Source organism: Esox lucius, chromosome 9 (genome assembly GCF_011004845.1).
Source record: "Esox lucius isolate fEsoLuc1 chromosome 9, fEsoLuc1.pri, whole genome shotgun sequence".
Taxonomy (NCBI): domain Eukaryota; kingdom Metazoa; phylum Chordata; class Actinopteri; order Esociformes; family Esocidae; genus Esox; species Esox lucius.
In genome coordinates this window covers 4287568-4359328 of record NC_047577.1, presented here as the reverse complement: position 1 = coordinate 4359328, position 71761 = coordinate 4287568, and the positions used below count along the sequence as shown (strand labels likewise).

General features: G+C 44.1%; 4 protein-coding genes and 1 pseudogene across 8 annotated transcripts in view; 3 read left to right on the top strand and 2 right to left on the bottom strand.

Moving 5' to 3' along the window:
• LOC114839791 (GTPase IMAP family member 4-like) overlaps nt 1-2814 on the bottom strand; it is a 3705-nt gene extending 891 nt beyond the window's left edge. The window contains exons 1-2 of the mRNA XM_034294552.1: nt 2666-2814; nt 1-832 (exon numbers count right to left, since the gene is read on the bottom strand). The exon at nt 1-832 is cut by the window's left edge and continues 891 nt beyond it. Coding sequence (XP_034150443.1) covers nt 1-832; nt 2666 — 833 coding nt within the window. The 5' untranslated portion in view covers nt 2667-2814. The remainder of the gene's footprint in view (nt 833-2665) is intronic.
• A 2365-nt stretch (nt 2815-5179) lies between these two features.
• Nucleotides 5180-15292, bottom strand: mvb12a (multivesicular body subunit 12A). Of its 2 annotated transcripts, XM_034294550.1 has the most exons (10): nt 15141-15288; nt 14053-14151; nt 12796-12879; nt 10976-11075; nt 10496-10625; nt 9483-9623; nt 8352-8464; nt 6676-6734; nt 6032-6091; nt 5180-5497 (listed from the first exon to the last, which is right to left on the bottom strand). In XM_034294550.1, exons 2-10 carry the CDS (start codon nt 14149-14151, stop codon nt 5420-5422), a joined length of 864 nt encoding a protein of 287 aa, XP_034150441.1. In that variant the 5' UTR covers nt 15141-15288; the 3' UTR covers nt 5180-5419. The 2 variants fall into 2 exon arrangements, with proteins under 2 accessions (XP_034150441.1, XP_034150442.1); XM_034294551.1 differs by lacking the exon at nt 9483-9623 and having other exon boundaries at nt 15141-15292.
• Nucleotides 15293-24549: 9257 nt separating this feature from the next.
• On the top strand, nt 24550-42210 carry LOC117594934 (annotated as a pseudogene).
• Nucleotides 42211-48349: 6139 nt separating this feature from the next.
• Nucleotides 48350-52470, top strand: LOC117594932 (gastrula zinc finger protein XlCGF26.1-like). The gene is made up of 2 exons (XM_034294542.1): nt 48350-48514; nt 50556-52470. The coding sequence occupies exons 1-2, from the start codon at nt 48418-48420 to the stop codon at nt 51809-51811; spliced, it is 1353 nt and encodes a 450-aa protein (XP_034150433.1). The 5' UTR covers nt 48350-48417; the 3' UTR covers nt 51812-52470.
• LOC117594933 (gastrula zinc finger protein XlCGF49.1-like) lies at nt 48498-61912 on the top strand. Of its 4 annotated transcripts, none has more exons than XM_034294555.1 (3): nt 48498-48514; nt 57026-57112; nt 59488-61912. In XM_034294555.1, exon 3 carries the CDS (start codon nt 59493-59495, stop codon nt 60315-60317), a length of 825 nt encoding a protein of 274 aa, XP_034150446.1. In that variant the 5' UTR covers nt 48498-48514; nt 57026-57112; nt 59488-59492; the 3' UTR covers nt 60318-61912. The 4 variants fall into 4 exon arrangements, with proteins under 4 accessions (XP_034150446.1, XP_034150444.1, XP_034150445.1 ...); XM_034294553.1 differs by lacking the exon at nt 48498-48514 and adding an exon at nt 54843-56815; XM_034294554.1 differs by lacking the exon at nt 48498-48514 and adding an exon at nt 56869-56884.
• The last annotated feature ends 9849 nt before the right edge of the window (nt 61913-71761 follow it).

The following is a 71761-nucleotide window of genomic DNA, read 5'->3' as shown; positions in this document are numbered from 1 at the left end:
TTCAAGCTTTGTATTATTGCTGATCCAACAGCCAATCCAGTTGCAGCTACAGATTCAGGTGATGCTACTGCAGCTACTGCAGCTACTGCCAATGCTACATTTCCAGCAACAGCAGCCTTTTCTTTTCCCCATTTCTTCCATTTCTCCCATTCAATCTTTCTCTGAGCCTCCTCATACAGCTTATTGGTGTAGTGTTCTCCTCCATTAGCCTCCACCATCTCGTCTATCTTCCTCAGCAGCTCTGTGACCTGAGTCTGGTCATCCTTCTTGTTATTGTTGAAGATGTGAAATCTGTTTCTACAGTTGTTGGTGATCTTTTCTAGCTCTGTGCTTTCTTCCAAATACTTCTTGATTGTTTTCTTCTTTAGTAAATCTCCATAAGTGAAGAGCACGATGGTGTACTTTGAGGCATCTTCTCCAAAGTTCTCCTGGATCCACTTCACAGCATTCTGCTCCTCCTCTGTGAACCTCATTCCCAGTCTGACCACCAGGAGGAACACGTGGGGTCCTGGAGCAGACATCCAAATGCACCTCTCTATACTTGTATTCAATTTGCTTTCAATCTCTTTCTTTATTTTGTCTTCAGTGAATTTCTTTTTTTCTTCAGTCTCTTCCTCTATTTCTTCTTCCTTCAGTTTTGTGTCAAAGAGCCCTGGAGTGTCAATGACATCAATCCTCCTCTGATCCATAACTCCACTCTGTTTCTCACACCATCTGGTCACAGATTTAGCAGACATGTCTTCTTTAAAGGCCTCCCACCCCAGGATGGTGTTTCCTGTTGCACTCTTCCCTGATCCAGTCTTCCCCACCAGAACAATCCTCAGGTCAGACACTATGAAGAGGGTTACAGACAACAAGCTTCAGAATAGTTATGTATTGTCCTTGATTCATGTCTTTTATAAGATATTATCTGATATTAAATCGTTTTAATGTGTTTCCTGACAGTAGCCTAAGCATGGATAATTCTTGTAATCTCATCTCATCTTCATCCGCTTATCCGGTATCGGGTCGCGGGGACAGCAGCTCCAGCAGGGGACCCCAAACATCCCTTTCCCGAGCCACATTTGCCAGCTCTGACTGGGGATCCCGAGGCGTTCCCAGGCCAGTGTCGAAATATAATCTCTCCACCTAGTCCTGGGCCTACCCTGAGATCTCCTCCCAGCTGGACGTGCCTGGAACACCTCCCTAGGGAGACGTCCTGGGGGCATCCTTACCAGATGCCCGAACCACCTCAACTGGCTCCTTTCGATCCAAAGGAGCAGCGGCTCTACTCCAAGTTCCTCACGGGTGGCTGAGCTTCTCACCCTAAATTCTTGTAACCTTATCTACAAAAACGTTTTCCCCTCAAACATTTTTTTTGCCAGATACCAGAGTTAGGTTCAGAATAACTTTGTATTTTGTATAGCCCTAAAAACTGGGATCAGTGTATGAACCCATTCTCCAGTCTGGATTTGGGTGTTTGGGAGAAGCCTGAAACACGGGAAGTGTTGCCCGAATACAAACTAAACCTCTACACATATCTCCTCCTACATCGTTCAAGCGATCAACTCCAAACCAGCGATGATATGTTCACACTGACCCAACTTGACATGTTCCATTCTCAGTTTTGATGCTACATTAAGTGTGATATTATTAATGGAAGTTAAACTGGGTTTGAATGGGAGCCAGAAGGATACAGAGGACTCTATTCAAAGTCATCATGCTTCTTGGTGAATCAAGCTAAAGTAACAACTTAAAATCTTTAAAGCTATCCTAAATGGAATATATTTATCTATAGACTACTTCAATCAGCCTAATAAAATATTTTGAACAGCATTAATTAACCCTAAAACCGTTTCTGTCCAACAGTTCAAGCTTCAGTGATTTAACAAACATTTCTATTATAACATGTTAAGGCTATCTCAGATTAAACCAGTAAATATTTATGGACTATGACTACATGAATATGCCTCATTTGCATTATTTGTTATAACAAACTCTTAAGAGTATCTCTGAACTGTTTCAAATAGAGACACCAAGCTAACTTCAAATTCTTCATAGACTCCTCTATTAATTTGCTTAATTTGCTAATTAAACCTCTAACAGTATCTTTTGTACCATGAAAAGTAGGGAGAACAAAGTTATGTTTTTACAAATGTTTAAGCAATCCCAACTTGACATTGTTAACCTTTTATTACCTATGACTATATAAATTTACCTAATTTGCATTAATAACAGTACTTAACTCTATAACTTTTCTTGAATCATTCAATGTAGAGACACTAAAATATGTTTGTTACATAGGTTAAGGCTTTCCCAACATAACATTTTTACAATCGTATGACAATTTAAATTATCATAATTTGCATTATTTGCGTGAATTTACTCAAAAACAGTGTCTCTTGAACCATTAAAGTTTAAAAGACCAAACCAACTTTCTTTTATTTTAAAGTACTACGCTTTTTTAATGTAATCAAGCAAGCAAGCACACAACATTTATTTCTGTCTAGCTCAGCTTTGTTTTTAAATAATTTTCTTTTTTTCTTTTTGTTTCTGATATAATAATTTTTGTGTACAATTCTGTACATTTTGCTTTAGATTTTCTTTTGATCTCAACATCCAACATCATTTTCACGGTTGCTCTGAAGTATAGTTTCTATATTTTAAAATCTCAATCAATACTTACTTTTAGTCGATGGAATGCAGTCACCTAGGACGTCAATAGATGCGTTTGGAAAGTTCAAATATGACCTTTGGTAAGCAGTCAGTCAACAATAGGGTTTAATGTCTACCCAAATCTTATGCAAGTGTTTTTCTCTCAAGAAAGATAACTGTTGGGTGCTCAGGTCTTGAAACAGAAGACTTTTTGTAAGCATAGATAATATACCACTAGATAGGATGCTTTTTATAGAGACCCTATATATCAGAATGGAGCAATTTGGCAGCCATCTTACATGGGACGTGTTCAAATGTACATTTATTTATTTCTTATGATATCAATTAACTGTGATTTTATTTCATTATATATGTATATAATGTATATACACACATATATTACAATTTAATTTTAAAAATGACTCTTAGTCATGTCATGGTAAATGTAGCTAGTGTGAGGGAATTTCTGCAAATTGCTTATAATCCCACGTATTATGAATATATCATTATGCATGTTTAAGCTCATGAAATATTGCTGTTTAAGAAATGTTACTAATGTGAAGCCCAGACACACAGCAACTCCCTACATGATATATTTCACCCACACGCTCAGCTGAACAGTGAGCCGAGCCCTTACCATGATATGTGCACGTGTGCATATTGACCCAGGGGTCACCACAGGAAGACTCCCTAATATAGTATTTTCCTGTACATGTCCTGTACACGGACAGCTGCGAACCTGAAAATGTATGACTGTGATGAGTTCATTGGAGGGGCAACCCAAAAATGAACCATAAGGTTGTCAAGAGTAAGCACATCTTACTAACTTTCTTCATTGAACACGCTATATGAAATGAAGAATGTTACCATACCTTTTTACAACTGCTGTTGTAAAAAGCGCTTTATAAATAAATTTTGATTGATTGATTGATTTGATTTTTACACTAATACTGATGAACGATGAATGTTTCCCACCTCCTTCGTATCTTCCATGTTTAATGTGGAGCAATTTGCTGCTGCACAAAATACCACCATCACGTGTAAGATGGCGGACCTATTGGGACGAAAGTCCCATCTATGCTTTATATCTATGTTTGTAAGTTTCACATTCGTTTCAGTCTAAAAACTGCACGACTCGGACACGTAATCATTACCAGATAAAATCCATGCTGCCATTCGTTTCAGTCTAAAAACTGCACGACTCGGACACGTAATCATTACCAGATAAAATCCATGCTGCCATTTCAATTAATAACTGTACAGAGTTAAAACGTAAAAAAAGACACGCTCCTGTCCAGATCTCTTAAATGATAAACATTCATCTCACATTCACCTCTGTAACTCCAAACGATACTCCAACTTCAACCAGTAAACAATTGCGGTTAGCAGCGAGTCCATCATGTTACTTTGCTACCACACCATGCACACGAAAACGTATATTTTAAATGTATTTTGAAGTTGTATTCAGACATTTCAACTAACGTTCCCAGCTATAGAACTCATTATATTTTATGAACATGATTAAACAACGCTAATTTGGTGGTAATTTAAATAGACACAAATGCAGATTTGAGGCATATCCTAGGTGGATGGGCGTATCTACTGTAAAACATCCCATTATAATCAATATTTACATCTATTCATTTAGCAGATTGCGGATCCTTATTTACGTTCATTTATTAAGCAGTTCCTCCTAACCAGAGTAGATTTACCGAAGCAATTAGGATTAAGTGACGCACTATCGGCCGAAGGCACGAGGTGAGGTATACGGCCAATACCACCGCAATTAGCTGTTCTTATGTATGATGCATCGCGGAGTGCGTGTATTGCCTTGATAAATTTGTGACATATTAAACCCCTGAGATGCCTTATTGTGCTTATAAAGCTGTTACCAACACAATTAGAGCTGTATACATGCAGTATACAATCATATTCCATGGCTATCAGCCAATCAGCATCCAGAATTATTTAAACTGCCTGATTTATATTGATATTTGCGAGTGTAACTTTGATCAGTTTCATGAAGTGTCAGTTACAGACATTCACAGTACTGTCCCCCAACCCACACCACCCTGGTCTAGCTAATACTATTCCAATCGTGTTCGGAGAGGCAAATGGAGGAGACAGATTAGAAGTCTTGTGAAGGACAGATGCAGGATTCTACACAGTGCCCCTTTATTATAGTAGACAAACTTATTATTTCATGCAAGACAAAACATGACTACAGGTTACAGGTAAATAGCCTTCATAATGTTAACCATAAAATGACTCATGCTTCACTAGATACTAACATTATTTACATTGACACAGAGCAGAAACAAACCATACATCAGAATTGGCCCCTAAATATACCATTAAGAAGGAATAACCATAAATAAAATACCAATATCCATAGAATTTTTGAAGTATCTTTCATGAGATGATATCAGTATATTTTATAATCACCACAATTTCAACACAATAAAATTATTTTGTACATTATTCTTACAAGCGCATATACTTTTCAAACAATTTTAATAAACAACTGGTTCCACATAAAACACAATTTGGAGGTGAGAATGGAACGTGTAAAGTTTAGAACACAGTAAGAATGGGTTCAAGGAACGGAACGTGTGAGAACTCTGGAATGTCGAAGTAGAACATACAAAGGCACTACTCAGTCAGAGAGGATTTGTCGGTTAACTAGAAACTAATGATGATCACATGACATATAACATTGACCCTGTAGTGCTTAAGGAGTGTGCATGATGGCACAGTTGAGGTCGTAGTTGAAAGGTCATTGAGCCTAAGAGGTGATTCCTGTGGAGAGAAAAGGTCTGCTTCTGTCGGCTGCGTTTTCCTCCACCTTGAATGTGTAGTTGTACTGTGAAAACACGCCATGGTTAAACCACAGTAGAAAGAGCCCGGGTTTCTAGGACGCCTGACAACTTCATTGTAATTTTCAAGGATTTTTTTCATATTTATTGGCTGTATAGTAGAAAATAAATCCCCCTAAGAAATTATAACAGTATCAAAATGTCTGAGAGTCTGTTGTCTGACAGGACAGAAACAGGCTGACCAGAGCCCAATGTTTGAGATGACTGGGGACAGAAACAGGCTATCCAGTTCTATATAGCCCAATTGATGTTACACAGTTCATAGTTTATAATACTCCCAAAGCTTTCTTTCAACTATCGGTATTTTGCCTAAGATAACCAATTGCCAATTATTTGTCTTTTAGAAAAATTTAGTACAATAGCATATTCTGTGGCTTCGCAGTAGAAACTTCCTCCATCTAAAAAAAATTCATTTTTGTAAGTTGTGTGTTTGCTCATATAAATTAACCAAGTGAACATTAAAATCATGGCACACACCAAACACTGATAAAACAACAAAAAACAAACATAAGAACACCTACCTCATTTTCAATGTCCTGGAAAGATTTGATGCGGATATTGTCCAGAATGTTAACGGGGGTCTGGGTGAGTGAAAATTAAGGATTGAAAGAGAGAGAGAGGAGAGAGGAGAGAGAGAGATGGAGAGGAAGGAGAGAGGAGACAGTGAGATGGAGAGGAAGGAGAGAGGAGACAGAGAGGGAGAGTAGAGAGAGGGAGAGAGAGGGAGAGGATAGAGAGAGATTGAGAGGAAGGAGAGAGGAGACAGAGAGGGAGAGTAGAGAGAGAGGGAGAGGATAGAGAGAGATGGAGAGGAAGGAGAGAGGAGACAGAGAGGGAGAGGGAGAGTTGAGAGAGATGGAGAGGAAGGAGAGAGACAGAGAGGGAGAGGAGAGAGAGGGAGAGAGAGGGAGAGGATAGAGAGAGATGGAGAGGAAGGAGAGAGGAGACAGAGAGATGGAGAGGAAGGAGACAGAGAGATGGAGAGGAAGGAGAGAGGAGACAGAGAGATGGAGAGGAAGGAGAGAGGAGAGACAGAGATGGAGAGGAAGGAGAGAGGAGAGACAGAGATGGAGAGGAAGGAGAGAGGAGAGACAGTTTTCAGTTACGTGACGTCCCCACACACACTCAGCAACAACTACATCAGCTGATGTTGAGGGGACCCTACCGTGTCGTTGGTCTGGGTCTCAAACTTTGGGTGGAGAGCAAAGGGAACCCCGTCTATGGCTGGAGGGAGGGGGAGGGAGGGGGAGGGAGGGAGGGAGGGAGGGAGGGGGAGATGGAGGTACAGAGAATAAAGAGGTGTCAATTCATCATGCTGAACCAACACACAGTTTTTTCCAGGTCTAACCAAATGGTCCGTTGTTTTAACGAACCCGGCGTAAGATTGGAGAAATGAGTGTGATGTCATTTGTAGTAGTGTATCAGTAGAATGGTTGCTTTTCAGTGTGTCATATTTAACTATGACTGTATTAATATACTGAGCACATGGCCCCAACCAGAGCAATCAACAATGCAGAATCCTTGAGCTACGTGGAATCCCATAATGCACTGGGTACATTTGTTCATGTTTGATTTTGAGATTTAAAATGGCCGCGTTCAGACAGGCAGCCCAATCAGAGCAGTTCCAATAAAAATATCTGAAATATACCAGATCAGAATTGGGCTGCTTGTGTACACACCACCTAAACCAGTTCCTCTGTGTCTCGTATATGTTAACATGTTAAAGGGTGTCCTCGGTATCTCGTATATGTTAACATGTTAAAGGGTGTCCTCGGTATCTCGTATATGTTAACATGTTAAAGGTGTCCTCGGTATCTCGTATATGTTAACATGTTAAAGGGTGTCCTCGGTATCTCGTATATGTTAACATGTTAAAGGGTGTCCTCGGTATCTCGTATATGTTAACATGTTAAAGGGTGTCCTCGGTATCTCGTATATGTTAACATGTTAAAGGGTGTCCTCTGTGTCTCGTATATGTTAACATGTTAAAGGGTGTCCTCGGTATCTCGTATATGTTAACATGTTAAAGGGTGTCCTCTGTATCTCGTATATGTTAACATGTTAAAGGGTGTCCTCGGTGTCTCGTATATGTTAACATGTTAAAGGGTGTCCTCGGTGTCTCGTATATGTTAACATGTTAAAGGGTGTCCTCTGTGTCTCGTATATGTTAACATGTTAAAGGGTGTCCTCTGTGTCTCGTATATGTTAACATGTTAAAGGGTGTCCTCTGTGTCTCGTATATGTTAACATGTTAAAGGGTGTCCTCTGTGTCTCGTATATGTTAACATGTTAAAGGGTGTCCTCTGTGTCTCGTATATGTTAACATGTTAAAGGGTGTCCTCTGTGTCTCGTATATGTTAACATGTTAAAGGGTGTCCTCTGTGTCTCGTATATGTTAACATGTTAAAGGGTGTCCTCTGTGTCTCGTATATGTTAACATGTTAAAGGGTGTCCTCGGTGTCTCGTATATGTTAACATGTTAAAGGGTGTCCTCTGTGTCTCGTATATGTTAACATGTTAAAGGGTGTCCTCTGTGTCTCGTATATGTTAACATGTTAAAGGGTGTCCTCGGTGTCTCGTATATGTTAACATGTTAAAGGGTGTCCTCGGTGTCTCGTATATGTTAACATGTTAAAGGGTGTCCTCGGTGTCTCGTATATGTTAACATGATTAAAGGGTGTCCTCTGTGTCTCGTATATGTTAACATGATTAAAGGGTGTCCTCTGTGTCTCGTATATGTTAACATGTTAAAGGGTGTCCTCGGTGTCTCGTATATGTTAACATGTTAAAGGGTGTCCTCTGTTAATCAGAGGATGTTAATGTATCTGTATTTTGGTCTACCAGAGATGCCGTAGATGTTGCTGTTGTCTGCCGCTTTGTCCACAGCGTCGTTTGATCCAAGGTTCCCACGACGACTGCTGATCTTCCTGCCAGGAGGCAGGAGCGGAGCGTTACTACGGAGACAAGGAGAGGGTCAGAGGTCATAGCAGATGCTGGATGTTATGACAAGATTCCAGACAATCAATGGTGATCGGTGTCATCCACAAACTGGTGGGTCAATAAATGGTAACAGTTTACTCCATCACATGGTTGCTAAGCAAGTAGGCACAAAATCCCTTCTACAGAGGTCATGTTCCAAAAATAATGATATAACAACAGTACATACAGATTTTCAAAAAACAAAGTACACATCTCATCTTTACAAAGTGCACTGCATATCCCAGAATTCCCCAGCTTAGACTGCAGTCCAGAGGGATAACTTCCATAAAGGGATCTGGGGGATTTCGTGCCAACTGTGCCTACATGTTTTAGGGCTTTTTCTTGTTCAACATCTCAATGTTATGAATAGCAGATACCTGCTAATGTCTGCTAAATTCAGCAGTCATTGCCAGCTACCTGTTCAGATGAAGGCTGTACCTGAATCTAACTAACTGACGGCTATGGTCAGGTGTCATGTGTCATGTGTTACTGGGTCAGGTGTCCGTTGTTACCGGGTCAGGTGTCGTGTGTTACTGGGTCAGGTGTCGTGTGTTACTGGGTCAGGTGTCGTGTGTTACTGGGTCAGGTGTCGTGTGTTACTGGGTCAGGTGTCGTGTGTTACTGGGTCAGGTGTCCGTTGTTACTGGGTCAGGTGTCGTGTTACTGGGTCAGGTGTCATGTGTTACTGGGTCAGGTGTCGTGTGTTACTGGGTCAGGTGTCGTGTGTTACTGGGTCAGGTATCGGTGTGTGTGTTACTGGGTCAGGTGTCATGTGTTACTGGGTCAGGTGTCGTGTGTTACTGGGTCAGGTGTCCGTTGTTACTGGGTCAGGTGTCGTGTGTTACTGGGTCAGGTGTCGGTGTTACCGGGTCAGGTGTCGGTGTTACCGGGTCAGGTGTCAGGTGTGTGTGTTACTGGGTCAGGTGTGTGTGTTACTGGGTCAGGTGTGTGTTACCTGGTCAGGTGTGTGTTACCTGGTCAGGTGTGTGTTACCTGGGTCTGAGGGGCAGTGGAGGAGTGTTCTGGTCAAGGGAGAGCTCGCGGAGGGTTAGGCTGACCTTGCGGGGCTTGGCCCGGGGTAGGAGGCTGGAGAAGGGCCCCTTCCGGCACCACATCACGTAGCCATGGATGTCCCTGACACACACACACACACAATTCTAGTGGGGAACAGTGTGTGTGTAGACTGACCCTATACAGGTGTAATGTGTGTGTGTATGTGTGTAGACTGACCCTATACAGGTGTAATGTGTGTGTGTGTGTGTGTGTAGACTGACCCTATACAGGTGTAATGTGTGTGTGTGTGTGTAGACTGACCCTATACAGGTGTAATGTGTGTGTGTGTGTGTAGACTGACCCTATACAGGTGTAATGTGTGTGTGTGTGTAGACTGACCCTATACAGGTGTAATGTGTGTGTGTGTGTGTGTGTGTAGACTGACCCTATACAGGTGTAATGTGTGTGTGTGTGTGTGTGTGTAGACTGACCCTATACAGGTGTAATGTGTGTGTGTGTGTAGACTGACCCTATACAGGTGTAATCTGTGTGTGTGTGTGTAGACTGACCCTATACAGGTGTAATCTGTGTGTGTGTGTGTGTGTGTAGACTGACCCTATACAGGTGTAATGTGTATGTGTGTGTGTGTAGACTGACCCAATACTGGTGTAATGTGTGTGTGTGTGTGTGTGTGTGTGTGTAGACTGACCCTATACAGGTGTAATGTGTGTGTGTGTGTGTGTGTGTGTAGACTGACCCAATACAGGTGTAATGTGTGTGTGTGTGTGTAGACTGACCCAATACAGGTGTAATGTGTGTGTAGACTGACCCTATACAGGTGTAATGTGTGTGTGTGTAGACTGACACAATACAGGTGTAATGTGTGTGTGTGTGTAGACTGACCCTATACAGGTGTAATGTGTGTGTGTGTGTAGACTGACCCTATACAGGTGTAATGTGTGTGAGTGTAGACTGACCCAATACAGGTGTAATGTGTGTGTGTGTAGACTGACCCTATACAGGTGTAATGCTGTAGCATCATCCTACTCTTGGCCGTCACTTTGATGTCGAGCACTGCCGCCTCAACGCTGCACTCCTGCACCAGTCGCACACACACACGCTTCTTCTTCCACACAGACGCCTCTGGAGACACACACACACACAATCAATACTACACACACAATTTAAAAACTACACAAAAGCACAAATGAACATTCACAAGCGTGTATAAACACGGTGTCTTTTAAACAGGAATAATTGCATTAGTTTTGTGCTACTTCGATTAGGTCTCTATCTATGAGTGTGTCTCTATCCATGTGTGTGTGTGTGTGTGTGTCTCTATCCATGAGTGTGTGTCTTAATCCGTGTGTGTGTTTCTATCCATGTGTTTGTGTGTCTCTCCATGTGTTTGTGTGTCTATCCATGTGTTTGTGTGTCTATCCATGTGTTTGTGTGTCTATCCAGGTGTGTGTGTTGTGAAGCTAGGTACTCACTGGGCTCCAGGTGTTCAGGTATGAAGCAGTATCCACTAGGGATGGCCTCCTTGTCAGAGATCACCTGGATGTCAGAAACCACCATCCCACCTGACGGCTCCTAGAGGAGGAGGTACCACTGTGGTTAGAGAGTGTGTCTGTGTGTGTATCAGTGGGTATCCTGGTGGGGGAGTATGTTGGGGTGTGTATCAGTGGGTCTCCTGGTGGGGGAGTATGTTGGGGTGTGTATCAGTGGGTCTCCTGGTGGGGGAGTATCAGTGGGTGTGTATCAGTGGGTCTCCTGGTGGGGGAGTATCAGTGGGTGTGTGTGTATCAGTGGGTCTCCTGGTGGGGGAGTATCAGTGGGTGTCCTGGTGGGGGAGTATCAGTGGGTCTCCTGGTGTGGGAGTATCAGTGGGTGTACGCTGATGTGTAAATTATACACAAATTGATCTTCAAAATTAGGCTCAACAAAATTTCTTCAGCTTTCCTGATTCTGGGAAAAAATACTATAATTAGAAGACTTCTGGGTTGCACAAGAACAAAAATGAAAGGGATACTAACACCTGCTAAGCATGTGTATCTTCATCTGACCACTGGAGACGTGTCTGGATTCACTGCCTCTGATCAGATACAGAACCGTGTCTGGATTCACTGCCTCTGATCAGATACAGAACCGTGTCTGGATTCACTGCCTCTGATCAGATACAGAACCGTGTCTGGATTCCCTGCCTCTGATCAGATATAGAACCGTGTCTGGATTCCCTGCCTCTGATCAGATACAGAACCGTGTCTGGATTCCCTGCCTCTGATCAGATACAGAACCGTGTCTGGATTCCCTGCCTCTGATCAGATACAGAACCGTGTCTGGATTCACTGCCTCTGATCAGATACAGAACCGTGTCTGGATTCACTGCCTCTGATCAGATACAGAACCGTGTCCGGATTCACTGCCTCCGATCAGATACAGAACCGTGTCTGGATTCACTGCCTCTGATCAGATACAGAACCGTGTCTGGATTCCCTGCCTCTGATCAGATATAGAACCGTGTCTGGATTCCCTGCCTCTGATCAGATACAGAACCGTGTCTGGATTCACTGCCTCTGATCAGATACAGAACCGTGTCCGGATTCACTGCCTCCGATAAGATACAGAACCGTGTCTGGATTCCCTGCCTCTGATCAGATATAGAACCGTGTCTGGATTCCCTGCCTCTGATCAGATACAGAACCGTGTCTGGATTCCCTGCCTCTGATCAGATACAGAACCGTGTCTGGATTCCCTGCCTCTGATCAGATACAGAACCGTGTCTGGATTCACTGCCTCTGATCAGATACAGAACCGTGTCTGGATTCACTGCCTCTGATCAGATACAGAACCGTGTCCGGATTCACTGCCTCCGATCAGATACAGAACCGTGTCTGGATTCACTGCCTCTGATCAGATACAGAACCGTGTCTGGATTCCCTGCCTCTGATCAGATATAGAACCGTGTCTGGATTCCCTGCCTCTGATCAGATACAGAACCGTGTCTGGATTCACTGCCTCTGATCAGATACAGAACCGTGTCCGGATTCACTGCCTCCGATAAGATACAGAACCATGTCTGGATTCACTGCCTCCGATCAGATACAGAACCGTGTCCATATTCAATGCCTCCGATCAGATACAGAACCGTGTCGACATTAAACCTTCCCCTTACACAAGAATACTACTACATGTCAACAAATCAGGTCTTTGTAATAACATCAACCATTCACAACACGGGCGACAGACTTCATTACATTTCACTTGTGTGAGTGTATATAAGTGTGTATGTAAGTGTGTGTGTGTAACAAACTTTGCTGTAGCAGAGGTAATAGCCAGATTTCATGGCAAAACTCCGCGTGAAGTTAGCCGCAACTCCATCCTCAGTTGAGCTAATCTGAAGAGAGACAGAAAGGGAGAGAGGGAGCGACAGAGAGGGAGCGACAGAGAGGGAGCGACAGAGAGGGAGCGACAGAGAGGGAGCGACAGAGAGGGAGCGACAGAGAGGGAGTGACAGAGAGGGAGGGGGGGGGGCAATAGAGAAAAAGTGAGACCACAGTTTTATTTATTTAATTTCACCTTTACTTAAGCAGGTAAACCAACTGAGATCCAATTTGATTTGCAATGACAACTGGGCCAAATAAACTGTATACCACAGGGGGGCGCTAGAGTGTCTGGTTTTAAAGACTTCATTGCAAATCATTCCAGTCATCCAGTAATGACGTAACAACAGACCTGCGTATTCTGTACTCTTCTATAGGCTAATGTGGGTCTGGAAAGAATGGGATTGGTCTAATCAGATACCTCTTCTACCTGGATCGTCCCTACCTCCATCCACACCTCCCTCCTCATCCCTACCTCCCATACCCCCCCCACCTCCCTCCTCACCTCCCTACCTCCCATACCCCCCCACCTCCCTCCTCACCTCCCTACCTCCCATACCCCCCCACCTCCCTCCTCACCTCCCTACCTCCCATATCCCCCCCACCTCCCTCCTCATCCCTCCCTACCTCCCATATCCCCCCCACCTCCCCCCTCATCCCTCCCTACCTCCCATATCCCCCCCACCTCCCCCCTCATCTCTCCCTACCTACCTCCCTCCTCATCCCTCCCTATCCCCTCATCCCTACCTCCCATATCCCCCCACCTCCCTCCTCATCCCTCCCTACCTACCTACCCCCTCATCCCTTTCTACCGCCTCTATCCCTCCATACCTCCCCTGTCCCTCCATAACACCCATACCTCCCCTGTCCCTCCATAACACCCCTACCTCCCCTGTCCCTCCATAACACCCCTACCTCCCCTGTCCCTCCATACCTCCCCTGTCCCTCCATACCTCCCCTGTCCCTCCATAACACCCATACCTCCCCTGTCCCTCCATAACACCCCTACCTCCCCTGTCCCTCCATAACACCCCTACCTCCCCTGTCCCTCCATAACACCCCTACCTCCCCTGTCCCTCCATACCTCCCCTGTCCCTCCATAACACCCCTACCTCCCCTGTCCCTCCATACCTCCCCTGTCCCTCCATACCTCCCCTGTCCCTCCATAACAGGTCCCTCCTGCCTACCAGGTTGAAGTCTTTGGGGCAGCTGGCACTGTTGGAGGTCCAGGCCACTGCCGTCACCGGCCTGATGGGGGCACCACCACCCTGTTCCATCAGAGACATCTGGAGGAGGAATGGAAGGGGAGGTTGAGGGGCGGAGGAATGGAAGGAGACGTAGAGAAGCGGAGGAATGGAAGGAGTGGTGTGAATACAGACATTTTAATGATGGTTATTCCTTTACAATTGTCTTCAACAATGCAACATGGTTACTCATCTCAAACACATTCAATAACCCACCTGTATCAGACAGAACAATGAACAGCAATAACCAACCTCTATCAGACAGAACAATGAACAGCAATAACCAACCTCTATCAGACAGAACAATGAACAGCAATAACCAACCTGTATCAGACAGAACAATGAACAGCAATAACCAACCTCTTTCAGACAGAACAATGAACAACAATAACCAACCTCTATCAGACAGAACAATGAACAGCAATAACCAACCTCTATCAGACAGAACAATGAACAGCAATAACCAACCTGTATCAGACAGAACAATGAACAGCAATAACCAACCTCTATCAGACAGAACAATGAACAACAATAACCAACCTCTATCAGACAGAACAATGAACAGCAATAACCCACCTTTATTTCAAAAGAATAAATGAGCTGGTTTCTAACGTTTTGCCAAAGATGGTAACGCATTTTTTAAAAACTTTTGGTATTGTTAGCTAGCTGGCCTTACTGTACAGTAATTAATTGGGGTACTGCAATATTTTCAGGTGGCTATCTAGCTACAGTACCAGAAGAAATTACAAGGTAGTTGTTTGTTTTTAAAGTCTATGGTATTTACTATGTTAGAAAACAAACTAACTTTAAAACAAACTTACATAAGCAATAACTACAATAAAAACGTATATAAATACTAAACCCGTTATTGTTGTAGGTAAGGTAAAAAAAAAAAATGCCAGCAATTTAGCTGGCTTGCTAGTTAGCTAACCTTTGTTTTGACAGGTGAGTCAAACATGTTTTCCTAAAGGTTTCGGTGATTTCACGAACGTTTAAAATATATATACATATAACAAAAATGGTATACTTACATTCCCATTCGTTTGAACGTTATATCGTACTAATGGAGGCTGATTTAAAAAATAAAATAAAACGTAAAGTCAAACTCGTACTTGTACTTTTTCCTTGTCTACTTTTCAGGAAGTAGTGGACATTCCATGACTACAATTCCCTGCATTCACTAGGACCAAGGCTGAGTTTGCGTGAACATCACGTCATAGCAACGTTAGCTAGCTAAGACCATGCGCAGTTACACGTTATTCAGTGCGTGTCACCCCATACTGCGCATGTCCTCAAATTCAAGGACTTAGTTTGCTGTTGTTATTTTTTTACAAAAATATATACTTGTCAGTTAGTCAATAATCAATCTCATGTGGTTGTACTAGGGACAGTTTAAAGTTTCGATAACATTGTTTTGCATTTAGGTTTAGATAAAACCACAACTAAGGACGATTTTTCTCAAATGACAGAATGGTCTGTCGAGTCTGCCTCTTACACGATGTTTCGCCTTTTGATTTAAAACGTAAAATACCTGTGGGAAAGTAACAAAACGAGTTAACTGTCTTTGTGCAAGCGCTGCAGACCATGATGAGCTGGTATTTCACCTTTCCGCCAGATGGCGCTGCTATCCTGAAATATTATTTCTATATGGGGATTCGTTTATACTGTTACCTTAATTTAGGCATAGGTCCGGTATAAATATCACCGCATTTAATTGTGCAATTCATTGGTGACCCGTGACCCGTCGATGCCATAGATTTAAACAAACACACACAGGGAAATGAATTAGATTACACATTATTGCGAGAAGGACATGGTAAACAAAATACACATACAAAAGCACCATGGCAGGCCATAGTATGGTACACACACACACACTGAATTAGCAGAGAGAAAGAGAGACAAAACCGTATGTGAATGTGAGAGTTCTCTGGAGATGGGGCAGAAAGGAGGAAGAGGAGGAGACGGAGGTGGGAGTCAAGGCAGGGTGCTGAGAGAAAGATCGATTCCCATTTACATGAAAATGAGGCAGCGCAGGGGGAGAGAGGGAGGGGGAGAGCGAGATAATGGAAAGGGGGAAGGGTGAGAGAGAGGGAGAGAATGAAGGAGAAAGATAACAAAAAGCGGAGAAGGTGAGAGGGAGAAAAAAAACAAGGTGAGAGGGGAGGGGAGAGTGGCAGAGGAGGAGGCAGAACATAACATTCAACTACATCGCATTCTCTGTGGAACACTTGAGATCCTAGATAGACATCAGTGACTGAACACAGGCCTGAATGACTCTGGAGTCTGTGTGTGTGTGTGTGTGTGTGTGTTAGACTGAACACAGGCCTGAATGACTCTGGAGTCTGTGTGTGTGTGTTAGACTGAACACAGGCCTGAATGACTCTGGAGTCTGTGTGTGTGTGTGTGTTAGACTGAACACAGGCCTGAATGACTTGAGTCTGTGTGTGTGTGTGTGTGTGTGTGTTAGACTGAACACAGGCCTGAATGACTCTGGAGTCTGTGTGTGTGCGTGTGTGTGTGTGTGTTAGACTGAACACAGGCCTGAATGACTCTGGAGTCTGTCTGTGTGTGTGTGTGTGTGTGTGTGTGTTAGACTGAACACAGGTCTAAATGACTCTGGAGTCTGTGTGTGTGTGAATGTGTGTGTGTGTGTGTGCGTGTATTAGACTGAACACAGGTCTAAATTACAGGAGTGTGTGTGTGTGTGAGGCTTTGTTTACTAGTGTGAATACCTCACACTGTGACGTGACAGCACTCTGATGACATCATGAGGGGTGTTAGACAATAGATGGCAACTGCTCATCCAATCCCTTCTCATGGAGAAGGGACATCATACACACACACACGCACGTGCACGTACACAAACGTGTACACAGACACAGATTCCTGGGGAGAATGCAGAGGTGATCGGGTCCCCGTTGGCATGGCAACATGCAGAGCAGACCGCTGGAGGTGTCAGGCGTTAGGAGACAATGGAGATCCATCTGGGAGGGGGAGGGGCTTGTTTATTTAGAACGTTTAGTGTAATTGCCTGATTGGCTAATTAATGGGAATGAACCAGAGTACATCTGCAGGGAGAAGAGGCATTCTGGGTGACAGACCTCCCATCAGCCTCTGGTTTAAAGGGTCTGGTTTTTCAGAATATACTGTGTGTGTGTAAATGTGTGTGTATGGGTGTGTAAGTGTGTGTATGTGAGAGACAGTTGGACACTGAGTGAGAGAGAGATGAATATGATGTGTTTTATGCCGCGTGCGTGTGTGTGTGTGTGAGACAGGTAAGTGAATGATATAGTGAAACCGTTGTCTTCTCTCTTTTTCCCGCCTTCTCCCAGAATCCATTCATCTGTCCTGCTGGATGGCCTCCTGAGCATGACAGACAGGTTACACACACACACACACACTCACCAAAACAAACACACACCAACACGAATACACAACAAAACATTCACCCAGATGGCCTTCTCCCTGTGTATTCAGCTATCCTACCTCCACTCATTAACCAAAACTCTAGGTATGTGTGAATGTGTGTGCACGTGCACATGTGTCTTGTATGTTTGTGTCTTTCTTTGTGTGTGTGTGTGTGTGTGTGTGTGTGTGTGGGTGTGTATTTGTGACAGAGGTGTCTGTAATGGCGTGGTGGGGGTATAACTGAAACTCTACACCCCCTTTCCAGCCTAGCCGTCAATCATCCTGAATGGGGGCGGGCTAATGGTCCAACATTCTATTGCCCCTCCCCCCTCCTACCATGGCAACCCAGCTGTCAATCTCATAGAGGAGGGAGGGGGTCTGCCTAATGTTCTCTACAGTTCATTTATGGGCTCGAGCTCAGAAGGGAGAAAATTCTGCTAGATCCAGCAGTGGCTCACAACAAGCTCAAAGTACATTACACACACACACACACACACACACAGACTGTCTTTTCTGTGTACACTTTTAAACACAAAATGTAGAAAAGAGAGGGACAGCTCGAGAGAGAGAAGGGCAGAGTGAGAGAGGAGCGAGAGAAGGAGGGAGAGAGTACAGGGAGAGACGGGAGTGACAGAGAAGGAGAGAGTGATGTGTAATTGAGTCATTAACTGAAGGCGTGGGGAGTCTGTCAGTCAGCTGTCTGCATTGGCAACAGCAGGTAAACAAACTAACACACAATGACTCAATCTACAGACCTGGCCCAAATGCCACCCTATTCCCAACTTAGTGCCCTACCTTTGACTATTGCGCGTGCGCCAGTCCTTTGACCCTGGTCAAAAATAGTGCACACTTTACAGGGAGTTTAACCATCAATGCCGTTTAACCTGAGCAGGAGTCAGACTGTGTTCCAAATTGCACTTTCTAGACTTCCTGACAGGGCGCTACTTTAGTCTTTGGTCAAAAGTAGAGCACTACATAGAGAATAGGATGCCATTGCAGCCACAAGCCCAGTGTTAATGAGACTTTAATAAGATGTGCATACAACGCGTCTCATAGGGTGGAACACTCTCAGAACCACGGTTCTTCCTCTGTCCTGTAATGGTCCCATAGGGTGGAACACTCTCAGAACCACAGTTCTCCTTCTGTCCTGTAATGGTCCCATAGGGTGGAACACTCTCAGAACCACAGTTCTCCTTCTGTCCTGTAATGGTCCCATAGAGTGGAACCCTCACAGAACCACAGTTCTCCTTCTGTCCTGCATTGGTCCCATAGAGTGGAACCCTCACAGAACCATAGTTCTTCCTCTGTCCTGTAATGGTCCCATAGGGTGGAACCCTCACAGAACCACAGTTCTCCTTCTGTACTATAATGTCAGGTGTTTACAGTTAAAATTGGACAGTTGAAGACTGGAAGAATGTTGCCTGGTCTGATGAGTCTCGATTTCTGCTCAGAACCAAACTCAGCCAATTGCTTGAGGTTTGAGGGGTGTCTGACATGTACTGCCCACGTCAGGTCCTGCCACAGCATTTGATTGGATTAAGGTCAGGACTTTGACTTGGCCAATCAAAACACTTATTTCTGGTAGATTTCCTTGAATTCTTTGGGTTGTTGTCTTATTGGAAGACTCGTCGTTGGCCCAGCTTTAGTTCCTTGACTGACAGCCTGTTCAAGAATCTCCTGGTATGAGTCAGACGTCATGGTTCCCTTAATGATGTACAGTGAACCAGGTCCCAACCAGGAAAATCAGTCCCAGACATTCCCATCACCAGGATTGACTGTTGGGATAAGGGTCTTCTGGTGATGGGCAGTGTTGGGCTTTCGCCAAAACGTAGTGACAGTGGCGTAGTGTGATGACACTGGGCCATGTTGCAACCTGTGATAACCACATAGAGCCACTCAATATCAAATAAATATACACAACAATATTTAATATACAGGCACTCATCTGTCCAGAGAATGGACTTCTGCAAGGCTTCTTCCTGGCGACACGTCCATGAAGGCCATTTCAATTAAGTGTTCTTTTCATTGTTGAAGCACAGCAACCTGAGATGCAGCAAGGGAGTTCTGCTAATGTCTACATGTTATTGTTGGGTTGGCGTTTACCTGATTTATAGTTTTTCTTTTGGCTCTTGGGGAAACAGATCTTTCCTAATGATCCCTCCTTCAATTGTTTCATTTTGTACCCAGTTATTTACCCACCTGTTTCTACTTACTCAATTTAACCAATTCAACGTATTTATTTGTGCACCTGGACGAATTCCCTTCTCATTTAGTTTTTCTACTACACGCATGATTTCTTTTCAACCAATATATAGAATTGATAAATATAAACCTGTTATGTTAGATAGAAAGGTTCTGATTATCTAAGGATTTTGTGGTTAACACTTAACAAATAATTGTGTCAGGGTTTGTGTGGCTGTTGTATGTCCTAAGGGCCTGAGTTTAAGCAGACACAATTCCATCTTTTAAGGCGTTATAACAGTAAATCATATCTCTGGTGTCGCAGGGATAGACAGGCCGCATTTAAAGATGAGGAGAATCAATTCAGAAATTTTAAATAGGAAGCATTTAACTTCCGGAGTTAATTTTTTTTAAACCTAGAATTTCTTGCTGTGCAATATTTTTTCAGATAATGTAACAAGTGTATGACACCTGAATAAACTGCACCATTAATGCAGACAGACAGACTCACTGACTGATTGACAGACAGACTGTCAGACTGATTGCTCATAATGTTTGTCGATAACATGTTAGACTTATACACCTTATTAAGCCCCTATACATCAAAACAACCATAGATATAGGATCATAGATAGGCTGATGCCATAGAGCCCCAATACATCTAAACAACCATAGATATAGGACCATAGATAGGCTGATGCCATAGAGCCCCTATACATCAAAACAACCATAGATATAGGATCATAGATAGGCTGATGCCATAGAGCCCCAATACATCAAAACAACCATAGATATAGGATCATAGATAGGCTGATGCCATAGAGCCCCTATACATCTAAACAACCATAGATATAGGACCATAGATTGGCTGATGCCATAGAGCTCCTTTACATCTAAACAACAACACTACATTTCATAATATTTAGTTGGTCTGTCTGAAATACCTAAGTAGCATAATGCCTAGTAACCGTAGGATCAAATTTGAGGGGCGATTGTGATTGGTGGGTGGTGATGAGCCGTGACGTTTAATTGGACACCACGTCATACGTTCGCAGTACTAATCTCAAATATTCCCCCAATGGGTTTCTCGGTCCTAAAAAGGTGGAATGCTGTGGTGAATTGTCTTCCAGTTGGGATGTGCCCAATGTTCAGGCCTGCTGTGACCTCTCTTCTTCTCCTGTTTATGACCTCATTGTTTTTTTTTACCTCTTACCTGTTTATGACCTCTTACCTGTTTGTGACATCTACCCTTTTCCTGTTTATAACCAATCACCTGTTTATGACCTCTTACCTATTTACGAACTCTTACCTGTTTATGACTTCATCTGTTTTACCAGTTTATGACCTTTTACCTGTTTATGACCTTTTACCTGTTTATGACCTCTGTAAATGACCTGTTTGCATCTGAACATATAGCCTACGACATCCGCACTGGAAATGAGCTGAATGAGTGAAGTTAATCTGATGCAACTAGGAAAAGAAAACAGCAGATTAGTTTTGCCCAGGCTGTGTTCACGTGTCAAAGAACAGGACAACGTACAGTAACAGTTAAGGTTAGCTGGCCAGACCGAGGAGGTTCCCCCCTCAGGGAATTTGCCCTTCTTTTGGTTACAGGTCGGAATCAAGTGACTGTGCCACTGGCACAGGTGGTTGCCGGGGTCAAGGCCAGTCCGTCTTCGGCTACCACAGGTGACAGAGGTCTGGTATGACACGGGTGACAGGGGTGGGGTATGACACTGGTGACGGGTGGGGTATGACACGGGTGACAGGGGTGGGGTATGACACGGGCAACAGGGGTGGGGTATGACGGGGGTGACGGGGGTGGGATATGACACGGGTGACGGGTGGGGTATGACACGGGTGACGGGGGTGGGGTATGACACGGGTGACGGGTGGGGTATGACACGGGTGACAGGGGTGGGGTATGACACGGATGACAGGGGTGGGGTATGACACTGGTGACGGGTGGGGTATGACACGGGTGACAGGGGTGGGGTATGACACGGGTGACAGGGGTGGGGTATGACACTGGTGACGGGTGGGGTATGACAAGGGTGACAGGGGTGGGGTATGACACGGGCAACAGGGGTGGGGTATGACGGGGGTGATGGGGGTGGGATATGACACGGGTGACGGGTGGGGTATGACACGGGTGACGGGGGTGGGATATGACACGGGTGACGGGTGGGGTATGACACGGGTGACAGGGGTGGGGTATGACACGGGTGACGGGTGGGGTATGACACGGGTGACGGGTGGGGTATGACACGGGTGACAGGGGTGGGGTATGACACTGGTGACGGGTGGGGTATGACACGGGTGACAGGGGTGGGGTATGACACGGGTGACGGGTGGGGTATGACACGGGTGACAGGGGTGGGGTATGACACGGGCAACAGGGGTGGGGTATGACGGGGGTGACGGGGGTGGGATATGACACGGGTGACGGGTGGGGTATGACACGGGTGACGGGGGTGGTATATGACACGGGTGACGGGTGGGGTATGACACGGGTGACGGGTGGGGTATGACACGGGTGACAGGGGTGGGGTATGACACTGGTGACGGGTGGGGTATGACACGGGTGACAGGGGTGGGGTATGACACTGGTGACGGGTGGGGTATGACACGGGTGACAGGGGTGGGGTATGACACGGGCAACAGGGGTGGGGTATGACGGGGGTGGAATATGACACGGGTGACAGGTGGGGTATGACACGGGTGACGGGTGGGGTATGACACGGGTGACGGGTGGGGTATGACACGGGTGACGGGGGTGGGATATGACACGGGTGACAGGTGGGGTATGACACGGGTGACAGGTGGGGTATGACACGGGTGACGGGTGGGGTATGACACGGGTGACGGGTGGGGTATGACACGGGCAGTGTCTGCAGAATGAGTCGTGTCTGCCTGCCGTCACGGCGAGGGCTGTGGCCCTGAGGGTATTCCTATAGCTCTTGTTTACCAAGGTCCCTGAGTGACTGGAGGCCTTGAAACAGGAAGCCTCGGTCAAAGTTTCACAGCTGGATTAGTCCTGTCTCATCTCCCAAAACAATACAGTCACTCGACACGGGACAGTAATACTGGTGTGTATGTGCTTGGTTAAATGTGTGTGTGTGTGTGCATGGTTAAATGTGTGTGTGTGTGTGTATGTGCTTGGTTAAATGTGTGTGTGTGTATGTGCATGGTTAAATGTGTGTGTGTATGTGTGTGTGTGCATGGTTAAATGTGTGTGTGGGTGTATGTGCATGGTTAAATGTGTGTGTGTGTGCATGGTTAAATGTGTGTGTGTGTGTGCATGGTTAAATGTGTGTGTGTGTGTGTATGTGCATGGTTAAATGTGTGTGTGTGTGTGTGTGTGTGTGAATGGTTAAATGTGTGTGTATGTGCATGGTTAAATGTGTGTGTGTGTGTGCATGGTTAAATGTGTGTGTGTGTGTGTGTGTGCATGGTTAAATGTGTGAGTGTGTGTGTGTGTATGTGCTTGGTTAAATGTGTGTGTGTGTGTGCATGGTTAAATGTGTGTGTGTGTGTGTGTGTGCTTGGTTAAATGTGTGAGAGTGTATGTGCATGGTTAAATGTGTGTGTGTTTATGTACATGGTGAAATGTGTGTATGTGCTTGGTTAAATGTGTGTGTGTATGTGCTTGGTTAAATGTGTGTGTGTGTGTAAGACAGCGAGTGTGTGCACTGAGTGTGAGTGTAAGATTGAGTGAAGAGAAACTGTGTCCATGGGGAGTGTGTGTGTGTGTGTGTGTGTAACCAGTCTACTAACGGACGCCTGACAGGCTATAAGACTGTTAGCCAATCGGCCTTGACGAGTGTTGTTTTAATGGTGCCCTCATTGGTGCTTAAGTGTCAGAGAACATCTTATGAACCAGGGTCACTCACTATATAAGTGCTTCTTCTGAGAAACGTGAACTCATGCCTGCTGATGGCCCAACGCCTTTCAATAGGAACGTGTTCCCTAGACAAACGTTCCTAAACCATGAGGTCCAATACATTTTCGAAGGGGTGTTGGGGCAGGGGGGAGTGGGGGGGGGGGGGTCGAGGGTCAGCGTGGAGAAGGAAGGCGCTGTTGCCCGTCCGCGCCACCTGGGGACTGCCCGACAGGCTCTGGCTTGCCCGGGTCAACCGGCTTCCCGATGGGTCTGCAGGGAGACACACACGGCCCATCGGATCTGAAGCACGAGGCTGTCCTTTAGACCACTCACCGAGAGACAGGAACCGCGGCGGGCTCGGAACCGGAAGGCGTACGGCGAGATTAAAAGGAACCGGTTCCACAGTCAGAGGACCTCAATACAGTTTTATGCTTTCCACGGGCAGGATGTGTTTGACACATGGAACGTTCTAGGTTTTGTGGACCTTTCTCATTGCTAGAGCAAACAGAGCAAAACCATGGCACTGTTTAGAAGGAGTGCAGGGAGAATTAAGTTAACAGGATCTCTCTAGCCTCTCCTTTTCTCGGCACATCTGATTATCTAGGTTCTGCCCACTCTGCTTTACTTGCCTCCAAGTGGGAAAGACAGCTTGTAGCCATCTTTGGGTAGTTAAATAAAACATTTCGAGGGCACCGGGGTGTTGAAAGCTTCACTCTATAGACAGCATCCTGTCATAGGGGTTCATCTTATCTAGGTGGTTTGAGTATCCGCCATGGGGCTGGTGACGCGACAGCAATAGGAGATGGACCTCCAAGACAGCATCTTCATCATCATCAAGAACAGCAACACAGTTGTCTACATCGCTGCTGGTTTCCATGGCGCCGCTCACGATGATGAAGAAAACAGAGTAAGATGAACCAGCTCCCAGCGGCGAGGCGAGGAACTGCACATTCCACCCGGGGCCCGCTGACGTAGCAGCGAGGACCGTGCTGCGTGCGCGATATTGTGTGTGTAGAGAGATCAGTGTGTGTGCTGGGAGTGGGAGAACGGAGAGAGAGACGGCTAAAGGAAAAAAAAGACCTAAGCGGAGAGGGGAAAAAAAACAAGAGAGCAAGCAGCTCTATTCGCCCAACGAATAGGACAAGGCCAGCCACGACTGGCTGGTCAGACGGAGTGGACTTTATTAAAAGATGTATTTTTTCCCCAGTCGTTTTATTTGATCCTGTAGGTTACTACCTACACACACTTCTTCCACGACCGTGCGGGCTTCCTGGGGAAAACAAGGCAAAGAAAACGGACACGTTGGGGATTTCAGTCGCCTGGCCGAGCTGTTGTTAGGCTAGTGGAGCTACTATTCTTTCTCATTGTAAAAAAAAAAAAAAAAAAAAAAACGGCTACATGGTTGTTCGATTCCTGACTGGTTCGCCCGTATTTCCCGTTGCTTTCATCTAAACAGCGTTGGGATACAGGCTGGAGTTGGGTATTTTGTCGAACGCAAGAGTTACATTTGGGGCAAGGTAGTCTGCTAATTGTTGCCATTTTCTCCCTCGCAGCGACCGCGGCTCCATTGGTTCTCCCTCCCCCTCTTTGTCGTTCGCCTAGCTGAGCATTTCAAAGGCAGTTCTACCTTTCCAGGCATTCTTTTTTCCTTATCGTGGCCTCCTCGCTTCTCGCCGTCTCAACTGTGGAACAAAAACCCACGACACGCGTTCGACTCGGAATATAAAACAGATCCGTCGAATCGTGGCCGTGTTATGCCAAAGAAAATAGTTTTTTATTTGTTTACATATACTGTGTAGGCCCCGATTGACCGTTTACTTGCTTTTTTTTACTTTGTAAATGTTTACAGCTTGCTTCTTCACACTGTTGTTCATTTGAACGGGCAATGCGTTTGTTGCATATATAGTTTCAATTTTGTAAATATCTTTGTTTCTACCTTTTTTTATTTGCAACTTCGAAACACTATTGAGTGTTAAGACAGGGAAATTCGTCTGTTAAAGGCAAGGAAACTACCTCTGAAGAAAGGATTCTACCTTTTCCCTCCTTCCTCGGACAACTGTCACTTTTTCCCTCCCTAGTTTTGTCGCAAAAACGGCGACATTTTTCTAAAAGGCATGGAGGACCAGGCCCGCATGATGTCGGGTCTCGTCGGGCTGTCCGGACTATCTCAGGCCGACGTGGGGGACCATGACGCGGTGCGGAAGCAGCACTCCCTCGGTCAGCCGCAGCAGGACATCGGGGATATCCTCCAGCAGATCATGGCCATCACGGACGAGAGTCTCGACGAGGCCCAGGCTAGGTAACATTTTTCTGGGGGAATAGGACCGGGTGCTGTTGGGGAGAGTAGGGCTTGGGCAGATGGTTTGAATCCATGGAGACTGAAGAATCCCGGGTGAATTACCACTTCTGTCCAGGATCGGGATATTATATTTTAAACCAAGACCCCCTCATGCATACCCATAATGTTCGTTATGTTGTGTAACGATAAAGCTGACCTAATCAGAAATAAAGATTGATAATTTATTTGTCCATGAAGTGGATAAGGGCGATATTGTTCTCGTGAAGAGAGGGCTCTGAATGACGACTTTCTGATATAACAAGTGATTTCAGATCAGGTACACACAGACACACAGAGACTATGTAACACACTAGTCCCAGCGCGGTGGTCGGTTAAACCAGTGGCCATTAATTCAAGCTGGTTAATTAATAGTCTCAAGTCGTTATGGTAGTTGTGTGTGTGTGTGTATTTCAGACAGACAGACCTCGTGTTTATGTTTGCAATACTTTACTGCTCCGTGACGTAACCTGGAGTTCCACGCTTTGGCCTTGTAATTTACACTCCATTCGCCTCGTTTCAAAACCTACATCTTGAGCACATTACATTTTCATCTGCCTGGTTTTCACACTCTGTTCATTCTCACTACCCTTCTGTAACCCACCTATCTCTTTCTGTTGTTATTCTATTCAGTTTTCTTTCCCTTCATCTATCCCTCTGTTCTACCCTCCGTATGTTTTACTCTCCCCCCCTTTGTATAAATACTCTTAACTTTGACGATCGCCCCACGGACTAATTAACTGGAATCAGTTTGCTGGGGCCGCCATGATTGATCGGTCATCACGTCATTAACGTGGAATAATGACAAAGGATCCTACCGCGACTGGAGAAGAGAAGAGGGGGTGCCCCCCCTCCCATTTGAAATGGAGATGGCCGTTTGAGGTCTGGTGTTGGGGGCGGGGGTGGTGTTTTAGTCAGCGGTTGGTGTGAGCTTGGTTATCGGCGTATTGGTGAGGGGAAACGTGGATCGAATTTCACACCGCTTGACCTCGGCGGCTGTAAATAGGCGGTTGATGGTGACCCTGGTGGCGTGAGGCCGCGAGCCGCCTGTTTCCATGTCGCTGCCCAGCGGGTGGCATTGCGAAAACATTTATATTAACATTCTCATTGCAGTTAATCTGTTACTTTAAGACCTGGCATTTCTAACTCACATTTGTCTAACGTGTTAAGAATTCTAGACTGCAATTAATAGTCTACTCGTTGGTTTATTCGTTTTTCTTGCAGACCATTACCACAAAGACTGGAATTTACAATGAATCTTTAGCTTAACAGGCCGAAATACTCCTTAGCATTACAAATATATGTACTAAACTAGGCCAAAGCAATCAACCAGTGGTGGTGTCTTGACTATGCATTAAACAGTTACCTTATACTTAGCTACCTAATGTACTATTCATTAATGACATGAGTGACACTATTAATCTATGGTGATGTTTTTTTTTTTGCTTTAATGTGTGTGGGGATGGTTTGTGTGTTGTGTGTTGTGATCATATATCGTCCTGAGATTTGTGATGTGATCTGTCTAATCTTTTCAGTTCTATTTCTTCACTTTCTATACCTCTCATCCATGTCCATCTTCTGATCTCTCTCTCCTCTCTTCTCCCTCTCCGCCTCATTTGCATTAGATGCTTCAGACTGTAGATTTCTCTCACCATCTCTGTTCAAGTTATGGCAGGGAAAAGGGGAAATGTCTGTTTTAGCTTGGAGCCCTGGAGTCAACTCTCTTTCTACGGGATAGAATGATAGATTTTTCAGGCTCTGGGATTTGAACCAGCGAACCTTTCAGTTACTGTCCAGAGACTCCAATGCTAGGCTTCCTCCCACCTCTAATGTCTATGTATGTAGGCCCCTCTCTCCCCTTATCCCTGAATCCTCACTGCGGTCTCTCCCTCTCGCTCTCTGTCCGTCTGTAGAGATGTAGACGTATGGATTATGTAGGTAGGCTGAGACCTCTAACTGGTCTTTCTTCATACTTTATATGTAAACACTTTCAGGGTGGCAAATCCGGTTATGGGATTGTCAGGGGTGTGTTAGTTTGTTTGTTACCGCATAGAGATACAAAATGTGAGAGAATGTACACGCATTTCCTGTGAACGATGTAAAATGACAGTTGAATGAGGTCTACAGCACGAAAGATGTAAAATGACAGTTGAGTCAGGTCTACAGCACGAAAGATGTAAAATGACAGTTTAGTCAGGTCTACAGCACGAAAGATGTAAAATGACAGTTGAGTCAGGTCTACAGCACGAAAGATGTAAAATGACAGTTGAGTCAGGTCTACAGCACGATAGATGTAAAATGACAGTTGAGTCAGGTCCACAGCACGAAAGATGTAAAATGACAGTTGAGTCAGGTCCACAGCACGAAAGATGTAAAATGACAGTTGAGTCAGGTCTACAGCACGAATGATGTAAAATGACAGTTGAGTGAGGTCTACAGCACGAAAGATGTAAAATGACAGTTGAGTCAGGTCTACAGCACGAAAGATGTAAAATGACAGTTGAGTCAGGTCTACAGCACAAAAGATTTAAAATGACAGTTGAGTCAGATCAACATGTGTAGATCTACAAGAAACTGGCTGCGGCTGCCCTCAGTTCAGGTCTCTCTGTTAGTCCCGTTCAGAAGTTTGAGCTGTTTGCCCATAACACAATATTTCAATTTCACATCTCAACAGTTATACAGGACTGTTTTAGCAGTACAAGAGACAAATAAGACGCCTTTCCGAAAACAAAAAAAGGATAGTCTCTTTCCAGATCTTTATTAGCCAGCTAACAGGGATGGTACCGACAGATCCAGTACCGACAGATCCGGTACCAGGCAGGCTAAGTCAGTATTGAGCACTGATAACCTATCAGCAACCAAAATCTGCACTTCACAATTACTTTCAATTCCATTAAAGCAGCTCTGCTTTATTGTCTGTTAATAGAACATTCTTACTGTCTGTGGCTTTTCCAAAATTAAGCTAGCCTCATCTTCTCTGGTTTTATTTAAATGAACTTCCCCCAGGCCTTAATAGACTATCGTCTGGTTAGGCTGTAATAGGACAAACAGGAAAATGTTTTGTAATTACACAGCACAGTGTGAAAAAAAATTGATTGGGAGTGTTAACTATCTTAATTTTGTTTTAACTCACTGTAACGGGCCAAACTGACACACACATGGTGATAGACTAATACACACCCACTATTGGGGAAAGACCATACACAGACACTGTTGGGGAAAGACCATACACACAAACTGTTGGGGAAAGACCATACACACAAACTGTTGGGGAAAGACCATACACTGACACTGTTGGGGAAAGACCATACACAGACACTGTTGGGGAAAGACCATACACACACACTGTTGGGGAAAGACCATACACTGACACTGTTGGGGAAAGACCATACACAGACACTGTTGGGGAAAGACCATACACACACACTGTTGGGGAAAGACCATACACAGACACTGTTGGGGAAAGACCATACACTGACACTGTTGGGGAAAGACCATACACACACACTGTTGGGGAAAGACCATACACTGACACTGTTGGGGAAAGACCATACACACACACTGTTGGGGAAAGACCATACACTGACACTGTTGGGGAAAGACCATACACACACACTGTTGGGGAAAGACCATACACAGACACTGACTTTAGAGAAACAACACTGTGAAAGATTATCACACTGACCCCTGATGCTTGCTTTTAATGTTCCCTCCACTTTTTCTGAGCTGAGTACATTTCAGGTTTTCTGAGCCAAAATGTGGTGTAAACGTGCTGAAAACGATGTGCATTTTCCTCTGCACACTTCCTGTATACAATGAGGCTGTACTGATGATGCCTGGTGATCCTGCTCTGCTGATGCTAGGTCACAGAGAGTCTTGAAGCCTCGCTTGACAGCCAGTTGATCATAACGTAGCCTTCCAGAAATACCAGCCTGTCACGAGCATCGCCCCACTAAAGCCACAGCAACACCTACTTCAAGGTCTCTGAGAGAGTGACGTAACCGATTGCAGCCGATGCTATCAGCGTCAACTGCTAACTGACTAGCCATTTCATATACGTTATGCACACCGCCCTTTGACCTTCTCCACAGCCACACCACCCACTGGGCGCAGGCCAACTGAGTGATCGATGTCACGACACCAATGTGACACCTTTGCTAAGGACGTCCCACATTGGACCTACGGTTAAATATAAATCACTTCGGAGGAAAAGGTGCAAACGGCTTTTACAGTGAAATGGCTTGTTCAGTGTAGGTATACGTTCCGTGAGCCCTTTTAAACTTGAGAATGTGTGTTCAGCCGCTGGTCCTTTTGGACGAGGTGAATTAACATGTTGTGGTTGGATGAAAGAAACCACTTGACAACACAAAGTGTATTATTATTCCCTTACCAGTTGTTATTGTTATTCTTGTTATTATTACTATTCTTGTTGTCGTTGTTATGGTTACTTTTATTATTGTTGTTATTATTGTTGTTGCTATGTTATTCTCTGAAGTAGTAGTAGTAGTAATAATAAGACAATGCGGCAGTTTTTCAGGTGCTTGTCCATTGGTTTCAGGTCAATTAAAGGAGATTTGAAAGAGACACTGGTGCACTACTCTTTTGGAGTACAACACATTTATCTCCCCTGTGGCTAACTAACTTACGTTTTAGTAAGTTAGCTGACAGCATACAGCACCACGGTCTCCGGAACCGGTGGAGTGTCTGGAGGCCTGGGGAGAAAGGGGAGAACCAGTGAGGAGTTAGTATAAACTAATTGGGGAAATAGTGAACGTCTAGACAAGTTCATTCGCATGTGTAACCTGTTTTTCCTTCTGTTTTGTCCTGGTTAAGTTACACGCCATCCCATGCCGCATAGAGGGAACCAGGAATGTTATTACCGTTGAACCAGGAATGTTATTACAGTGGAACCAGGAATGTTGTTACAGTGGAACCATGAATGTTATTACAGTGGAACCAGGAATGTTGTTACAGTGGAACCATGAATGTTATTACAGTGGAACCAGGAATGTTGTTACAGTGGAACCAGGAATGTTGTTACAGTGGAACCAGGAATGTTATTACAGTGGAACCAGGAATGTTATTACAATCTGTGACTACTGTGATGGACAGTCTGTGACTACTGTGATGGACAGTCTGTGACTACTGTGATGGACAGTCTGTGACTACTGTGATGGACAATCTGTGACTACTGTGATGGACAATCTGTGACTACTGTGATGGACAATCTGTGACTACTGTGATGGACAATCTGTGACTACTGTGATGGACAATCTGTGACTACTGTGATGGACAATATGCACACTGAGACTTGTGAAATGACAACTCGAGACAGGAGCTTTACCTTTGTGGTGAAAGACATCTGCGTGTGGCTGGGTGTGTGTGTTTAGCGGTGGCTATGGCTAGGTTTTGAAGGGTGTTTGGCTCAGTGTTACAGCTTTGTAATCAGGCCTGTCATGTAAGACGTCTCACAGAGTTGAAGAAAAACAATGGTCCTTGTTCGTCGTCACGTCAATAGGAATTTTGTGTGTGTTGAATGTGCCTTTTTAACCCAGCGCTAGCAGAGGGTGGACAGAGTTATGTGTCCTTGCTTTCATAGTATTAGTCCTATAGCTAATCAATCTCTCTCTCTCTGTCTCTCTCTGTCTCTCTCTCTCTCTGTCTCTCTCTCTCTGTCTCTCTCTCTCTCTCTGTAACAGGAAACATGCATTAAACTGCCACAGAATGAAGCCTGCCCTCTTCAGCGTGCTGTGTGAGATCAAAGAAAAGACAGGTGAGCCGGCCAATCAGCTCCCGACTTCCTCTGCAAATGGCCTATTACAATGTCTCTCTTCACCCTCGGTGGGCCAATCCCCTACCTGAGTTACAGTGGAGAGAGGATTTGAACATCAGCACGACAGAAATGCAATGCGATGAGCTTTTCCCCCATACAAAAGAGAATCACACCCGCTCTACGTTGTACATTTCTACACATCGCTCTACGTTGTACATTTCTACACATCGCTCTACGTCAGCTCCCCTTGCCATGTTGCTGTTGTACGCCGTCATGTGATTTCATCTTTACACCTATGACCATGCGGGTCTCGTCAAGCACTAGTACCCCTGGAGAAGGGTCACGGGTTTCCGTGAGGTAGATCGGTTGAGGGCCTGCCTGACCACTGCTCATCGGTCTGTCTTCTCAGCCTGCTCCATATCAGCAACAGCCATTAGACCTCGATGGGACTGACCCGGACGTGTGCGTGTGTGTGCGTGCGTGCGGGATACACAAACAGGACTACCGTACTTCCACATCATCTGACTCCCTCCATCTTCTCTGTCCTCTTAGCTTTTAATGTCACCTTCTTTCATTTACACCCCCCCCCCCCCCTCGCACTCTCGCTCTTTTCTTTTGATGGAATACATAATGAGAGGCATCCTGCGCTGGCTGCCATGGCGATATGTCAGTCACCCGGAGTTGCTAGCTTCCCATTGGCCAAGAGGGGCAAGGGGGAGGCCCCAGGCGGAGTGGGGGGGTTACGGTTGCCAAGGCAACTAGCTGTCTTATTTACCTAATGTCATTCACTTTGATTTTCACATTTACACTCTGAGAGAGGGCGAGGGAGGGAGGAGGGGGAGAGACGGAGGGAGGGAGGGAGGGAGGTCGGGGGGGTGTGGGGGAAGGATAGAGACAGGCAGGGAGGGGGTAGATGTGGCTAATGATGGTGTTAGTGGGGGTGTTGTCACGGTGTAGTCATTATCATCAGAAACACATGCTAGGCAGGTTCTAAATCTCTCCTCTGCCCCGCCCCCAACCCCTCCCCCCCGTCTCCATCTTCTTCTGTCAAACATTCTCTTACGTTCTCTTACCTACTTCACATGGTCCATCAGGGGGGATTATTATCTCCTCTTTACTCAGCCATCTCTTTGTCCCCTGTCAGTGTTGCTCTGCTGCGTCTGTCTCTCCCACCTTGTTCTCCTTCCTGTCCCAAGTTAGAACTGGGATCAAAATAACTTTCCCATAACAGAGACGCTGTTGTTCTCACTCTTTCTTTACTTCCCCTCCCTTGCTCCCCCTCTCTCTCCCCCTCTCTCACCCTCTCTCCAACTGTATCTGTTTTCCTGTCCTTTTCTCTCCATCCGTCTTTGTCCTCAGCCTGACCCTTTTGTCACACTATCCCTATTTCTCTCTATTTTTAATCGCCCCTCTTCCTCTCTAAATTTCTTTCACCCCCATATTTTCCTCTGCCTTTTTATCCTCCTCTTCCTCTCTTTTTCAGAGTTTTTCGGTCGCTAGAACAATCCCTCCCCTGGGCTTGTGTGATTCGGGGGAGAAAGAGGCAACTAGAAAGAGATTAATACAACGTGTCGAGAGAGAGAGAGAGAGAATTGGCGAAAGGAGGAGAAAAAAAGGAAAGGCATTTGGATTTAGAGAGAAAGAAACAAAGCGGAGCAGAGCGAGAGGAGGATTTGCGAATGGAAAGAGAGAGAGGGTGTGAGGAAGAAAAAGTATGAAAAAAAAAGGAAGAGAAAGCGACAGATTGATTGATGAGATGGAGAGAGAGGCTGTAATGACTGTGTCTATGGATTGGCAGACGGCTGATGCGCTCCAGACCCCTGGCCTTGTCAGCCTGGCCTCCTCCCCACCAGAACTCAGTCTCGCTGGGGGGACGCCCTCACCCGCTGCCCTGGCTTCGGCCTACACTGTGTGGGCCCTGGTGGTAGCTGGTAATCACAGTGGCATGGAGCTGGTTTCATAAGGAAAATAATACAGTGTAGCTGCTAACCATGTCGGCCTGTCTGGTACAGCCTGTGTATGTGAGAAGTAGAAGTGCGCCGTGTGTGTGAATGTGAGTGTCACACTGCATGGGGTGAGCTGTGTGTGTGTGTGTGTGTGTGTGTGTGTGTGGTTGTGGGCAGTCTGGGAGGCTGGCCCATAAACCAGACTAATTAAGGATTAATTAAAACTAATGGGACCTGGCTCCATCCTCCCCTCTCTCTCTCATTCCTTGTTTTCCTCTCTCTCCTCGCTCTTGTTTTTACACAGACTACTGGTTGATCTCTCTCTCTGCCTGTCTCTCTCTCGCTCTCTCTGCCTGTCTCTCTTTCTTACTTTCTCTCTTACTGTTTGTCTCTCTCTGCCTGTCTCTCTCTTTCTTACTTTCTCTCTTACTGTTTGTCTCTCTCTGCCTGTCTCTCTCTCTCTTTCTTACTTTCTCTCTTACTGTTTGTCTCTCTCTGCCTGTCTCTCTCTCTCTGCCTGTCTCTCTCTCTTACTGTCTCTTTCTCTCTCTCTCTTCCTGTCTCTCTGTCTGCCTCTCTCTCTTACTGTCTCTCTCTCTTACTGTCTCTCTGTCTGCCTCTCTGTCTGTCTCTCTCTCTTACTGTCTCTCTGTCTGCTTCTCTCTCTGCCTGCCTTTCTTCCTCCTTTAATATCAGTGTTTAATCATTATGAACCAAGTGATGGAATGATCTGACTGACAGACATGAGATGAGATAAAGGGGTGGAAAGAGGCGGGGCGGGTGGACAAGGGGGATTGTGTAAACTGTAATCTCAGTTAATTCTTCCCCTCTCCTTCCGCTCTCCCAAGAAACATGGGGAATCCTCTTTACGCTCTGTTAAGTGGAGCCATGTGAGACACACACACACACACACTGCATGCACACAAACACACATTCACAAAACACACATTCAAAAAACACACACACAGAGATGAAGCATGTGCGCACACATTCATTTTAGTGCACGTGTGAGACTGCGCACGCGTGAAACGAGACAGCTCTGACCGATCAGTCATTGGTGCGTGTGGTGAGGTCCGTGTTGTGTGGTGCGGTCCAGTCTGTGTGGTGCGGTCCGTGTGGTGCGGTCCGTGTGGTGCGGTCCGTGTGGTGCGGTCTGTGTGGTGCGGTCCGTGTGGTGAGGTTTATGTTGTGTTGTGTGGTGCGTGTGGTGAGGTCCATATTGTGTGGTGCGGTCCAGGCTTTGCGGCGGTCCGTGTGGTGCGGTCCGTGTTGCGTGGTCCATGTGTGGTCCGTGTAGGGCTGCACGATTTGGATAAAATACAGAATCGTGATTTCTTTGACAAATTTTTACAATTACATTTATGATTTGCAATTTTCAAACATGGATGTAAACAGCATAGATAATCTCACTTATCAATAGAGGTAATCGCCTACATGAAATCAAGTTGAAGTTCAGTGTTTTCTATTTTACACTTATTACCAATTTGAAGGTGCGGCCTGTATCAAGCTATTCGTTTGAACTGCTCATTTAGTGCAGTGGCGTCTGCAGTGTTAACTGTATCTGTGTCGTTGCCATAGCTGGTTAGGCAGAATTTCTCAACCCTTGAGGTAGCGACAGTGAAGCTGAGCATTTTAATAAACATGCTGTTGTGTATGTGGGACAATATCTTGGTGCCACTCGCTAACTTGAAGCCGGCGTCTTGGCTAGCAGTCGCAGTGTTAACTCAAACCAACACTGAAGAACCATTAAGTATTTAAAACAATTAGTCAACTTATTTAAGTAATCTACAAAAGTACCTACAGCACCCGCAAGAAAAAACTGTTACAGACGTACGATGCATGCCAGCTGCCTCGCGTGAAGCTCTCTTCATTCACCTTTCCTGGAGCAAAAAATCCTGTAAGTTGGTGATTTGGAAATCGCAAATTCAATTATATTTCAATTAATTGTGTGGCCCTAGGGACTGTGTGGTGTGGTCCGGTCTGTGTTTTGGCACAAGCGAACTTGAAGGCAACTTTTAATTTTTGTTTTTTAACACTTTAAAGACCCAGTGCGGTCAAAACGAGGTTGACGACCCTGTTGTTCGGGCTACATTTCAAATCTAGTCCTACTATCGTCACCGCCCCCCATCAGGCCACCCCCCCCCACCCCCCCCAAACATACCTCATCCCCAGGTCGTTGCTGCAAAAGACAATGTGCTCTCTGTCGGCGCATCTGAAAAAATAAGAACCGCTCAACAATAATATGTAAATATGTCCTTGGGTGTCCCTGGATGAGTGAGCGGATGGCGCTGACATCATCCGTGTGACGAGGGGACACCTGTTCCTACGAGAAAGATACAATAACTAGTTGCATAAAAACATACACCTTTAGGTATGTAGTTTTAGGTATTTATTTTAGATATTTATTATTTAGTTATTTTTACTCAATTATGTTTTGTTTTGTTGCCAGTTGCTGAAAAGGTCGACGTTTTGTTTAATTCCAGTGTGGGAGGGGCCACGCATTAGTAGTGAGTGTGTGTGTGTGTGTGTGTGTCGTAGACTGTGGCCGGTTGCCAGATGTGAATGCTGTCATATTCCTCGTTGTGCGATTATAAATGTGAGCTGATCCCGGGAACTACGCTGTAATTGCCACCTAATTTGCATAACTGTGCAAATTAATGACCTCTCAAATGAGCGTTCATTTTTCACAGGGTCTTTAGTAGCTCCTTAAGAGCCGCCTTAATTAATGTGTGTGTGTGTGTGTGTGTGTGTGTGTTTGGCAGTAGGGAGATGCCAAGGAAAGCTGGCACTGCTTACATGGCAACCGCCACACAAGCCCTCCGCTACCCTATGCTACTCTCTCTCTCTCATCCCTCCATCCCCCTCTCTCCCATCCCACTAGCACTGCTCTCTTCAAACCTCTCTCTCTCTCTCTCATCCCTCCATCCCCCTCTCTCCTGTCCCACTAGCCCTGCTCTCTTCCAACCTCTCTCTCTCTCTCTCTCTCATCCCTCCATCCCCCTCTCTCCCATCCCACTAGCCCTGCTCTCTTCCAACCTCTCTCTCTCTCTCTCATCCCTCCATCCCCCTCTCTCCCGTCCCACTAGCCCTGCTCTCTTCCAACCTCTCTCTCTCTCTCTCTCTCTCTCTCTCATCCCTCCATCCCTCTGTCTCTCTCTGATTAGGAGGTGTGCGTGTCAGTCTTCAGTAAACACACTAACAGACGCTACTTAAACCTGATCTACTTACAACCAAGGACACACACACACACACTTTGAAGAAGGCCGTACTGTAGTTACGTGTCTCATGTCATCCTGTGTTGGGCCCATTCTCCCTTAACCATTAACCTTATTAGCCTGGTTCCCAGAAACACTTCTTCCTGGACATGTTTAGGACATTTTCTTGTATTACGCCATCAGACAGACATTTATGTAATCTGGCACATTTAGACACCTAAGGCATATTACGCCATCAGACAGACATATTTAAATACTCTGACATTTATACAACTGTCCTGTATTACGCCATCAGGTAGACATATTTAAATACTCTGACATTTATACAACTATCCTGTATTATGCCATCAGACATATACAACTATCCTGTATTACGCCATCAGATAGACATAAATAAATACTCTGACATTTATACAACTATCCTGTATTACGAAATCAGACAGACATTTAAGTAATCTGACTTATTAAGACAACTGACCTGTATTACACCATCACACTGAAATATTTATATTACCTGACACATTTATCTATTTTACATAATCTATCAGACATATTTTTCTGAGACATACTGTTAAACACATTTAAATTGCCAATCAGCACTTTAGGTCATTGTAAGACACATTCAGACCTCCAGTGAACTTGTTAATGTATATTCTCTCACATTTAAACAGCTGACCAGCGCACTCAGTGCAAATCAGGGGTTTTCAAAGGTAGAGTCTCATTGTTTGGTACCAGGCTTTCCTTAATTTGAGGGTTGAAGGAAAAGGTATTTAACTAAGTGTGAATGTTTAGAACAAGGTTTTTAAATTGTGTGTAATGTCTGCTTAGAATTTTGATTTGCTTGTTATTTTTGTTGTCACAGTTATTATTATTTTCCAGTTACTTTGGCAGTTAGAACAGAGGTTTCCATAACAATAAGGCCTTTATATTGAAATGAATGAGGATGCTCGTCCTAATAAAATACTAACTAGGCCTGGTAGAACAGAGACCGGTCTCTAGGCCTGGTAGAACAGAGACCGGTCTCTAGGCCTGGTAGAACAGAGACCGGTCACTAGGCCTGGTAGAACAGAGACCGGTCACTAGGCCTGGTAGAACAGAGACCGGTCTCTAGGCCTGGTAGAACAGAGACCGGTCTCTAGGCCTGGTAGAACAGAGACCGGTCTCTAGGCCTGGTAGAACAGAGACCGGTCACTAGGCCTGGTAGAACAGAGACCGGTCACTAGGCCTGGTAGAACAGAGACCGGTCTCTAGGCCTGGTAGAATTGGAGGATGAGATGACACCTACCGGGATAACTGAAGGAAGAGTGCCCTCTCCTGGTCATTACTGGAACAACTGAATACTGTTCTCCCACTGTCTGTCTGTCTGTCAATCTCTGTCTGTCTCTCACACTGTCTGTCTGTCACTCTGTGTCTCACTCTCTGCCTGTCTCTCACTCTGTTTATCTCATCTTGGTTCAGAAGGTTCTTTATTGTCATGAATGGATTGTTTCCACCATTGCCAAAGCAAGCTTTCATATGTGGGTGGGGTTGCCTGTCTTTTATAAGGACAGGGTTTATGTTGGTGGTGTTGCCTGTCTTTTATAAGGACAGGGTTTATGTTGGTGGTGTTGCCTGTCTTTTATAAGGACAGGCTTTATGTGGGTGGTGTTGCCTGTCTTTTATAAGGACAGGGTTTATGTTGGTGGTGTTGCCTGTCTTTTATAAGGACAGGCTTTGTGTGGGTGGTGTTGCCTGTCTTTTATAAGGACAGGGTTTATGTGGGTGGTGTTGCCTGTCTTTTATAAGGACAGAGTATGACACAATTAGCTGTGAGATCTACTATCTCTGTTTTCGCCCTAAGAAAATACACACTTTGGACTAAGCAGATCTGGACATTCTTTTTTAATAGTTTTCATTTTTTTCATTTAATTGTGTTCATTTTCAGCTTTTCCTGACCTACAGTGTTTACAGTGTTTCTTCTCTGACCATTTGTGTGATTTAGTTTTTATGACATCTTGTCTCTATAGCCAGGCTATGGTCACTGAGTCTGTGCACTGTTGTTGTCTTAGCAAGCTGTTGTGCTGTTTCCATTTCTATATTCAGAATTTAGTAACACTCAAGTTTGTGATTCTTTCTGTCTTTATTTCTCTTCTGTCTTATTCAGTCAGTCAGTAATCCGCGTGTCTCCTCTCCAGTCCTCAGTATTCGCGGGATCCAGGACGAGGACCCCCCGGATCCTCAGATCATGCGACTGGACAACATGCTGCTGGCAGAGGGCGTGTCTGGCCCGGAGAAGGGTGGGGCCTCGGCGGCAGCGGCTGCGGCTGCGGCGGCTGCAGGCGGGTCCCCGAACGACGGCAGCATAGAGCATTCAGACTACCGGGCCAAGCTGGCCCAGATCAGACAGATCTACCACTCCGAGCTGGAGAAGTACGAGCAGGTAGGCGGGAACCGGGAGCGCGCGCGGGGCGCGCACGCACGCACGCATAATTGTGCGCACATGTAGTGGGTCAACACGCGCATACAGAGGGGTGTCTTCTCTCCGTACAGGCGTGCAGTGAGTTCACCAACCACGTGATGAACCTGCTGCGGGAGCAGAGCCGCACGCGGCCCATCTCTCCCAAGGAGATCGAGCGCATGGTGGGCATCATCCACCGCAAGTTCAGCTCCATCCAGATGCAGCTGAAGCAGAGCACCTGCGAGGCCGTCATGATCCTCCGATCCAGGTTCCTGGACGCCAGGTGAGACCGGGTGGGGGTGGGGCTGGGGGGGGGCACGCGACACTTTCACACGGGGTTCCTCTGTGTCTGTGTGCATGTTATCACCCGCCCCAGCGTATCACTAACTCACCCCTTTCTCCTCTGGTCAGACGGAAGAGGCGTAACTTCAACAAGCAGGCGACGGAGGTGCTGAATGAGTACTTCTACTCCCACCTGTCTAACCCATACCCCAGCGAGGAGGCCAAGGAGGAGCTGGCCAAGAAGTGTGCCATCACCGTCTCTCAGGTCAGAGGTCAAACTGGGGTCAAACGCGGTTCACAATGGGGTCACGATGAGTTAAGGCCTTGGACACCCTCCAAGAATATGGATTCTATCCACATAATAGTATTTAATAAAATATAACGGTATTTTGGTTATTTGGGTGTTTTTAAGGGAGTTTGTCCGTTCCCATAAAAAGGCCACGGTTTGACTCCCCCCTCCTCCCTCCCAGGTGTCTAACTGGTTTGACTCCCTCCCCCTCCTCCCTCCCAGGTGTCTAACTGGTTTGACTCCCTCCTCCTCCCTCCCAGGTGTCTAACTGGTTTGACTCCCTCCTCCTCCCAGGTGTCTAACTGGTTTGACTCCCCCTCCTCCCTCCCAGGTGTCTAACTGGTTTGACTCCCTCCTCCTCCCTCCCAGGTGTCTAACTGGTTTGACTCCTCCTCCTCCCTCCCAGGTGTCTAACTGGTTTGACTCCCTCCTCCTCCCTCCCAGGTGTCTAACTGGTTTGACTCCCTCCTCCTCCCTCCCAGGTGTCTAACTGGTTTGACTCCCTCCTCCTCCCTCCCAGGTGTCTAACTGGTTTGACTCCCCTCCTCCTCCCTCCCAGGTGTCTAACTGGTTTGACTCCCTCCTCCTCCCTCCCAGGTGTCTAACTGGTTTGACTCCCTCCTCCTCCCTCCCAGGTGTCTAACTGGTTTGACTCCCTCCTCCTCCCTCCCAGGTGTCTAACTGGTTTGACTCCCTCCTCCTCCCTCCCAGGTGTCTAACTGGTTTGACTCCCTCCTCCTCCCTCCCAGGTGTCTAACTGGTTGGTAACAAGCGGATCAGGTACAAGAAGAACATTGGGAAGTTCCAGGAAGAGGCCCAACCTGTACGCAGTGAAAACAGCTGTGGACGCGGCCAGTGTCTCCTCACAGGCCAGCCAGGCAAACTCCCCCGCCACGCCAAACTCGGGTACACACACCGCCCCCAACTCACACACTCACTTTGACACCACACACACAGATGTCACGCACACACACCGCCCCCAACTCACACACTCACTTTGACACCACACACACAGATGTCACGCACACACACCGCCACCAACTCACACACTCACTTTGACACCACACACACAGATGTCACGGACATACGCGGGCACAAACTCACAGTGGATGACACACAAACGCTCATATAAAAAACGGTCTTCTTCTTCGCACTTCGCACATAACGTTTTTACTTTACGAATCTTAATGCTAGCCTGCCCCTTTATCCCTGACCTACCAAGCACTGGCCCCCTTGACATGACATCGTCCCTCCCGATTGGCCGGTCATTACACTCTGCAGGCTAGTTAGGGTTGTAGTCAGCCCAACGCAAGGCCACACCCACTTCTATTTGCTACAGAACCAATGGGGAATTGTTATGTCCACAGCCCTTCGCAGGTTTTCCTCCCCAGAATCCCCTGGGAAACCCTGTATGTTGATTTAAAATCCCCTGGAGAAACCCTGTGTGGGTGGGTTTAGAATCCCCTGAGAAACCCTGTGGGTGGGGTTTAGAATCCCCTGAGAAACCCTGTGGGTGGGGTTTAGAATCCCCTGAGAAAACCCTGTGGGGTGGGTTTAGAATCCCCTGAGAAACCCTGTGGGTGGGGTTTAGAATTCCCCTGAGAAAACCCTGTGGGTGTGGTTTTAGAATCCCCTGAGAAAACCCTGTGGGTGGGTTTTAGAATCCCCTGAGAAACCCTGTGGGTGGGGTTTAGAATCCCCTGAGAACCCCTGTGGGGATAGGTTCACCCTCCCAAAACCCAGTGAGTCCCACCCACCCCGCTGGATGTTGCCTCAGTCCTCATTCCACCCGCCCGCACCAGGACTGCGTTTTACACTGGCAGACCCATTCTGACCTTTGAACCCGGCGACCCCTGCTGTTCCTCCAGGTGGATACCCAGCGCCGTGCTACACCCCTGACGGGAGGTTATGAGGAGCAACCTGGAGGAACTCTGCCCCCCCCATTGTCTCCATGTGAGTCTGTTATTCAGGGGGGTTTCCTACTAGAATTCTATTTTTGGATGGAGTTGGTCACGACGCCTTTTACCCAAATCACGGTACGGTACAGTACCCGCCCCCCCCCCACCCAGACCTTGGTGAAGTCTTGGTCTCCTCTCTCACTCCCTCCCCCATTGTGTCTTTTACAGGTTAACAGTGGAAGGCAGGACGGCCCGGACCCCCACCCTCCCACCAAGGCACAGAGCAGTGTACACTCAGACACTTCAGACTGAGAAGTGCCCCCCTCCACCCATAATCACCCACCTGGATATCCCCTGTACCCCTCCACCCATAATCACCCACCTGGATATCCCCTGTACCCCTCCACCTGCCCAGCTTCACCCATAATCACCCACCTGGATATCCCCTGTACCCTCCACCCATAATCACCCACCTGGATATCCCCTGTACCCCTCCAACCCATAATCACCCACCTGGATATCCCCTGTACCCCTCCACCTGCCCAGCTTCACCCATTAATCACCCACCTGGATATCCCCTGTACCCCTCCACCCATAATCACCCACCTGGATATCCCCTGTACCCCTCCACCCATAATCACCCACCTGGATATCCCCTGTACCCCTCCACCCATAATCACCCACCTGGATATCCCCTGTACCCCTCCACCTGCCCAGCTTCACCCATAATCACCCACCTGGATAACCCCTGTACCCCTCCACCCATAATCACCCACCTGGATATCCCCTGTACCCTCCACCCATAATCACCCACCTGGATATCCCCTGTACCCCTCCACCTGCCCGGCTTTACTATAATCACCCAGCTGGATATCCCTGTACCCCTCCACCCATAATCACCCACCTGGATATCCCCTGTACACCTCCAACTGCCCCCCCTCCACCCATAATCACCCACCTGGATATCCCCTGCCCCCCTTCCCTTAAAACTAAATCCAGTCCTTAATAAGTCCCCACCCACCTCACATACGTTCAGTTGGACCTCAAACTGAGTAATCTGCTTCCCTCCCTCATCTATCCCTTCTCCTAACCGCCTACCACCCTCTAGAGCCTCCATGACATCATCCACTATCCTACTACCACAAAGCCCTTCATTACATCATCCACTATCCTAAACTCCCCAGCAACCCTCCATGACATCATCCACTATCCTAACTCCCCAGCAACCCTCCATGACATCATCCACTATCCTAACTACCCAGCAACCCTCCATGGCATCATCCACTATCCTAACTCCCCAGCAAACCTTCATGGCATTCTCACCTATCCTACCACCCCAACACCTTCCTGACGTCATCCTCTAACCTACGACCCCAATGCCCTCCGTGAACGTAATCCCTTCTCTCTTACGACCCCGACACCTTGACTTCAATCCCTGACCTACGGACCCCAAACACATCAATCCCTTCCCATCTCTCCTCCCCTCTCCCCCGTTCACACGTTGTCTGACATCACAGTCTCTTTTTCTTTCTTTTTATATTCACTCCTTTATTTTGTCTCTCGTTTTGTAAAAAAGATAATTTAGTCACAAATGTAGAGAGGTTTTTTCTAATACTGTTTCACAAAGACGCACCAGCCGAGTGTGTTGGAGCCCCGACGTGGACTCATCATGTTACTCAAAAAGAAGAACGAAATAAAAATGTATAACAAAAAAGTAATAAAAAAACAGAATATGTTACTTGTCTTCCATGCATGTAGTTCTTTTTAGGTGTTTAGCAATGATTGTATTTTTTCGTTTTGTTTTTTGACTTTTTAAAAAAAAAGTTGCTACAGAGGAAAAATGTATACAACAAAAACTTCTAAATGGCAGAAAATAACCAAAAATGAATAAACACATTGTATGTCAATTATTAAGCTCAGTCTCTTGTTTCACTTTAATTCGAAATGTTGATGATCAGAATTGACAGTCCTGTGACCCAGCCACGCCCACCTCTGGCTAGACCCCAGTCACGCCCACCAGCCACGCTCGACCCCAGCCACGCCCACCGCGGGCTCTACCCCAGCCACGCCCACCGCTGGCTCCACCCCTGCCACGCCCACCGCTGGCTCCACCCCCACCACGCTACAGAAACGAAGTGTTCCATTTCCAGTATTTTAAAGTTGAATGATTTGAGCGGACCATGTCATCTTCGGACCGGGTAATCTAAGGACCATGTCATTTTAGGTTGGCTGCTCGACTTGAGGACGTGTTGGCCTCCTTTACTGCTGTAATCCTAATGAGCTTCGCCCCTCTGGTCTTTCTTTCAGACCTGTTACTAAGTCTTCGCCCCTCTGGTCTTTCTTTTAGATGTGTTACCAAGTCTTCGCCCCTCTGGTCTTTCTTTTAGATGTGTTACCAACTCTTCGCCTCTCTGGTCTTTCTTTTAGACCTGTTACCAAGTCTTCGCCCCTCTGGTCTTTCTTTTAGACGTGTTACCAAGTCTTCGCCCCTCTGGTCTTTCTTTTAGACGTGTTACCAAGTGAGGTGGATGCATTATCTCGGCAAAGGAGAAGAGCTCACTAACACAGATTTCGACAGATTTGTGAACAATATTAGAGAGAAATAGGCCTTTTGTGTACATAGAAAAAAAGTCTTAGATCTTTGAGTTCAGCCAATGACAAATGGGGCAAAAACGAATCCCTGGTGCAACCACACCTGCTGCACCCCCGATAGTTACACTAGTGGTTGTATTGTTTCAATTACAAATTTTGCATTAGCTAGCACAGCCAGTCAAGTAACTGGTGATTGCTAACATTAGCTAGCCACTTCAATTTGCTGGACTTCTCAATAAACTAGCTAGCTTGTTATGGTTATACTGCATCTCGACATTCATGTTGAAGAGTTTGAGGAAAGGTTTACCTGTTAAGTAGGTGCCTTCTATAGAAAGTATACTATGCTCAACTATTTTGTTTTCTGCAGTGAAATCTTTTTATTACATGTTAACAATACGCATCATCCTCACATCATGTGATCATTTAGCAGGATTAACTCATGTTTCAAATGTACATAAATCTGTTATTTAATAAATCATTGTCACCAAAATAAAAGGTTCCTTTATAATTGCTTAAACCAAGATAGTCAAAATGCTAAGACATCATGAAATGTGTACTCTTACAATGTAATAGAAGCATACTAGAAAACAAATTGCTATTATTGTCTAAATAGCCTACCATGGCTGTCAAAAAGTCATTGCACACACTGTCCTTTCAATAAAACATTTATTCATACATTTCTGATTACTGAAGCTACCTTTTTACAGCAAACAGAAGGTGAAATCGCTTGCACAGCAAAAACAGAAATACAACAACAAAATGTATATTATGTACATCAGACTTTGTAAAATAAATAAGATGCTGCAACTTAATCAACCTCATGGGTCATCTAATCTCCCCCCTGTCTGACCACAACATTTCCTCCAGACCACACCAGACATCCTCCCTTGCAATGCAACGTGGGAAAACGGTTTTGGCATGACACACTGTAACACCCTTTCCTCTCACCCCCCTCATCACATCCCTGCACCTCTAACTGTATCTCCCCCTCCAATATCACCTGTATCTCCCCCTCCAATATCACCTGTATCTCATCCCTCCATTATCAATTGCATCACTGAGAAATCCAATTGTTTTTGGAACAATACACGCCCATTTTGATTTGATGCCAGCAACACGTTTAAAAAAAGATGGGCTAAAGAGCAGAGGGACCCTCTGGCTTGTTATCAGCACACAGTGCAAAAGCCAGCATCTGTGATGGTATGCGGGTGTAATGGTTGCGGGACACTCCTCATGACAAGAGATGAGCACGGAACCAGTTGCAAGAGTTGAAATCAAATGAATGAATTAATGAAAAAGGGAACTTAAGTACACGGGCAAAATCCGGCCTAGGAAACAAAGGTGTGCAATCTTGGCACTTGTAAAAACAAACAAATGGAAACAGAGCAATAGCCTCTTAATAAAAGAATGTTGAGGACGGAACTCAAACGAAATAACGGAATAACGGAAAAGGAAGCCCTACGCATACCCTTGATTAAACCCTGATTAGTGACCGGCGTGAGGGATAACCAGACGTTAAGTGAAGGGTGCGTTTGATTCGTGTGCCCAATATTCCGGGGGCGTTGAACGCCGGTGCCCGGAAGGAGGTGGTGGCAGCAACCAGTGAAGTTGACTGCCACGATGGACCCGAACGGGGGGGTGCATTAGTGCACGTGGCCTTGGTGATGTGCACATCTGTGAAGGCACCATTAATGCTGACCAATACAGGTTTTGGAGCAACATATGGCGCCATCCAGACAACGTCTTTTTCAGAGAAAGCTTTGCTTATTTTCAGTAAGACAATGCCAAACCACATTCTGCACGTATTACAACAGCATTGCTCCATAGTAAAAGAGTCTGGCAGCTAAACTGGCCTGCATGCAGTCCCGTTATGTCACCCATTGAAAGCATTTGGCGCATTATGAAATGAAAGAAATACAACAAAGGAGACCCCGAACTGTTGAGCAACTGGAATCTTTTATCAAGCAATATTGGGAAAACATATCACTTTAAAAATTACAGAAATAGTTTTCCTCAATTTCCAAATGCTTACATCGTCTCAGTTCCAAGGTCTTACGCTGCTGTACGATTGTGCTGGGGGATTGGGTCAGTTCTCCTTCCCCACTAAGTTCTCCTTCTCCACTATAAATCATTGTTGATATGAGGAATGTATTTTCTGAATTTTCCCCATCTCCTCTCCTTTTTAAACTTTAGGGAGGACATGAGGTCCTGGTCCACACCTGCGGAGTACCTGGTTTGGGGGGCCCGTTGCTGTCCCTGTCCTTGTCCATCTGGTCATACTTCTGACCTAGTCCAAATTAATTAGACTCTGGATTTAGCCCAGATAAATGTATTAATTATTCCAATTGGACTCTTAATATCTCACTCGGCACAGCCAGAAGAGGACTGGTCACCCCTCTGAGCCTGGGTCCTCCCTAGGTTTCTTCCAAAAATTCGGCCTTCTTAGGGAGTTTTTCCTAGCCACTGAAATTCAACACTACTGTTGTTTGCTCCTTGGGGTTTAAGGCCGGATGTCTCTGTAAAAGCACTTTGTGACAACTGCTGTTGTAAAAAGGGCTTTATAAATAAATTTGATTGACTAAACGTAGCAATTAATGGATTTGCAATTACAGAGCTAGGATTTATATTTAATCAGAAGGTCAGGTGGCAGGCTAGGCAGCGAATTTAGTTGTTTTTTCATGACTTCGCTTAATTTACTATTGGTTTAACTATGTGAAGACATACATTAAATAGTAAATATAAATAAAAAGCAATATCTTTATTTACTAACGTAAGCAGATTTATTTTGCAAGTACCGTCTCACATTCCTCGCCGGCCTCAACGATTCGATCCGTGTACAATTCGTGATATGGTCATTCCACGGTAAACAGGGTGACGGAGAACCAGTTAAGCACTAATTCTCAGTGTTTCTGTTATTTCGAGCTAGGAGAGTTAACATAAACAAGCGACTCCGTGTATGCAGTTGCCAATAGTTATTCTTCCCTAAACAAGCAAATGAAATCATAATTGTCTTACTCTTTCTGCAAGGTGAAGTTAGTTTTTGGTTGGACATTCGGCTCATCAAATCTCAATAGCTCTTTAATGAAGTATATATGTAATCCAATATTGGTCTCATTGTGATGTTATGCTCGGTTAAAATATGGGTAAATAAGGGCTGTGCAACATCGTATACACTTTTGTAATCACAATGAGACCAATATTGGATAACATGAATACTTCGTTAAAGAGCAATTAAGATTTGAAGAGCCGAATGTCTGTCGAATTTCCAATATAAAACTAACTTCACCGCAGTGGATTTTGGGACATAACCGCTTTAAACCAAACAGTTTTGGTCGTTATCTACATAAAAAAATTAATCGAATAAGGAATTATCCATTTGCACCTGGACCTACCCGGACCGAATTGGTTCTCCTTCTCCCTGTTTATCGTGGAATAACCATTGAACGAGGCTCGCGAGGAATGGGAGACGGAAAAAGCAATCGACTTACGTTGGTAAATGAAGTTTTTGCTTTTTATTTATATTGACTAATTATTGTCTGTCTTCACAAAGTTAAAATATTAGAAGTTACTTCAGCTAAGTAAAGAAAAAACAAAGCATTTAACTGCGTTTTGTAGGCTCCAACTCCATTCAGATTACATGCTAATTAGCTAGCCTAGCCTGCTACCTTTTGGTGTTGTATCCTGTCCTCCTGATTAGATATCAATCCTAGTTCTGTAATGAGAAATCCATTGATTGGTCAGGTTTCTCATAATACCGGGAGACTGTAGCCTGATTATCGTACAGTGACTAATGGAAAACCATAAGATGCTGTTAAATAAAGTACACCTTATAAGTATTTTTCGCAGGTCTGTTCTTTTATATAGTGATTCTGTCATTTTTCTTCCATTGTATTTTATTTATATTTATCAGACATGTTAATCAATCATATATGGTTCTGATTTGATCTTTATTTTAGCAGATGGAGGACAAACCCAGCCTGCATCTCTCCTCCACAATGAGCCTAAAGAAGAGTCACTGGATCCTTATTGGGACAGTGGAGCTCAGTGTTCATTGGTGGATTCAGAGATGAAATCAGAGAAGCTGGAAGACTGCAGTCAAACACTGGGGACGAATGATATTAAATATGAAGAGGAGAAGAAGATTGGGGATTTAACTAATCAAGGTAAGAACTGGTTTATGAATCGGGTTTAATCCCAGCCAACATTTGTATGTGGGGCCCATATGGTTTGTAAATGGGTCAGTGGGTTCAATAATGGCCCCATTTGATTCCATAATTGCCCACATGGGTTTCAATCAGGATTACACTGGGTTTTAGGTGGGAATCACCTGGGCAACATATGCAAGACCCACGTGGATCCCATCTTCAAGCTTTATGTGGTGCTACATGGGAACTACATGTGCTAAAATGGTGGGTTTCTCCACAGGTTCCATATTGGGCCCATTTCAATTACCCACTATTATACCCCAATCTATTATACACACCAGGCCTTTGTGGGCCATATTGCCCCCTGGTCTATGTTACATATCCCATTGATCAGAATAAAAGGCTTGGAACTAATAAGATGATAAATGCCTCCTTCTCTCACAGACATCCTACTTTTCTATATGGATCTAGTTTGCTTGGACCTGGTCTGTAAATGGACCATTGCAGTGTTGGGTTCTGTCTTCTGTTCTATCCACCATCTCTGATCACTTGAAACTGAGTAGACAAAGCTTCTGGTACTTGGAGTTCATATAGTCATTTGTTTTAGCAAGGTTCCCAGGGAAGTAAAACAGCCTCACAACATAACAGGTCCACCACTATACAGTGCCCTCCAATAATTGTAGGACTCATGGTGAATATGTGCAAAACAGGCTGTGAACTAAATTATTTTTTTCTTTTGGTAATTTATTTTAAATATGAAAGGTACATGATTGAGAAAAAGGAAAAAATGCAAAATAAAGTGTTTAAATATTGTTTTCCATATTCCAAATTCTTATTGGCATCCCTAGAAATTCTTCTGAGTGAACTCTATCTGATGAGGTAAACACTGATGAGTCAAATCATTCTGACCACCTGCCTAATATCCTGTTGGTGCTAAAACTACTCCGACCCGCTGAGACATGGACCCCTGAGGGTGTCCTGTGGTGTCTGGAACCCAGACATTAGCAGCAGATCCTCCAAGTCCTGTAAGTTGCGATGTGGAGCTGCCATGGATCGGACTTGTTGGTACAGCACATCCCAAAGATGCTTGATCGTAAAAGAGATCTGTGGAATTTGGAGGCCAGGGCAACACCTTGAATTCATGTTCCTCAAACCATTCCCAAACAATGTGTACAGTGTGACAGGGTGCATTATCCTGCAGAAAGAGGCCACTGCCATCAGCAGTGCCATCACCGTTGCTATGAAGAGTTGTACCTAGTCTGTAACCATGTAGAGAGGTGACAGGCTTGTCATCCTGGTGCATCCTGGTGCCATCACTACCCCAGGTAAACTGTGCGCACACACAGTTTATGTGATGTGAAAGACCACGGGACTCCTCAGACCAAGCACCCTTCTTCCCCTGCTCCAAGGTTCAGTTCTGACGCTCATGTCCGTTGGAAGCACTTTTGACGGTGGACCGGGTCATCATGGACACTCATGACCAGTTTATGGCTACGCAGCCCCAAACACCGCAGGGTGTGATGCACTGTGTGTTGTGACACAGTAGACCTTCTGTCGGTTCAGACCAGATGGCTTTGCCATTGCTGCCCTCGTGCGTCAATGAGCCTTGGGCGCCCAACACCTTGTCGGCGGTTTATTCTTTGTCCCTCCTCTGACCACTTTTGGTAGGTACTTACCACTGCTGACCGGGAGTACCCCACAAGCCTTGATATACTTCTTTTGATATATTTTTCTTATTTATTGCCCAATTAGTGCAGACGAGTATTTTCAGGCATGTAACGGTCTTAATGGCCTTATCTTTCATGATGAAGTTGATAAACAACAGTGACATTTTTAAAGTGTTTGGTTACCCTGGGTGACACCATTTAAGGCGGGCACTGAATGAATACATTTTTTTGAAATATATTGTTATGCCTGGGTTAAATGTGCAACGGTTTTCTGAAATTGTTCTTGTTTATCACTCTTAAAACTCTTGGAATAATTTCATTTATCTTTAATCTAATATACTAACTACATTGTGTTACTGCACTAATTAACTTTTCTGATTTTAATCACACAGATGTGATGGCTGAAGCTGATACATTTCCTACACGTGGAGAGAAACAACAGAAAGATTATGAAGATAAGTCTCACCCCTGCCCCCATTGTGGAAAACATTTCCTTTTTATATCACTGTTAAAAAGACATATTAACATACACTCAGGAGAGAAGCCATACTCATGTTCTGACTGTGGGAAGTGTTTCTCTGAATTAGGTAAACTTAAATCTCACCAGCGCATACATACTGGAGAGAAGCCATACTCGTGTTCTGACTGTGGGAAGTGTTTCTCTAAATTAGGCAACCTTAATATTCACCAGCGCATACACACTGGAGAGAAGCCTTACTCCTGTCCTGACTGCGGGAAGAGTTTCTCTCAACTAAGTAGCCTTAAAAGTCACCAGCGCATACATACTGGAGAGAAGCCTTACTCCTGTCCTGACTGTGGGAACAGTTTCTCTCAACTAGGTAGCCTAAAAGCTCACCAGCTACGACACACAGGAGAGAAGCCATACCCGTGTTCTGACTGTGGAAAGTGTTTCTCTAAATCAGGTGACCTTAATATTCACCAGCGCATACATACTGGAGAGAAGTCATACTCCTGTTGTGACTGTGGGATGTGTTTCTCTAAATTAGGCAACCTTAATATTCACCAGCGCATACACACTGGTGAGAAGCCTTACTCCTGTCCTGACTGTGGGAAGAGTTTCTCTCAACTGGGTAGCCTTAAAAATCACCAGCGCATACATACTGGAGAGAAGCCTTACTCCTGTCCTGACTGTGGGAACAGTTTCTCTCAATTAGGTAGCCTAAAAGCTCACCAACTACAACACACTGGAGAGAAGCCTTACTCCTGTTCTGACTGTGGGAAGAGTTTCTCTCATCCAGGTAGCCTTAAAAATCACCGGCGCATACATACTGGAGAGAAGCCTTACTCCTGTCCTGACTGTAGGAAGACTTTCTCTCAACTAGGTAGCCTTAAAAATCACCGGCGCATACATACTACAGAGAAGCCGTATTCCTGTTCTGACTGTGGGAAGTGTTTCTCTAAATTAGGTAACCTTAAAACTCACCAACTACTACACACTGGAGTGAAGCCTTATTCCTGTTCTGACTGTGGGAAGAGTTTCTCTCAACTAGGTAGCTTTCAAAATCACCAGCGCATACATACTGGAGAGAAACCTTATTCCTGTTCTGACTGTGGGAAGAGTTTCTCTCAATTAGGCCACTTTAAAAATCACCAGCGCATACACACTGCAAGCAAGCAACTTCATTGATATAGCACAGTAAGCACAACATACATAGAAGCAATTCAATGCTCTTTTTAAAATGAAGAGAAACATAAAAACGCAATAGAATAAAAACAGTCAGATTCTTACAATTCTGTAACCACTCTCCAGGGGGACTCTCCACTTGGTATCTCAGTCCTTGCACTCCAGCGTTAGAATGAACCCTTCAGTCCATAGGAGCTATAGTCCTGTCCTGACTGTGGGAAGAATTTATCTCTGTTATGTAGCCTTAAAACTCACCAGCACATGCATGCTAGAGAGAAGCCTTATTCCTGTTCTGACTTCTGGGAGGAGTTTCCATCGTCTTGTCTCTCTCCAAACACATCAGAGGATTCATAGTACTGGATAACACTACTTTTGAATGTAGGAAGTGCTTTTTGACAATATATCAATTATTATTCATCATAGAGTACCGAAGGAACTGAAAAATGTCAATTCTAGACATATTTGCTACCCATTCCATGAGCCTTTATTTTTTAGTGTATCCATTCAGAAGTGCTCTGCTGTTAAATGTTTTGGGGTCACTTAGAAAGGTCCTATTTTTCCAAGGAAACATACATGAATTGAGTTTGAGTAGGAAATACAGGTGCTGGTCATACAATTAGAATATCATCAAAAAGTTGATTTATTTCAGTAATTCCATTCAGAAAGTGAAACTTGTATATTATATTCATTCATTACACACAGACTGATATATTTCAAATGTTTATTTCTTTTAATTGTGATGATTATAACTGACAACTAATGAAAATCCCAAATTCAGTATCTCTAAAAATTAGAATATAACTTAAGACCAATACAAAAATGTTATTGATTTTTAGAAATGTTGGCCAACTGAAAAGTATGAGCATGTACAGCACTCAATACTTAGTTGGGGCTCCTTTTGCCTGAATTACTGCAGCAATGCGGCATGGCATGGAGTCGATCAGTCTGTGGCACTGCTCAGGTGTTATGAGAGCCCAGGTTGCTCTGATAGTGGCCTTCAGCTCTTCTGCATTGTTGGGTCTGGCGTATCGCATCTTCCTCTTCACAATACCCCATAGATTTTCTACAGGGTTAAGGTCAGGCCAATTTGCTGGCCAATTTGCTGGCCAATTAAGAACAGGGATACCATGGTCCTTAAACCAGGTACTGGTAGCTTTGGCACTGTGTGCAGTGCCAAGTCCTGTTGGAAAATGAAATCTGCATCTCCATAAAGTTGGTCAGCAGCAGGAAGCATGAAGTGCTCTAACACTTCCTGGTAGACGGCGGCGTTGACCTTGAACCTCAGAAGGCGAGACGCTTCTGACGCTCTGTCTTGTTCAAGAGTGGCTTGACACAAGGAATGCGACAGCTGAAATCCATGTCTTGCATGTCTGTGCGTGGTGGTTCTTGAAGCACTGACTCCAGCTGCAGTCCACTCTTTGTGAAGCTCCCCCACATTTTTTAATTGGTTTTGTTTCACAATCCTCTCCAGGGTGCGGTTATCCCTATTGCTTGTACACTTTTCTTTCTACCACATTTCCTTCCCTTCGCCTCTCTATTAATGTGCTTGGACACAGAGCTCTGTGAACAGCCAGCCTCTTTAGCTATGACCTTTTGTGTCTTGCCCTCCATGTGCAAGGTGTCACTGGTCGTCTTTTGGACACTGTCAAGTCAGCAGTCTTCCCCATGATTGTGTAGCCTACAGAACTAGACTGAGAGACCATTTAAAGGCCTTTGCAGGTGTTTTGGGTTAATTAGCTGATTAGATTGTGGCACCAGGTGTCTTCGTATTGAACCTTTTCATAATATTCTAATTTTCTGAGATTCTGAATTTGGGGTTTTCATTAGTTTTCAGTTATAATCATCACAATTAAAAGAAATAAACATTTGAAATATATCAGTCTGTGTGTAATGAATGAATATAATAATATATTGAAATAACTATTGTCCTTCAAACTTTTTGTCAAAGAATCCTTTATTTGCTGCAATTACAGCCTTGCAGACCTTTGGCAATCTAGTTGTCTATTTGAGAATCTGAAGAGATTTCACCCCATGCTTCCTGAAGCACTTCCCACTAGTTGGATTGGCTTGATGGGCACTTATGTACCTTACCACATCTTACGTATCATACAGTCAAGCTGCTCCCACAACAGCTCAATAGGGTTGAGATCCAGTGACTGTGCTGGCCACTCCATTATAGACAGTATACCAGCTGACTGCTTCTTCTCTTTAAAGTTCTTGAATAGTTTGGAGCTGTGTTTTGGGTCATTGTCCTGTTATAGGAGGAAATTGCATCCAATCAAGCATTGTCCACAGGAAATGGCATATGGTGTCTGTTCTTTTTCCCATCTTAACCTTTTATTTTTATTGGGCAGTCTGAGACATGTCTTTATCTTGCAACACTGTTGATGTTGAAACTGGTGTTTTGCGGGTAATATTTAATGAAGCTAACAGTTGAGTACCTGTGAGGCATCTGTTTCTCGAACTAATCCTTGTACAAGATTTTCAGTTTCCCACATGGAATAGCCTTAATTTATCAGAACAATTATAGACTGATGAGTTTCAGAAGAAAGCTATTTGTTTCTGGATCCTTTGAGCCTGTAATTGAACCCATAATTGCTGATGCTCCAGATACTCAACTAGTCTAAAGACCAATTTTATTGCTTTAATCAGCACAACAGTTTTCAGCTGTGCTAACATAATTGCAAAAGGGTTTTATAATGTTCAATTAGCCTTTTGAAAGGATTAACCTGGATTAGTAAACACAACGTGCCATTGGAACACAGGACTGATGGTTGCTGATAAATCAGCCTTTTCCAGCTACAATAGTCATACAATAGGATGCTCTTTTTATACCCAATCATGTTACTGACCTGTTACCGATAAACCTAATTATTAGTGAGAGTTACCACCTTTCTTTTGAATGTTATTTGCCCCTGTCCCATTTTTTTTTTTTTTATGTGTTGCTGGCATCATATTCAAAGGGGGCATATTTTTAAATGAACAATAAAGTCTCTGTTTCAACATTTGATGAGTTGTTTCTATTTTCTATTAAATACAGGGTTGATTTTTGCATTTTGTTTTAGTTACGTTTTATACAGCATCCCACATTCTTTGGACAGGATGTTTCATTTTAATAACAAAAACAAGTACATATAAACATTTAACCAGTAGTGTATATCCTATTGATCACCTAAATCCTATGACATGTACTGTATGGGTCTTATGATGTCATTTGAATACTATTTGATGCTGCTGTTCTTTCTGTGTCCTAGTCCAAATGTAATGCATTAGATGTGTAGGTTAGATGCTTTAAACAGACTTCCTATAGACTGGAATGTGTCCACTGATGACATAGTGGGTTAAGTGGTCATAACACATCCCCCAAACCCTCATAATGGATTATAACAGATCGTTTTACGAACGCTGTCTTCTGGCTTTCTTTCCGGTTGGAGACTCAGACAGGGAAGCGATGGGTAAAGGGGTGATAACTGGGGTGGCTTTGAGTGTTGATTGTAGAGAAATTGAAGGTAATTTGAGGGGAGGCGGCTTATGAAAGTGCAAAGGCTGCAAGCAGCGAGGGATGGTGTCAGGGTGGACAGTACGTCTGTTCTGTTGTATTCTGAGGACAGTGTGCTGCCTAGTAAGGTTACCATGGGGATATGGGTTATTCTGAGGCCGTATGTGGCCAAGCCTTTGAGGTGTTACAACTGCTAACGTGATGGGGGTGAGGTTGAGGAGGGAGTGGGATTATCCAGTGCTGGGTGTTGGGGATGAGGTTGAGGATGAGTGGGTTGAGGAGGGAATGGGATTATCCAGTGCTGGGTCATGGGGATGAGGTTGAGGATGAGTGGGGTGAGGAGGGAGTGGAATTATCCAGTGATGGGGATGAGGTTGCAGTGTCGGATGTAGAAAAGGCAGAAATGCTGGCTAAGGTGTTTGTACGGGTACATAGCTCGTCTAACTTAACTAGGGATGAACAACGGGGGAGGGAAGGATAGCTTATGGCTCAGCAGCAGTGAGCACTCTGGAAAGGTTGGATAGAGTGGAGGCACAGGGGCTTCGAGTCTGTGGTGGGGCATTTCAGACATCTCCGGTATCAGCACTGCAGGTGGAGGTGGGGGAGATGCCATTACACTTGAGGAGAAGGCAATTGTTGATTAATTACTGGGTTAATTTGCAGGGACATGGGGGTTTGCACCCTACAAAAGAGGTGCTGTTGGGGTGCTGGGAACACGGTGGGAGGGAGATCAGGAGCTTTAGGTGGGTGGGGGGTGCCCTGGCCTGCTTTGCCGAGGTGGTTAAGAGGCGTCTGGAGGGTGGGTACCCGGAGAGGGTTGTGGTGTTCACGGATGGTTCAAAGGACCCAGGGACGGGTCGGACGGGGGCAGCTTTTGTAGTTAGAGGAGCGGGTGTGAGTGTCACTAAAAAGGTTACGGATCACTTGACAGTTTACATGGCTGGGCTTCTGGCGGTGCAGTTTGCATTGAGGTGGGTGGAGGACACGAAGCCGGATAGGGTGGTTATTTGCTCTGATTCGTGTGAGGTGTTGGTTAGGTTGCAGTCTTTCAAGTCCTCTAGGAGACGGGACATTTTAAACAGGGTGGTGGAAGCACAGGATAGAGTTAGAAGAGATGGAGGTCTCATTCATGTGGGTTCCGGCTCATGCTGGGGGGGCGGGAAACGAAGCAGCTGATAAATTAGTGAAACAGGCCCTGTTGAGGGGGGTGGTGGAAGTGGTGGTGTCCTTGTGCAGGGCAGAGGCTAAGGTGGTGGTGTGGAATGAGGTGAGGAAGGTGTGGCAGGACCAGTGGAATGTGGACAGGGAAACTGGGTTGGCAGGGAGAATTTAGGTCCTACCTGGAGCTGACCGACACTCCTTTACAGTAGGTGGCGGTAATGCACGAATAGCGTTGGATGCCAACCGCCATTAAACCCGACAGAAGAAGTGGCCACACAACCCATTCTTCTTTTTCTTCGGGATTTAACAGCCCTGCGGCGGGCTGCTGAGCCTTGCCGGTTTACGAGGTACCCCAACCGGAAAGTTTCTTCTTCTTTTTTTTTTTTTTTTACACTCTATGGTTGCAAGCAGAAAAAGTAGGAAAGTTTTATTTCGTTTGCCTGTTTAGGGAAGAATAACGACTCGCCAATTTCTGTAAATTCCTACTAGCTTGAAATAACAGAAAAACGGATAACTTGAGCTGAACTGGTTCTCCTTCTCCCTGTTTATTGTGGAAGACCATTGAACGAATCGTACACTGAGCGAATCGCTGAGGCTCCGGAGGAATGGGAGACGGTTCTTGGAAAAGCAATAGACTTACGTTGGTAAATGACGTTTTTACTTTTTATATTTACTAATTGCTGTCTGTCTTCACAAAGTTAAACTATTAGAAGTTACTTAAGCTAAGTAAAGAAAAAACTAAACATAAAACTGCGTTTTGTAGGCTCCAACTCCATTCAGATTACAAGTTAATTAGCTCGCCTAGTCTGCTACCTGTTGGTGTTGTAGCCTATCCTGATTAGATATCAATCCTAGTTCTGTGATTGGAAATCCATTGATTGGTCAGATGATTGGCCGAATGATATTAAATATGAAGAGAAGAAGATTGGAGGTTTAACTAATCAAGGTAAGAACTGGTTTATGAAGGTTTATTCCCAGTCAACATTTGTATGTGGGGCCCATATGGGTAGTAAATTGGTCCATGGGTTCCATAATGGCCCCATTTGGTTCCATAATTGCCCACATGGGTTTCATCCAGGATTACACTAGGTGTTAGGTGGGCCCCAACTGGGCAACAAATGCAAGACCCACGTGGGTCCCATCTTCAAGCTTAATGTGGTGCTACATGGGAACTACATGGTCTGAAATGGTGGGTTTCTCCACAGGTTCCATAATGGGCCCATTTCAATTACCCACTTTATTATACCCCAATCTATTATACACACCAGGCCTTTGTGGGCCATATTGCCCCCTGGTCTATGCTACATATCCCATTGATCAGAATAAAAGATGATAAATGCCTCCTCCTCTCACAGACATCCTACTTTTCCTCTGGACTATAAGCATCTAGTTTGCTTGGACCTGGTATGTAAAAGGACTCTGTGGTTCAAGGGTCCATTGCAGTGTTGGGTTTTGTCTTTTGTTCTATCCACCATCTCTGATCACTTGAAACTGAGTAGACAAAGCTTCTGGTGCTTGGAGTTCATATAGTCATTTGGTTTAACAAGGTTCCCAGGGAAGTAAAACAGCCTCACAACCTAACAGGTCCACCACTATACAATGCCCTCCAATTATTTTAGGATCTTATGATAAATATGTACAAAACGGGCTGTGAAATGTAAACATTTTGGAATTTTTTTGAAAATATGAAAGGTAAATTATTGAAACATATTTCAAAATTCTGTGCCACAATTATTGGCGTCCCTAGAAATACTTCTCAGTGAAATTTATCTGATGTAGTATACACTGATGAACCAAAATATTCTGACCACCTGCCTAATATGCTGTTGGTCCTCCGTGTGCTGACAAAACAGCGCCAACCCGCTGAGGCATAGACTCTACAAGACCCCTGAAGGTGTACTGTGGTATCTGGCGCCAAGACCTTAGCTGTCCTGTAAGTTGCTACATGGAGCTGCCATGGATCAGACTTGTTGGTCCAGCACTTCCCACAGATGCTCAATCAGAGTGAGATCTGTACACACATAATTCTTCATGTTCCTCAAACCGTGCCATCCCTTCCTTACATCACTACCCCACAAGCCTTGTCGTATCAGAGAGGCTCTGACCCAGTCGCCTGGCCATAAGAATTTGGCCCTTTTTCAAAGTAGCTCAGGTCTTGACTCCTGTCCATTTTTCCTGCATCCAACAATGTGCCAACATGTGCCCTTGTTTGGAGATGATCAACATTATTCGCTTTATCTGTGGCCATAATATTTTGGCTCATCAGTGTATGCCCATTCATATTTTAAATTTTTTAAGTTCACCTGATTGATTAGGAACATTTGGGTGGCGAGCCTACTCCCTAATCACATTGGTCTTGTTCGTTATGTCCTCTTACTGGTTGCATGAGGCGAGGGTTTCCCGATGACCTCCAGTAGAGTTTCTGACTTGCAATTGTTTTGCATTCTTTATGTACAAAATAAACACAAACATGTGGCTGTACAATAGTGTATCACAGGCGCTTATATCTGTGATTTGGTGGCAGCAGTGTGTTGCTTCTCGCATTTCTTCCAAATAATTTGTTGGATGGCAGGTGGCATCTGATTGTTTTGGAAACTGGTTGTTTTTGTTCTCTTCTTGAACTGCACTTCTCATTGTGTGGGGGAAAATACAAATGTGTCCTCTTCCAGACAAAATCATCTGAGCTTCAGTTGATTTACATTTCTTAATTATTGCCCAAATAGTGCAGATTATTTTCAGGCATGTTACTATCTTTATGGCCCCATTTTGGTTATTATTATTATTATGATCAAGTTGATAAACAACAGTGACATTTAAAGTGTTTTGTTAAACTGGCTGACAATATTTTATAATTTTGGAAATATGTTATCCCTGGGGAAATGTGAAACTGTTTACAGAAATTGTTCATGTTTATCACTCTTAAATGAAACTATTGCAAGAGTTTTATCTTTAATGTAATCAACTAACTACATCAATAGTGTCACTGCACTAATCAACTTTTCTGATATTAATCACACAGGTGCGATGGCTGAAGTTGATACATTTCCTACACGTGGAGAGAAACAACAGAAAGATTATGAAGAGAAGTCTCACCCCTGCCCCCATTGTGGAAAACATTTCCTTTTTATATCACAGCTAAAAAGACATAGTAACATACACTCAGGAGAGAAGCCATACTCCTGTTCTGACTGTGGGAAGAGTTTCTCTCATGTAGGTAACCTAAATATTCACCAGCGCATACACACTGGAGAGAAGCCTTACTCCTGTTCTGACTGTGGGAACAGTTTTTCTCGTTTAGCCAACTTTAATAATCACCAGCGCATACACACTGGAGAGAAGCCTTACTCCTGTTCTCACTGTGGGAACAGTTTTTCTCATTTAGGCAACCTTAATATTCACCAGCGCATACATACTGGAGAGAAGCCATACTCCTGTGCTGACTGTGAGAAGAGTTTTTCTCAACTAGGTCAGCTTAAAGTTCACCAACTACATCACACTGGAGAGAAGCCATACTCCTGTCCTGACTGTGGGAAGAGTTTCTCTCAACTAGGTGGCCTTAAAAATCACCAGCGCATACATACTGGAGTGAAACCTTACTTCTGTCCTGACTGTGGGAAGAGTTTCATTTCGTCATATGTACTAACTTGTCATCAAAGAATCCACACAGGAGAGAAGCCCTACTCCTGTCCTGACTGTGGGAAGAGTTTCTCTCAACGAGATAGCCTTAATACTCACCAGCGCATACATACTGGAGTGAAACCTTACTCATGTCCTGACTGTGGGAAGAGTTTCTCTAGTCGAGGTAGCCGCATAGCTCACCAGCGCATACATACTGGAGAGAAGCCTTAACTCCGTCTTAACTGGGGGAAGAGTTTACAGCCTTGCAGACCTTTTGGCTTTCTTGTTTTGGGCATGTTATTGTTCTTGGATGAATGCATTCCCATTTTGAATTTAATGCCAACAACAAATGTCAAAAAGGTTGGGGCACAGGCATCTAAATGTACTGTATGAGTCTTGTATGGTGTCATTTGAATACTATTTGTTGCTGCTTTTCTTTCTGTGTCCTAGCCCAAATGTAATGCATTAGATGTGTAGGTTAGATGCTTTAAACAGACACTAACTATAGACTGGAATGTGTCCACTGATGACATAGTGGGTTAAGTGGTCATAACACATCCCCCAAACCCTCATGATGGATTATAACAGATTGTTTTAGAAACACTGTCTTCTGGCGTTCTTTCCTGCCTCTATGCATGCATCTTAGCTCTCACAAAATTAAATCTCTGGAGATCTTCTGTCTTTGACACTTGTAATGACATTGAACTTTAACTATTAAATTCACATGTCGCATTCATTTATTGACTCTTTGGAAATATATAAAGACCCAATTCACTTTCTGTATCCAATCACTCAGATGATTCTCAGTCTCGCCCCTCCAGTAAAGGTAATAAACATTACATCCCTTTAGGAAGAGGTGTCATCCCTGTCTTCCTGATTTTTATTCGATTCACAAGGTCCCAATTCAATTTCATGTTGATTTAATTTGCATATAGTGATAATTGTTACGCCAGTTTTGCTTAAAATAGAGATTTGAGAAAGAAGGCTATAAACTGCACAGGGAACCTCTAACTTATATGACATGGCAGATTAATTAAAGATGTGTTGATTTGTAGGCAGGGCACATGCACATTTAATAAAATAACTCTGAGTAAACGGGAATGTATAGAAATCAATGACATTGTGGACATTTATCTGTAGTGTTCGGATTTCCCTTGTTCCCCATATAAGGGTGAATGTTCTATTATGCATTATTTTACTGTACAGGTTATAGATTAAACTTCACCAGGACGTTGTAGAATGTTTGTGTTGCCAGGCTGACAACAACAGGCGGCAACGACCATTGGTTAAGTGGGATAGATTGTCCTTTGTGTTCATTGTCTTTGCCAAGGTAAAGTAATGCTAATTAATATTTGGGATGTGTTTTAGAAATGTCTGAAGTTTGGATGAATTGTAATGTCTCAAACAGTCATTTGAGTCTGTTCTGTGTAGAAAATTATAGAAGATTTAGTAAATGTTACATTACTATTTTTGTTATTTTTCATATCAAATGTAATCTTATCGTTGTGATTATTATTATACTCCTATATTATTTTGTGTCTCTGTAGTATTGACAGTTTATTGGTGGCATGTGATCAGACACACAGGATGGAGATTAAGCAGGTATGGAGGACCTGAATTAGACTGGTCAGATAGGCCCTAAGCCAATACTAGACACACCCATAGTCAGGGGAGGTAACTTGGGGAGTTGGTTCATGTTTCCTTACAAATGTATTCCTAAACTGTATTTGGTTGTCATACACTGATTTCATACGATGCCAAACACACTATGTGTAACAACTGTTGTATCACCTACAAGCTTGTAATAAATTATCTTGAGTAAATGATATTGGTTTCCTGAATAGTTTAATTATTGTTTATAGATTCACTACATTTCTGGGAGAACTCGCCAACGAACCCAAAGTAGCGGACAGTGAGGTTTGACCGCATCAGAATCCTCCCGAATCATTGTGTTGTATTACAATTCAGGAATATATTGTTAACAGATACTTCTAGCACACATTTTTTACTATCGTGTGTTTTAGATAATGTTATACTTTGTAGATGTTTATACAATTTAGGAGGACATAAAAAATTGCTGGTATGTAACTATGAAATGTATTGTAACTTTATAACATGATCCAAATAAATGTTGTTACTTTGAAGTATAGATTATGACGTTACTCCTCATTCATCTACTTCAGGGTTGCCCAACCCTGTTCCTGGAGATCTACTGTCCTGCTGGTTTTCTATTTATCCCCATTTCTAACTAACCTGATTTAGCTTTTCATCCAGGTAATTTTTTAGGTGTACTAAATTAGGGTAGGAATGAAAACATACAGGACAGTAGATCTCAAGGAACAGGGTTTGGCAGCACTGATCTCCAATCACTCTGGTGGATTAATAACCCAAACCTGTGTTCACAGAGATACTGGTAATTACACACACATATTTAAGTAAAAATGACCAGTCTTGTGAATCCCTCAGTCTTGGATTGCTCCACACACACACATACTTTGATACCCTCTTGAACGACAAAAGTATTAATAACCAAAAACGCTTTTTCTTCTAAAAATGCCAGGCGTCATTCAGTTTGAATTCCATCAACTGTTGTTTAAAAATAAAATAAAAAATGCATAAAAATCGCCCTCAATCTATATACATATACATAGTTTTTATAGTAAAAAAAAGCAAGGCATTATATTTTCGCTCGTTTACTCCCGATAAAATCGTTAGATACGGAGATCGTTATTCATCTTCACGGAAATAAGTAAGCAGAAGAAAAAATACACCAATCGCCGCAACCTTTGAGGAACCAATTGGAAAAGGGGGAGGGTGTTATTTATGGGTTGAGCTTCCCTGCGGCGGACTGCTGAGCTTTGCTGGTGTCCGAGGAATTGGAGACGGTTCTTGGAAAAGCAATCGTCTAACGTTGGTAAATGACGTTTTTGCTTTTTATTTATATTGACTAATTACTGTCTGTCTTCACACAGTTAAACTATTAGAAGTTACTTAAGCTAAGTAAAGAAAAAACTAAACATAAAACTGCGTTTTGTAGGCTCCAAATCCATTTACATTACAAGCTAATTAGCTCGCCTAGCCTGCTACCTGTTGGTGTTGTAGCCTATCCTGATTAGATGTAAATCGTAGTTCTGTTATTGGAAATCCATTGATTGGTCAGGTTTTTCATAATACCTTGCGACAGTGAGACTGATTAGCGTACAGTGACTAACGGAAAACCATAAGATGCTGTTAAATAAAGTACACCTTCAACAGATCGGGGGGAAATCATTTGTTCTGATATTGTGATTGTTTGTAGTTTTTCCTCCACTGTGTTGTATTTTATTCCCATCAGACATGTTCATCAGTCATATGTGGGTCTGGTTTGGTCTTTATTTTAGCAGATGGAGGACAAACCCAGCCTGCTGCTCTCCTTCCACACTGAGCCTAAAGAAGAGTCACTGGATCCTTATTGGGACAGTGGAGCACAGTGTTTGTTGGTGGATTCAGAGATTAAATCAGAGAAGCTGGAAGACTGCAGTCAAACACTGGGGCCAAATGATATTAAATATGAAGAGAAGATTGGGGGTTTAACTAATCAAGGTAAGAACTGGTTTATGATGAGGGTTTAATCCCAGACAACATTTGTATGTGGGGCCCAAATGGGTAGTTAATGGGTCCATGGGTTTCATAATGGCCCCATTTGGTTTCATAATTGCCCACATGGGTTTCATTCAGGATTACAGGTGTTAGGTGGGCCCCACCTTGGCAACAAATGCAAGACCCACGTGGGCCCCATTTTGAAACTTTATATGGTACTACATGGAACTCTTGGAACGCCATTCCCAAACAAGATTAGCATGAAGGACAGTACTCATAGGCAGAGTATCCACCCCCCCCCCTCTCCTGACTCTAACTAAAATCACCCAATGCTTCCGCAAGTTGTCCAACAACTCCAACCCCCCCCCCTCCAAAACACCCACCCTCTCCCCCTCTATCACACTCCCCCTCTACCACAGTCACCCCCCTCTCCACCACACTCACCAATCAGGGAGTTAGTTCTAACCTAAGAGAGCAGAGATCATCTTTCCCTCTGTCCCACTCCTCCCCCCGTTTAAAACGATTGCTTTGACAACTGCCACATCGTCAACAACCTTGTCCTTTATTTCCACAGAGCACAGAATATAGTTGGTGATGTGCTTTGGGTCCCTGCTATTGTGAAAATGTCTGTGACTGTTTTGAGTACAAGCTAGGACCCAGTATCTCTATTCCTGTGTTGATTACAAATAGAAGGAACCGTGAGCATGCAACCCATAAAGTAAACTTGTCTAATCTGTTAACTGTAACACGTCAACCTACTAGTCCAGGAACCCCTATTATATTTAACACTGAACAAAATTATAAACACCACTTCTGTTTTTGCTCCCCTTTATCATTAGCTGAACTCAAAGACTTTCTGTATGCACACAAAAGGCATATTTCCCTCAAATGTTGTTCACAAATCTTTCTGAATATGTGTTAGTGAGCTCTTCTCCTTTGCTGAGATATGCCATCCACCTCAAATGTGTGGCATATCAATTATTGCACAGGTGTGCCTTAGGCTGGCCACAATAAAAGGCCACTCTAAAATGTGCAGTTCGGTCACAAAGCACAATGCCTCAGATGTCGCAATTTTGAGGGAGCGTGCAATTGGCATGCTGACTGCAGGAATGTCCACCAGAGCTGTTGTCCGTGAATTGAATGTTCATTTCTCTACCATAAGCCGTCTCCAAAGGCGTTTCAGAGAATTTCGCAGTACATCCAACAGCCTCACAACCGCAGACCATGTGTAACACACCAGCCCAGGACCTCCACATCCAGCATCTTCACCTCCAAGATCGTCTGAGACCAGCCACCCGGACAGCTGCTGCAACAATCGGTTTGCATAACCAAAGAATTTCTGCACAAACTGTCAGAAACCGTCTCAGGGAAGCTCATCTGCATGCTTGTTGTCTTCGTTGGGGTCTCGACCTGACTGCAGTTCGTGTCGTAACCGACTTGAGTGGGCAAATGCTCACATTCAATGGTGTCTGGCACTTCAGAGAGGTGTTCTCTTCACGGATGAATCCTGGTTTTCACTGTAAAGGGCAGATGGTAGACAGCGTGTATGGCGTTGAGTGGGTGGGTGCGCGTTTGCTAATGTCAACATTGTGGATCGAGTGGCCTATGATGGCAGTGGGGTTATGGTATGGGCAGGCGTTTGTTATGGACAATGAACACAGATGCATTTCATTGATGGCATTTTGAATGCACAGAGAAACCGTGATGAGATCCTGAGGCCCATTGTTGTGCCGTTCATCCACGACCATCACCTCATGTTGCAGCATGATAATGCACGGCCCCATGTTGCAAGTATTTGTACACAATTCCTGGAAGCTGAAAACATCCCAGTTCTTGCATGGCCAACATACTCACTGGACATGTCACCCATTGAGCATGTTTGGGATGCTCTGGATCGGCTTATACGACAGCGTGTTCCAGGTCCTGCCAATATCTAGCAACTTTGCACAGCCATTGAAGTGGAGTGGACTAACATTCCACAGGCCACAATCAACAACCTGAACAAGGAGATGTGTTGCACTGCGTGAGGCAAATGGTGGTCACACCAGATTCTGACTGGTTTTCGGACTCCCCCAATACAGTGAAACTGCACATTTTAGAGTGGCCTTTTATTGTGGCCAGCCTAAGGCACACCTGTGCAATAATCATGCTGTCTAATCAGCATCTTGATATGCCACACCTTTGAGGTGGATGGCTTATCTCAGCAAAGGAGAAGTGCTCACTAACACAGACTTGTGAACAATATTTGAGAGAAATAGGCCTTTTGTATGCATAGAGAAAGTCTTAGATCTTTCAGTTCAGCTCATGATAAAAGGGGGCAAAAACAAAAGTGTTGCGTTTTTATTTTTGTTCAGTGTATTATGCTGGCTTTACTTAATATCAGGTCTTTCGCCAACAAATCTTTCTTGGTTAATTGCATTATAATGTCCTACAACATAGGCACGTTTTGGCGAGAAACATAACATTTATCAGAAAATTTGACACCCAACACCCTGTCACAGGTTTGCACTTTTGGTAGGTACTCACCACAGCTGACCGGGAGTACCCCACAAGCCTTGCAGTTTGAGATGCTCTGACCCAGTCGTCTGGCCATTAGAATTTGGCCCTTTTCAAAGTCGCTCAGGTCTTTACTCCTGCCCACTTGTCCTGTATCCAACAAGTTGACTGCAAGAACTGATTGTTTGCCTATCATCTAGTCTACCCAGACCTTGTCATGTGCCCTTTTTAGGAGATGATCAACATTATTATTTTCACCTATGAGTGGTCATAATGTTTTGGCTCATCAGTATATGCCCATTCATAGTATTGACTGGCATAATTTATGTACAAAATAAACACATAAATGTGGCCGTACATTAGTCTCTCACAGGCGCTTATGTCTGTGATTTGTGGCAGAAGTCTTTCTTCTGGCAATCCTTCCAAATAACTTGTTGGAAAGCAGGTGGCGTCTGATAGTATTTTTGGAAACGTTCTCTTCTTGAACTGTCCTTCTCACTGTGTGTGGGGGAAAATACACACTTGTCCTCTTCCAGGCAAAATCATATGAGCTTGAGTTGATTTACATTTCTTCATTATTGCCCAAATAGTGCAGACAAGTATTTTCAGGCATATACGTCTTAATGGACCTATCTTGATTTATTATTTTTTTTTTTTTCATGATCAAGTTGATGGACAACACTGACATGTATCAGTGATAGACAACACTGAAGTGTTTTGTTACCCTGGGTGACACCATTTTTAGAGGGCACTGAATGAATTAAAATGTTGGAAATATATTGTTAAGCCTAGGGAAAATGTGAAAAAAAATTCAGAAATTGTTCATGTTTATCCCTCTTAAAACTCTTGGAACTCTAAGTACATTGATAGTGTCACTGCACTAATGACCTTTTCTGATCTTAATCACACAGATGAGCTTTCTGAATCAAAGGGTGGCAAGGCATTGTCAAAAGATCTTCGGGATAAAGTTGTGGACAGGCACAAGTCAGGAGATGGATACAAAAAAATTTCAAAGGCTTTATCAGTGCCTAGAAGCACAGTGAAGTCTATTATTAAGAAGTGGAAGATATTTGGTACAACACAGACCCTCCCTGGGTCAGGTCGTCGCTCCAAACTGGATGAAAGAGCCAGGAGGAGACTGGTCAGAGAGGCTACCAAGAGGCCTACAGCAACTCTGAAGCAGTTGCAGGAATTCATGACAAAGAGTGGTCATTGTGTGCATGTGACAACAATATCACAAATTCTCCACAAATGTGACTTGTATGGGAGGGTTGCAAGAAAAAAGCCACTCCTCAAGAAAGACCACATGCAGTGATGACTGAGCTTTGCCAAAACACACCTTGAAGATTCTAAGGCCAGGTGGAAAAAGGTGTTATGGTCAGATGAGACTAAAATTGAATTATTTAGCCTCAACGCCAAACGATATGTCTGGCGAAAATCCAATACAGCTCACCATCCAAATACCAACATTCCTACAGTAAAGCATGGAGGTGGTAGTATCATGTTATAGGGTTGTTTTTCTGTAGCAGGGACTGGAGCACTTGTCAGGATAGAAGGAAAAATGGATGGGGCAAAATACTGTCAAGTTCTTGAGGAAAATCTGCTGTTCTCTGCCAGAAAGTTGTCAATGGGAAGAAGATTTACCTTCCAACATGACAATGACCCAAAGCATACAACAAAACTGACCACACAGTGGTTGAAGGAGAAAAAGGTGAATGTCCTTGCATGGCCTAGTCAGAGCCCGGACTTAAACCCCATTGAAAATCGGTGGAATGACTTGAAGACCGCAGTCCACAAACGATCACCATCAAATTAAACTGAACTTGAGCAGTTCTTCAAAGAAGAGTGGTCAAATATTGCAATGTCTAGATGTGCAAAGTTAGTAGAGACATATCCCAACAGACTAAAGGCTGTAATTAAAGTAAAAGGTGCTTCAACAAAATACTGATCCTTTTTCCAACTCAGTGATTTTTTTTTTTTCCTGACATGTTGGTGTTATATCTCTCACTTGGATGTTATAAGTTGCACTGAGTAAATACAGCTGAACGAAACAAAAACTGTCTGTCTTCATTTCAGGCTGCAAAGTAACAATGTGATTATTTTAAATACCCACTGTACAAAGCATGTAGAAGTCTTTAATTTTTATCATAGGTACTCTTCAACTGTAAGTGACGGAATCTAAAACAATAATCCGGAAAATCACATTGTATGATATTAAAGGAATTAATTAGCATTGTATTGCATGACATAAGGATTTGATACATCAGAAAAGCAGAACTTAATATTTGATACAGAAACCTTTGTTTGCAATTACAGAGATCATACGTTTCCTGTAGTTCTTGACCAGGTTTGCACACATTGCAGCAGGGATTTTGGCCCACTCCTCCATACAGACTTTCTCCAGATCCTTCAGGTTTTGGGGCTGTCGTGGGCAATACAGACTTTCAGCTCCCTCCAAATATTTTCTATTGGGTTCAGGTCTGGAGACTGGCTAGGCCACTCCAGGACCTTGAGATGCTTCTTTTAATCCATGACCGCGTAGTGTGTTACTAATGGTTTTCTTTGAGACTGTGGTCCCAGCTCTCTTCAGGTCATTGACCAGGTTCTGGGCTGATCCCTCACCTTCCTCATGGTCATTGATGACACACAAGGTGAGATCTTGCATGAAGCCCCAGACTGAGGGAGATTGACCATCATCTTGAACTTCTTCCATTTTCTAATAACTGCGCCAACAGTTGTCTCGTATAGGTCTACAATTCTATCCCTGATGTCTTTACACAGCTCTCTGGCCTTGGCCATTGTGGAGAGGTTGGAGTCTGTTTGAGTGTGTGGACAGGTGTCTTTTATACAGGTAACAAGTTCAAACAGGTGCAGTTAATACAGGTAATGAGTGGAGAACAGGAGGGCTTCTTAAAGAAAAACGAACAGGTCTGTGAGAGCCGGAATTCTTACTGGTTGGTAGGTGATCAAATACTTATGTCATGCAATACAATTTATTATTTAAAAATCATACAATGTGATTTTCTGGATTTTTGTTTTAGATTCAGTCTCTCACAGTTGAAGTGTACCTATGTTAATAATTACAGACCTCTACATGCTTTGTAAGTAGAAAAACCTGCAAAATTGGCAGTATATCAAATACTTGTTCTCCCCACTGTATGTAACCCTTGTTCTTGGTTGCTAATACAAAAGTCCTCTTCCACAAGTAACCTGCGTTGTGTTTTATTTTAATCTTGTGAGTGGAACTTGGTGAAGAGAAAGGGGCACTAGAGCAGTGCTTCCCAAACCTCTCCTGGTGCCCCCAAGCCATTCCATCTAGTAGATGAATCCCAGAGCTAGCACACCTGAATCAACTAATTAACAAACCTTTACCTGTTGGTAAAGATAAACATCTTAATATTCATATTCTTTTAACAGATTAGCAAATTCTATGAGTTTATTCCTACCTTCCAACAGTAAAGGAAAATAATATCCCAAACAGTAGCTGCACCTGGCCAAAAATGAATCTTAAAAACTGTTTAATACTGGAAATGGTGGTGTGCCGCCTAGTGGCTGTTTTAGTCTACTCCTTACATAAAGTACTGAAATATTCGCTTACCTTTGAATGTTTAGGGAGCTCCATATAAAACAACGTTTTAGCATCAGAATTTTTATTTGTTATTAATTGCGTTATTTGTGCCCATGTCACCGCACGCCTCTCCTTGTATTCCAACGTCGTTGTTACAATAACAGTTCATCTCACACCTGTCATTACAGGGCACCTTTCCAGTGTTGCCTTCTGCAACTCATAATAAACTGTAGAATATAGAATTGAATATAGAATGTTTACAAACTCAAAATTACGTCTCATCATATTGACTGTGCACTTCTGTAATTTAATAATAATAAATAATAATATTATAAGCTTTAATAATAAAACAAGCTTTTATTCAGTTTGAATTCCATCACTGAGTAAATCACTCATTTATATTAGATATTTCATGAACTTGCCCGAAATCTATATCCATGTTTTTACAATCAATATAGCAATATATGTTTTTTCGACTATTATATTTCATCTAAAAGAAAATTAACAACTCAATGCTGCAAGCTATGAGGAACCAATTGGAAGAGAGGGAGGGTGTTCTATATGGGCGGAGCTTCCCTGCCGCGGGACGCAGATAGACCCTTCTCCAACACTGAGGGAGCTGGAAATTTAACTCCTTAGCAAAGGTAAAAGCTTGACCATCTGATATAATTGGAATTCATCCACGATTCAGATAAGTGGAATAGCGATGTTTTAATTAATACAAAAAAACTACGTACTTCCGCTTTAACCTACAACTAGTCTCGCGAGGCTAAACCTCTCGTCAGGCCTGGTTTAAGAGGCTCCCTAACCGAAAACGAGTAGAAAAAGTAAGAAAATTATAATTTCGTTTGCCTGTTTATTGTAGAATAAGGATTAGCCACTCTATACACTGACCCGCCAATTTCTGTAAATTCTCCTTATCTTGAAATAACAGAAAAACGGAGAACTAGCGCTGAACTGGTTCGCCGTCACCCTGTTTACCTTGGAATAATTGAACGAATCCTACACTGAAAGATCGTTGAGGCACGCGAAGAATGGGAGACGGCACTTGGGAAAGAAATCTGCTTACGTTGGTAAATCAATGTTTCTTTTTATTTATATTAACTTATTACCGTGTCTGTTTTCACATAGTTATAAGTTACTTAAGGCAAGTTATAAAAAAACAAAGCATTTAACAGCGTTTTGTTGGCTCTGGCTATTCAGATTACAATATGATTAGCTAGCCTAGCCTGCTAGTTTCAAGTTTATTTGTCATATGTACCCAGTACACAGCGTCATCCTGCACTATGAAATTAATGTGACATGGCACCCGACATGTACGTAGTAACAATTGCTACATGTTGGTGTTGTAGCCTGTCCTTTGGATTGGATATAAAGCCTAGTTCTGTAATTGCAAATCCATTGATTTGTCCGGTTTCTCATTTGTCTCATCCCTACAGTTAAATATTTTGTTGTTGTCTTTGTACTCTATACAGCGGTCAAGTTAAATAATGTACACCTTAGGTATTTTTCCCAGATCTGTTGTTCTGATGTTGTGATTTTTGTTTTTCCTCCATTGTGTTGTATTGTATTCCCATCAAACATGTTCATCAGTCATATGTGGGTCTGGTTTGGTCTTTATTTTAGCAGATGGAGGACAAACCCAGCCTGCTACTCTCCTTCCACACTGAGCCTAAAGAAGAGTCACTAGATTCTTATTGGGACAGTGGAGCTCAGTGTTCATTGGTGGATTCAGAAATGAAATCAGAGAAGCTAGAAAACTGCAGTCAAACACTGGGGCCAAATGACATTAAATATGAAGAGAAGATTGGGGATTTAACTAATCAAGGTAAGTTCATGAAGAGGGTTTTGTCCCAACCAACATTTGTATGTGGTTTAAGGGTCCATTGCAGTGTTGGGTTCCGTCTTCTGTTCTATCCACCATCTCTGATCACTTGAAACTGAGTAGACAAAGCTTTTGGTACTTGGAGTTCATAGAGTAATTTGTTTTAACAAGGTTCCCAGGGAAGTAAAACAGCCTCACAACATAACA

Coding starts and splice junctions, on each gene's coding strand:
- LOC117594932 (XM_034294542.1), top strand. CDS start 48,418: ATGAAATCAGAGAAGCTGGAAGACTGCAGTCAAACACTGGGGACGAAT. Junction 48,515..50,555: donor TGGGGATTTAACTAATCAAG/GTAAGAACTGGT, acceptor TTAATCACACAG/ATGTGATGGCTGAAGCTGAT.
- LOC117594933 (XM_034294555.1), top strand. CDS start 59,493: ATGGCTGAAGTTGATACATTTCCTACACGTGGAGAGAAACAACAGAAA.
- mvb12a (XM_034294550.1), bottom strand. CDS start 14,151: ATGTCTCTGATGGAACAGGGTGGTGGTGCCCCCATCAGGCCGGTGACG. Junction 12,880..14,052: donor GCCCCAAAGACTTCAACCTG/GTAGGCAGGAGG, acceptor GTCTCTCTTCAG/ATTAGCTCAACTGAGGATGG. Junction 5,498..6,031: donor TCCAGGACATTGAAAATGAG/GTAGGTGTTCTT, acceptor GTGTTTTCACAG/TACAACTACACATTCAAGGT.